At 38.3% G+C, this 71,058-nt stretch overlaps 7 protein-coding genes, 1 non-coding gene and 1 pseudogene across 12 annotated transcripts; 6 read left to right on the top strand and 3 right to left on the bottom strand.

Moving 5' to 3' along the window:
* Positions 1 to 19,529: 19,529 nt before the first annotated feature.
* On the top strand, positions 19,530 to 24,726 carry LOC104092369 (FT-interacting protein 3-like). 3 transcript variants are annotated; one of them, XM_009597961.4, is made up of 3 exons: positions 19,530 to 19,778; positions 21,055 to 21,153; positions 21,292 to 24,726. In XM_009597961.4, the coding sequence occupies exon 3, from the start codon at positions 21,364 to 21,366 to the stop codon at positions 24,391 to 24,393; it is 3,030 nt and encodes a 1,009-aa protein (XP_009596256.1). In that variant the 5' UTR covers positions 19,530 to 19,778; positions 21,055 to 21,153; positions 21,292 to 21,363; the 3' UTR covers positions 24,394 to 24,726. The 3 variants fall into 3 exon arrangements, with proteins under 3 accessions (XP_009596256.1, XP_009596257.1, XP_009596255.1); XM_009597962.4 differs by having other exon boundaries at positions 21,055 to 21,128; XM_009597960.4 differs by lacking the exon at positions 21,055 to 21,153.
* On the bottom strand, positions 20,588 to 20,710 carry LOC117275822 (U6atac minor spliceosomal RNA). Its single transcript, XR_004506032.1, has one exon. It is a non-coding gene; the product is annotated as a U6atac minor spliceosomal RNA (small nuclear RNA).
* A 785-nt stretch (positions 24,727 to 25,511) lies between the features above and the next one.
* Positions 25,512 to 26,246, top strand: LOC138896897 (putative ripening-related protein 1). The gene has a single exon (XM_070182500.1). It carries the CDS (start codon positions 25,581 to 25,583, stop codon positions 26,148 to 26,150), a length of 570 nt encoding a protein of 189 aa, XP_070038601.1. The 5' UTR covers positions 25,512 to 25,580; the 3' UTR covers positions 26,151 to 26,246.
* A 1,466-nt stretch (positions 26,247 to 27,712) lies between these two features.
* LOC104092370 (putative ripening-related protein 1) lies at positions 27,713 to 28,492 on the top strand. The gene has a single exon (XM_009597963.4). The coding sequence runs from the start codon at positions 27,776 to 27,778 to the stop codon at positions 28,346 to 28,348; it is 573 nt and encodes a 190-aa protein (XP_009596258.2). The 5' UTR covers positions 27,713 to 27,775; the 3' UTR covers positions 28,349 to 28,492.
* A 512-nt stretch (positions 28,493 to 29,004) lies between these two features.
* Positions 29,005 to 32,201, top strand: LOC104092372 (uncharacterized). The gene is made up of 5 exons (XM_009597964.4): positions 29,005 to 29,633; positions 29,946 to 30,761; positions 30,928 to 31,197; positions 31,290 to 31,400; positions 31,518 to 32,201. The coding sequence occupies exons 1-5, from the start codon at positions 29,148 to 29,150 to the stop codon at positions 31,677 to 31,679; spliced, it is 1,845 nt and encodes a 614-aa protein (XP_009596259.1). The 5' UTR covers positions 29,005 to 29,147; the 3' UTR covers positions 31,680 to 32,201.
* Positions 32,202 to 33,026: 825 nt separating this feature from the next.
* LOC104092376 (putative ripening-related protein 5) lies at positions 33,027 to 36,287 on the top strand (annotated as a pseudogene).
* Positions 36,288 to 38,478: 2,191 nt separating this feature from the next.
* On the top strand, positions 38,479 to 39,220 carry LOC104092377 (putative ripening-related protein 1). The gene has a single exon (XM_009597972.4). The coding sequence runs from the start codon at positions 38,479 to 38,481 to the stop codon at positions 39,037 to 39,039; it is 561 nt and encodes a 186-aa protein (XP_009596267.2). The 3' UTR covers positions 39,040 to 39,220.
* Positions 39,221 to 39,230: 10 nt separating this feature from the next.
* On the bottom strand, positions 39,231 to 44,080 carry LOC104092373 (AT-hook motif nuclear-localized protein 9). 3 transcript variants are annotated; one of them, XM_009597965.3, is made up of 6 exons: positions 43,882 to 44,080; positions 42,549 to 43,215; positions 41,868 to 41,935; positions 40,883 to 41,014; positions 40,153 to 40,314; positions 39,231 to 39,785 (listed from the first exon to the last, which is right to left on the bottom strand). In XM_009597965.3, exons 2-6 carry the CDS (start codon positions 42,961 to 42,963, stop codon positions 39,555 to 39,557), a joined length of 1,008 nt encoding a protein of 335 aa, XP_009596260.1. In that variant the 5' UTR covers positions 42,964 to 43,215; positions 43,882 to 44,080; the 3' UTR covers positions 39,231 to 39,554. The 3 variants fall into 3 exon arrangements, with proteins under 3 accessions (XP_009596260.1, XP_009596261.1, XP_009596262.1); XM_009597966.4 differs by lacking the exon at positions 43,882 to 44,080 and adding an exon at positions 43,572 to 43,874; XM_009597967.4 differs by lacking the exon at positions 43,882 to 44,080 and adding an exon at positions 43,567 to 43,874.
* A 7,353-nt stretch (positions 44,081 to 51,433) lies between these two features.
* Positions 51,434 to 52,625, bottom strand: LOC104092374 (uncharacterized). Its single transcript, XM_009597969.4, has 3 exons — positions 52,466 to 52,625; positions 52,258 to 52,319; positions 51,434 to 51,760 (listed from the first exon to the last, which is right to left on the bottom strand). Exons 1-3 carry the CDS (start codon positions 52,521 to 52,523, stop codon positions 51,635 to 51,637), a joined length of 246 nt encoding a protein of 81 aa, XP_009596264.1. The 5' UTR covers positions 52,524 to 52,625; the 3' UTR covers positions 51,434 to 51,634.
* Positions 52,626 to 71,058: the final 18,433 nt, after the last annotated feature.

The following is a 71,058-nucleotide window of genomic DNA, read 5'->3' on the forward strand; positions in this document are numbered from 1 at the left end:
ACTACGGAAAGTTCAAAGGGAAACCTACTTATCCAGATGCGATTAATCCTTACTTGTAAATCACACAGTTTTTTCATGCATACTTCTGTGATATAGCCATTCCCCATTCATGTGGGGGATTGTTGAGGTTTTGTTTTTAAGATGAAATATTCTTAAAATGAGGGTGAATGGGAAATGGAGGGAAAATAAAATTTTGAGTAAAATTTTAAGTTTCCCCCTCTTGACAATGAGACATTGTCCCATATTGGAAGAGGAAGACATTTTTAGTGGGTATATATATAATTGCTCTTCTTGTAGCTCTTAAAGAGTTAAGAAGAAAGTAAGCCTCGCGCCGTCGTCGTCGTCGCTCGCTCGGCTCGGATTCGGCTTCGGCTTCGGCTTCGGCTTTGGCTTTGAATTTGGATTTGGATTTGGATTTGGTCAAATGATCGATTGATTGATTAATTTTTTGGACCAAATTTATTTGTTAATAGTAAATATTAACGTAAGATTATCCGCATTTGTAACGGATATTTTTCAATCCGTGTATTGACCATTTGGCAGCCGCCTAATGCTCTTCCCACCATGAAGTGCTTGCTCCACAAACATGAAGTGCTTGCTCCACAAATATGTAATGCTTGCTCCACCATGGAGGGTGGACGTTTGGTCTTCTTCAATATTTTTGCTGCTATATATATGTGCAGCAGATGTTGAAGAAAGACACTCAACACACAACACACAATCCGCTCAACAAATTGGCTATACATTTGCACTCCTTCCTCTCAGCATTTCCATACGATTTTCTGAGTTTATACTCCTTCGTTCTGCATTGTTTTTAACTTCAAACAAAGCAACTGTAAGTGTGATTTGCTACCGAACTTTGTGTTCGCTGAAACACTGGGGTTTGAAGTACCGCTACACCAGTGTGTTATTCGTTCTATCCTGGGAGGAAATAATCCATTACCTTGGGTACTAGGAGGGGATTAAATTCCTTAAGGAAACACTGTGAATTCAGTGGGCTCGAATTTATTATTGTTTCATTACGTTAACTTATATTTTGCAGAATTATTATTTACAAATACAACAATATTGGCGGGAATAACAAGTATGACTGTAAGGGTATAGATAACCCAATAGTATAACGAGGGGTATTATTAGACTATTTTCGAAAAAAGAGGGCTATATTTGATCCTTTGCCGTTTATAAAATAAAGAGATTGACTTATACAAGCATACTTGGTTTGATGGACAGCGCGTCCATTTTCCCCTGAAGGGTGAGCGACGATCGAAACCCAGTCCTTGGATCTTTTCCACTAGTGGGATTTCCCTTGTCGTTGTTGTTGTAAAATGAGACAGAAAAAATATTATTTTTTGTAAATCTACCATGCGAAAAAATCAGTTAAGCAAAATTAGAATGAGAATATAATAGTGCAGTAAATCTAATAATACAGATGTGAAAGTGCAACATTTGTTCTGTATGTTTTAAATGAATATTCCTTAAAACCAAAGCCATATTCCGCGTTCAATTGTCAAATGGACCAACCCTTTTGGGGAAGGGCGACTTCTAACAACGTTGGTACACTTTTAAGGTAATTTGTTTTTTTAAATTTTTGAAGACTCCTTTTGTTTAAAAAGGTGACGCTAATATTATGTAAGAATTCACCGTTTTTAACTATGATTTTAAAGCATTTCTAAGATATTTTACGATAAATTATTAAATATAGGACGTTTTTGTGCTTGCTAAAATTATTAACTTTTGTCTTAAAATTATGAGAAATCAAATTTGAATTCACAAGAAACTTAAATGTCTTGACTCTTGTACTCTAAAAATTATTAAACATAACAATTTTATGTGTTGGTAATAAATTTGCTTTTCTGAAGGAGTGATTTGTGTAAACAATTCCAAAAAAGCGAGTATAATGGCCTGCTTTTTGAGTAATTGAACTTCGTTATTAATGGTAAGAGCGGTTTTGAAAAATCAAACCAAAACGTCAAATTAAAGTTGTCAATTTTTAGGGACCAGTGGTTGAATTTATTTGTGGAAAACCATAATTTTAGTAAATAGAAGTGGTAATGCTAACTAGAATTGGCGACTACTTTGAGCATGCTGAAAATATCTCTTTTGGTATTTCCTTCTTCAAATTATTGTTTACTAAGAGTAGCATTCGTTGCACTCAGTCAAAGTCAATGCTTTCATTTAAGAAATTAAATCAAGTCTACCCAGAAAATTATATAGTATGGGTAGGTGAACTGCTTGCTTGCTTATTTTGCCAAGTGTGTTTTATTTTATCTTCTAAAACCATCTTTCTTATAAATTATTAATTGTAGTTTGTATTTAATATAATGCCCTTCAATTTGGAGCTTGATAATTGAGGGTTTAAAGCTTAATTTGTAGTCTTGTTGGGACACTGGTGATCAAGCTCCACAATTTAAATCGTAGTGTCACAAGTCAGATTTGGTGGTCTTTTAAGCTCTCTTCCTCCTTTATTATTTTTTCTTTAAAAAGGTAAACCTTTTCTCAAATGATAGCGTTTGCACTAAAATATCTAATATTATTTGCAATGACTCATAATATTTAATTACTACTCCGTATTGCTTATGACAGGAACGGCGTGACCTAAAAAGAAAAAGAGAAAGAACTCTCGGTAGAACTAACAACTAACAAGAGGGTAGTGTGTACGCAGACCTTATCCCTACCCTGGGGTAGAGAGGTTGTTTCCAATAGACCTTCGGCATCCTTCCTTCCAAGAACTCCCCACCTTGCTCTTGGGGTGACTCGAACTCACAACCTCTTAGTTGGAAGTGGAGGGTGCTTACCATCAGAGCAACTAACTACTAACTGCAGACTAATTTTTTGACACATCTTAGTCACATTTTCGCGACTTTATAAGCTTTTAACGAAGGGTCAAAAACTAAGAATAACTCTGGAAAAAGAAGACTAAAATTACTCCTTTTAATGCAAAATACTATTAGTTCATGTCTAAGCTTGAGTCGGGAAGAAAACCATTGGCTTTATAGCATTTTGTATTTTTTGACAAATTCAGAATTTAAATCCTACATCTATATTTTACTACTTATAGGTCATTAAGTCAAAGGCGCTTCACTTCTAGGTATCAAAAGTCACCCTCCGTTCTAAAACAAGAATAGACTGGGCTTATAGTCTATTTGGCCAAGTTGCAAAACTCAACTTTGTTGAAGATGAGTTAGTTGGAAAGCAAGTTGTGGCTGTGGGGCCCACCTAATGTTAAATTATTATAATCTATGTAGGTGGTTAGGCGGTTAGAGTAGTTAGGCATCAGTAGAGTAGCGTGTATAAATACATTGTAATTGTACATGATTAGATACAATTCAATGAAGAAGATAATTTTTTATTTCCACAAATTCTCTCTCTAAAGCTCACAACATCTTTTTCTTTAATTCACTCTCAAACTAAAGCTTCCATCCATGGAAGTTATCATGGTATTAGAGCCTACGACACGAGTCGCCAGCTATTAACAACTCGATTCATCTTCATAACCACCTCAGTTCTCTCAATTTTGGAGTGAAACTGTCTCAGAGTGATTTGAATCGAAATTAGGTTTTCATTTGTGAAACTTGTGAAAATTGCATGACTTTGCTTGAAATTCTGCATCATCCATGGCGATTGGTGATGAAACCAGCACTACGTTGGTTGGACCTACTGTCGGGACCTCTTATAATGCAGTTGCTCGCAATCACAGCAATGACTTCCCCACAGTTGATCACAACCATCCTCTGTACCTGCATCCAACAGACACTCAAGGTAGCTCTTTAATTTCACTTCAACAAACATGATCTGAAAACTATACAATTTGGAGTAGATCTATGAGAATTGGACTTCTAGGTAAAAGCAAACTAGGTTTTGTTGATGGTTGATTCCCTAAGTCTCAGTTTGAGCTAGAATTACATGATCAATGGGAGAAGGTGAATGTTGTGGTCCTATCATGGATCATGAATGCAGTTCGACCAGGGTTGCTGAGTAGTGTTGTGTATGCGTCAAATGCACAAAAAGTCTGGGAGGATCTAAGAGAAAGGTTTGACAAGGTAAACGGTGCTAGAGTTCAATATTTGCACAAGGAAATTCACTCCCTTACTCAGGGGACAATGACTGTGACAAACTATTTCTCCAAACTTAGGGACCTTTGGGATGAGTTTGATGTTATAATGCCATGTCCTAGTTGTCCTTGTCCTGAATCAAAGAGGTATCTCTAGTACTTTGAGTACCAAAGACTAATGCAGTTCTTAACTGACTTAAATGAATTCTATAGCCAAGTTAGGAGTCAGATTACAATGATGTATCCTACTCCATCTTTGAACCAAGCATACATAATGATAATAGACCAAAAGGAACCTAGCTAATTACACACCAATGTCACAAATCACTGAATCATTTGAGAGCACAACTTTGTTCAGCAACAAAGGAGGATATCATGCTAATACCAATTTCAAACCTATGCCCAGAAAAAGTACTCTGGTCTATGAATACTGTCATCTCAAAGGTCACACTAAAAAAATTATTACAAGCTAGTAGGTTATCCACCAGACTTCAAGTCCAAGAGAAGAGGAGGCACTGCTGGGAATATTCTCTCCTACACAAATCAAACCAACTCTAACTCCTATGCAAATCAGACTAGCTGGATTACACCTAATGCAGGAGAAGCTACATATGGAGCCAGCAATGCTGGAATGAAAGAAGAACAACAACCTGCAGTTAGAGGACGTTTCACTTCAATGGCAATGCCAGCATCTCCACATGCTCCTACTGCATTCTTTACACCAGAAAAGTACCAGCAGATACTTTAGCTGCTCAACAAGGGACCAGATGAAGGATCCTCAACCAAGGCAATTATTGCAGGTACACAAACCGACCTAATGTCTATCTATAATAATATGGAGTGGATTGTGGACACAGGTGCATCTAATTATATGGCATCTAACTTACAAATGTTAAAAGCATACATGCTAGTGCCACAATCAGACAAGAGCATAGTTCACTTACCTACAGGAAATATAGTCTCAGTCACACATAGAGGATTGGCTTATGTGTTTAAGAACCAAGACATATCTAATGTGCTATATATACCTGAGTTTAAGTTCAATCTTCTCTCTGTGTCCAAACTCACTAAAGAACTAAAATTCCTGGTAATGTTCTTTCCTGACTTCTGTATCTTCCAGGACCTCTTCAGTGGACAGGTAAAAGGTATTGGTAGAGAGAAGCATGGTCTCTATGTGTTACAAGAGAGGCATGAGAAGGGTTCAAGTTAAGGTTTAAATCAACAAGTAACTACTAGCACTAGTACAAGTTATTTGAATAAGACTAGTCATGCTCACATATCTATTGTTTCTGATTCTAGTAGCCTATGGCACAAGAGACTAGGTCATGCACCACTAAAAATAATAAGGAAACATGAAGCACTTAAACATCTGAAGGCTGATGCACATCAATATTGTATTGTTTGTCCCTTAGCCAAACAAACAAAGTTACTTTTTCAGCTGAGCTCTATTGTGTCTAAATCTGCTTTTGATTTACTTTATTGTGACATTTAGGTCCCTTACAGAGTTTTCACCTATGATGGAAAAGGTACTTTGTCATTGTTGTAGATGATTATACCAGATTCACCTGGATATTCCTGATTCGGTCTAAGTCTGACACTATAGTTGTGCTTAGAAAATTCTTTGTCAAAGTACATAACATTTTCTCTACCTCTGTTAAAACACTTAGAACATAGAATGGCTGTGAGTTTTTTAGCACAGAATTCAAGGGACTTCTCTCAATTCTTGGTATTGAACACCAAAGCACTATTGTGTACACCCCACAACAGAATGGAGTAGCTGAAAGAAGACACAAAACCATCCTTGAAATAACTAGAGGATTATGGTTTCAGGCAGACATTCCTTTAAGGTTCTGGGGTGAGTGTGTCACCACTGTTGTTTATCTACTCAACAGGTTACCCTCCAGAGTTGTTGGCTTCAAATCATCATTTGAGATGCTTTATTTGCATGCTCTCTCTCTCTCAGTCATCTAAAGGTCATAGGCTATCTTTATTATGTAGCTGTTCCAAAATATACTGACAAATTTGCCTCAAGGGCCATTCCTACAGTTCTCATGGGGTATGCACCTTCTTAGAAAGGGTATAAGCTATATGATATCCAGTCCAAGACACTCTTTGTGAGCAGAAATGTGATGTTTCAAGAGTCTATCTTTCCATTCAAGCAACGAAAGTTTGCAGGCAATCCTGTGTTTCCAGTACTAGATATACTATCACCTATGGCATCTAATGACACTAAGAATCAACCAGTTGCTTGCTCACCTGGTACTTCTAATAGCTTAACTCAGGGGGGATATTAACTCACCTCCTTCCTCTACTGCAGTTCATGAGGAGTCATCCTCTACTGAAGCAAATCCAACTCTTCATATTACAGCTTATAATTCATCACCACTCAATTCTGATACAGCCCAAGAGCTCATGAGGTATGGTAGACCAAGCAGACCTTATGTATGGTTGCAAGATTATGTCACTAAACCAGCAACTCATACATGTCCTTATCCTATCTCATCCTATGTAACCTACTCCAAGTTGACGATACCTTATCAACATCTACTGGCACTTCACTCAGCTATTCCTGAACCTAAGTCCTTTAAAGAGGTTGTCTCAGATCCCAATTGGGTGTAGGCCATGAAGTAGGAAGTAACAGCTCTTGAAGACAACAACACCTAGACCATTGCCGACCTACCTCCTGAAAAGTCTCTTATTGGGTGCAAGTGAATTTTTAAGGTTAAGTACAGGGCTTCAGGTGAAGTTGAAAGGTATAAGGCCAGATTGGTGGCCAAAGGGTACAACCAGAAAGAAGGGCTTGACTACACTGAGACCTTCTCTCCAGTGGCAAAAATGGTCCCTGTGAGGTCTGTTATAGCTCTAGCTGCCTCTCTGAATTGGCAGATTTACCAAATGGATGTACACCATGCATTCCTCAATGGTGATCTTCTTGAGGAAGTGTATCTGCATATTCCTGAAGGCTTTTGCAGACAGGGGGAGACTCAGAAGGTCTGCAAACTCTAAAAGTCATTGTATGGCCTTAAAGATGCCCCAAGATAATGGAATATGAAGTTAACAGAAACTCTAGTGGAGATGGGATTCCAGCAAAGTCACTTTGACTATTCTTTCTTCACTAGAAAAGCAAAGTGTGACATAGTTGTAATCTTAGTCTATATGGATGATTTGATCATCACAGGCAACAATCCTAGTCAATTAAACCAAACAAGAGATGACCTACGGACTAGGTTCAAAATGAAGGACCTTGGGGAGCTGAAGTTTTTTTTGTGCATTTAATCTGCTAGGTCCAAAGAAGGGATAGTAATGAATCAGAGGAAGTATGCTATGGAGCTGATTTCTGAGTCTGGCCTAAGTAGAGTAAGGACTGCTGGTACTCCTCTTAAAATCAACCAAAAACTAACATCAGCAGACTACGACAGTTGGATAACAACTAATGCAGCATATGAGGTATTGAAAGATCCTAGCAGTTATTAAAGACTGGTAGGGAGGTTGTTGTACCTCACCATGACCAGACCTACCCTTGCCTTTGCAGTACATGTCCTTAGCCAGTTTGTGCATTGTCCAAAAGTGTCACATACGGAAGCAACCCTTAAGGTGGTAAGATACATCAAGGATGGGCCTTGGTTAGGTCTCCTGATGCCTGCTAATAGCACAAACACTTAGAGTCTACTGTGATTCAGACTGGGGAGCTTGCCTGCAAACCAGAAGATCAGTCACTGGTTATTTAGTAAAGTTTGGAGATGCATTGATATCATGGAAGTCCAAGAAACAAGAGACAGTTTCTAGGAGCTTAGCAGAAGCATAATTCAGAAGCATGGCTGTATGTGCTGCTGAAGTAACTTGGTTAGTAGGACTCTTTGGAGAGCTTGGAGTGAAGATTGAACTACCTATTGAGCTACTCTATGATAGTAAGGCTGCAATTCAGATTGCAGCCAACCCAATCTTTCACGAAAGAACAAAATATATATACATAGATTGTCATTTTGTGAGGGAAAGAATATTACAAGGAGTAATGAAGACTAAACACATATCTACAAAAGAGCAATTGGCTGATCTCCTGACTAAGAGCTTGGGCAAGCTACAACATGACTATCTGTTGAGAAGTTTAGGAGTGAAGAACTTGTTCAAGCCATCATCTTGAGGGGGAGTGTTGAAGATGAGTTAGTTGGAAAGCAAGTTGTGGCTGTGGGACCCACCTAATATTAAGTTGATATAATCTATGTAGGTAGTTAGAGTAGTTAGGCATAAGTAGAGTAGCGTGCATACATACACTATAATTGTACATGATTAGATACAATTCAATGAAGAAGATAATTTTTCATTTCCAGAAATTCTCTCTCTAAAGCTCACAACATCTTCTTCTTTAATTCACTCTCAAACTAAAGCTTCCATCCATGGAAGTTATCAAACTTAATATTTTGAGAAGTATTTTTTCTTAAAAGTATTTTTTTCAAAAGTACTTTTGGTGAGAAGCAATTTACGTTTGGCTAATTAATTTGAAAAGCACTTCTGAGCAGCAATTAGTGTTTGACCAAGCTTTTAAAAGTTGATTCTAAGTATATTTTTCAAAAAAGTGCTTTTGGAGAGAAGTTACTTTTTTCTGCTTCTCCAAAACTGCTTATGCTTCTCCTCAAAAGTACTTTTTTTTCCTTCCAAAAGTTTTTCCAAACACTTCAAGTTTTTAAAAAAAGCGAAAAAAGTACTTATAGGATTGGAGAAGCTTGGCCAAATAGGCTATTAATCTGCCACCAATTGGAATTATAACTTTATTTTGTCACGACTCATTTTCTGAACAAGTCGTGACCGGCACCCGATCACTAAACATGACCGAGCGAACCATCTGTGCTTACCAAATCTATTATAACTTCAAACTTTATATGCAGCAAGGCAATACTTTAACCAAATACTTTTGATTAATTTAAATACTTAAAATAAATCAAATTCAAAACTTTATTCGTAGTAACTACTGAAATACTACTAAATTATTATAAAAAATATCTGAATCTTAACCCACTGACTGTGTCTATGAAGCCTCTACTGATAAACTGACGCACTGCTCAGGACATGAGATTTCCTGGCCAGTTCTCTAAGTGAACAAAGAAATAACTAAATAAAGATAACACTAAGGAGTACTCCACCAACAACAGCGGAGCTCACCAATAGCACTGGAAGTGAGGGAAGTCCTAACCCGTAGCCTGCTCGCCTGCAAAACCGGTTCCTACGTTGTACCGCATACCAATTTAGGTTCCCAAAAGAGAACGTCAGTACCATCCATTGTACTCGGAGTCTCAAAGACAGGGACGAAACTTTAATAACATATACATTACAAGCAAAGATTCTAAATACATGTAAAATATAAAGCTTATAAGAACAATTCTAAAATAATTGCATAATAGCAGTTTATGAATATTCTAAAAGAAATTCTTTCTTTTTTTCTTTTAAAAAAAAAATCCATCACTTTATACTTTGGGAGTTCCAACTATCCTGACTTAATTCTGTCTCAGTCACCGTGTGATCGGCACGGGTTCGATCCCAACCTGATCGAATAGGCCCAATCCACAAGGTGCCACTCGCTTCATGGTTCTCAGCGCTCATGTGCTATACCTTAGCTTGGCTAGGCAAATTCTCAGCAATGAGACCCTCGACTCGTGTGCTCCCTACTTTGGCACAAGTAGTTTCAGGAAGTCAACGCCTTGGTCAGGACCCTCGGCCTGGACGATGACCCCTTCTCAGAATAGAGGATACTCCCAAAAATCTTTTCTTTCTAAAACTTCTTCTTGTGACTTTTCAAGTCTAAATCTTTTCTGAAACACCCTATGCATACTCATGCTGGCATCCTTAAATGTAAAGCATGGTATAAGAATGAAATAAATATTCAAAAGTATATCTAAAGATTCTTGCTCCTTCATGAATTTTCAACATGAAAATGGCATATAAGAATAACACAAAAATCTGAAAATTTATGCATATATATCATAATAAATCATCTAAACTTTAGCTAGAACAATTCTAAGTTAATAAGTACTCACTCGCTCCAATTAAGTACATATAAACTCTTTTAAGTAATTCAGCAAACACCTTGTATGCGTGATTTTGTGAGTTAAGCCACTTTAGTAAAGGGTTATATCAACTCACCTCAAAACTTCTTGAGCCAATACGTAGGCCCCAGTCCAATTTATACCCGTCAAATAATCTATTCTACAACAACCACTGCATTTTAATCAATTTTAAAGTTTCACACCTAAACATGAAATTTACTGTTGATACAGAGAAAGAAGAGAATTAACTATTCAATTCTTACTGGTTACTACTGTAGGATAATTGACAATAGGAAATTTTGTATACCTGAGTTCAAGAATAAGTGATTTGTAAAGAAACCTAAATATCCTGTTGCCTGCGCGAGTACTGAGCAGCAAGGCTCTGTTTCACGATTTTTGTGTTTCGTGCGTGAACAAACGCTTGTTGTGTTTCTTTGTATAAACCCTTTTTAATACTTTTGCCTTCCACGGTCCTTTATGGGCCAAGGCCTTTCACGTGCTCTCTTTTCTTGTTTCCCTTTTGTTTGTTTTTTGTTTTGTTTTTTTTTTGTTTTTTTTACTAGTGTTTAATTATACCTACTTTTAATAGTTAATAATATTAAAATTATTAATATTTTCCCTAATTGTATATCCAATTATTTACAAATAGAGAAGTAACTCAAAAATCAATCACAAGGGTTTAAATCCGTAATAGAAGTATAATTTAAGATAAAAATAATTTAAATTATATATTTAGCGAGTTTTGAAACTTCTACAGATTTGAGGAGTGTTACAATCTTCCCTCCTTAAAAACATTCGTCCTCGAATGTTGCTAAGGCCTTATTCTTAAGCTAATAATCATTCTTCAAGTCCTTGAACTTTTTAAGGTTTCTTAGCACTACTCACTTTCCCAAGGGACTCAAAATTTTTGCTAACTCCCTAAATTTTCAAAACTTTCGGCAGAGTCTCCCCTGTAAATTGGACTATCCAAAAATATCCCAGTTACCAATACCACAACTACACCAACAACAACAAAATATACCATAACAGGCCATTCGTAGGCACCATACACAACTCATAAACTAATTACTCACACTCCGGCAAGGAGGTACCACAATAACCAACCAAAATCTAAAGCACAACACTTCAGCAAAAAGTAAATAACTTTAATGAATTAAATATACTCTGGCATGGCACTAAATTATTAAATAACTAAATATACTCTGATAGAAACTAAATTACTCAACAACTAAGTGTAATCTAGCAATGACATAAACACATGCTAACTTGTATTTAATAAATAAAATATATATGCCAAGCTAAACTTAGGTTCACATACCTTTTTTCTCAAATAAATATGGATATTTCTTCCTCATATCTTCCTTGACCTCCCACGTAGCTTATTTTGAATCATGATTACTCCACAAAACTTTTATCGATGCTATATCTTTTGTTCTCAACTTTCTTACTTGCCTATCGAGAATTTCTATAGGTACCTCTTCATAAGTCAAGCCTTCTTTAATTTCTATGGTATCGGCAGGTATTATATGCGACTCATTATGAATGTACTTTCTAAGCATAGACACATGAAAAACAGGATGAACAGAGGACAACTCAACGGGCAACGCTAGCTCATAAGCCACGTTTCCCTTCTTTTCTATAATCTCATAAGGTCTAATAAATCTAGGACTAAGTTTCCCCTTCCTACCAAACCTCATAACTCCTTTCATTGGTGAAACTTTCAAAAATACCTTGTCACCAACCATGAACTCTAAGTCACGATGCCTCTTGTCAGAATAGGACTTTTGACGATTCTGAGCCGCTTTCAGTCTTTCTCTGATTAGCTGGACTTTCTCTAAGACCTCACAAACAAACTCTAGACCAATCAATGAAACCTCTGCTGGTTCAAACCAACCCACTGGAGACCTACATCTTCGCCCATACAACGCTTCATAAGGAGCCATACCAATACTGGCCTGATAGTTGTTATTGTAATCAAATTCTATAAGTGGCAAGTGATCATCCCAATTACCTCCAAAATCTATAACACATGCCCGCAGCATATCTTCGAGTGTCTGAATGGTCCTTTCTGCCTGGCCATCGGTCTGTGGATGGAAAGCGGTGCTCAAATTGACCTTGGTACCTAATCTTTTCTAAAATGCCTCCCAAAAATGCGCCGTGAACTGAGGGCCTCTGTTTGATATGATTGAAACTGGAGTACCATGCAATCGGACTATTTCTTTGACGTACAACTGCGCATATTGCTCTGCGGAATCTGTCGTCTTTACTGGTAGGAAATGCGCGTACTTTGTCAGTCGGTCTACAATAACCCAAATTGAATCATGCTTATGGTATGTGCGAGGTAGACCTACTACGAAATCCATATTAATCATCTCCCATTTCCACTGTGGTATTTCTATATCTTGACTAGGCCACCAGGCCTCTGATGCTCATCTTTGACTTGCTGGCAATTCAAACATTTAGCCACATGATCTGCTACTTGCTTCTTCATGCCTTTTCACCAATACAACCCTTTCAAGTCCAGATACATTTTGGTAGCACCTGGGTGGATAGAGTACCTCGAGCTGTGAGTTTCTTCCATTATGGACTTTCTAAGACCATCTATATCAGGCACACATAACCGATCATTCAACTTTAAAACTCCGTCACTTCCTAGAGTGAAAACAGTGATTTATTTGTTTCTGACTCCTTCTTTTAACTTCACTAAGTACGGATCTTCGTCTTGCTTAGCCTTAACATGCGCAACAAGGGAGGATTGTGCTAAGGCATAAGCAGTTATATCTCCTTCTTCGGTCTCATCCAATCTAATCCCTTCATTTGCTAGTTTTTGAATTTCTTGACCCAAAGATCGCCTTTGTACTGCAAGATGGGCCAAGACACCCATTGACTTCCTACTAAGTGCATCTGCTACCACATTAGCTTTGCCCGGGTGATAAAGGATATTGATGTCATAATCTTTCAATAGCTCAAGCCACCTTCTTTGTCTCAAATTTAATTCTTTTTGCTTGAAAATGTACTGGAGGCTTTTGTGATCTGTAAACGCTTCAGAATGCTCGCCATAAAGGTAGTGTCGCCATATCTTTAATGCAAATACCACTGCTGCAAGTTCCAAGTCGTGAGTGGGGTAGTTCTTTTCATGATTCTTTAACTGCCTGGAAGCATAAGCAATAACTTTTCCATCTTGTATAAGAACACAACCAAGACCCACTCTAGAGGCATCACAATACACTATGAATCCACCTGAACCTGTCGGCAAGGTTAACACAGGTGTAGTGATCAACCTCTTCTTTAACTCTTGAAAACTCTGCTCACAAGCGTCTGACCACTGGAACTTAACTGCTTTCTGAGTCAACTTAGTTAATGGAGCTGCAAGTAAGGAAAATCCCTCTACAAACCTTCTATAGTATCCAGCTAACCCCAAGAAACTCCTGATTTCGGTTGGCGTTGTCGGCCTAGGCAAGTTCTTGACTGCTTCTATCTTCTAAGGATCTACTTTTATGCCTTCACTAGATACCACATGGCCTAAGAATGCCACGGACTGCAACCAGAACTCACATTTTGAAAACTTGGCATAAAGCTCATTCTCCTTCAAGGTCTGCAAGGCTATCCTGAGGTGTTCGGCATGTTCATCCTTGCTCTTAGAGTATACCATAATATCATCTATAAACACGATAATAAAGGTATCAAGGAATGGCTTGAAAACTCTGTTCATGAGATCTATGAATGCAGCTGGAGCATTTGTCAACCTGAAGGACATTACTAGAAATTCATAGTGCCCGTAGCGAGTTCTAAAGGCTGTTTTAGATATATCCTCTTCTCTGATTCTCAACTGGTGGTACCCCGACCTCAAGTCTATCTTTGAAAAGTACTTTGCACCCTGAAGTTGATCAAATAAATCATCAATTCTTGGAAGTGGGTACTTATTCTTAATGGTAACTTTATTCAACTGCCGATAGTCAACGTACATTCTGAGAGACCCATCTTTCTTCTTGACAAACAGGACCGAGGCACCCCATGGTGAAACACTCGGCCTGATGAAGCCCTTGTCAAGAAGGTCTTTCAACTGTTCTCTCAACTCATTAAGTTATGCTGGAGCCATCCTATAAGGAGGTATAGATATGGGTTGAGTGCCTGGCATGAGATCGATGCCAAAGTCTATGATTCTTTCAGGAGGAAGTCCGGGAAGGTTATTTGGGAAAACTTCTGGAAATTCTCTAACAACTGGCGCAGAGTGAAGAGCTGGTAGTTCTGATTCTGGATTATTTATATGAGCCAAATAGGCGAGACACCCCTTACCGATCATTCGTTGTGCCTTAAGGTAAGAAATAAACTTACCTACCAGCGATGCTGAACTACCCTTCCACTCTAAGACTTCTTCATTTGAAAATTGGAACCTGACTATCTTGGCACGACAATCTAACATGGCATAACAAGAAGACAACCAATCCATACCCATGATCACATCGAAATCTACCATTTCTAACTCTATGAGATCGGCCTCGGTGTTGCGACCTTGGACTAAAACTATACAACCTCTATAGAATCTTGTGACTTTCACTGACTCGCCAACTGGAGTAGATACTAGGAATGGCTCACTAAGTTTTTCCGGTTCTAGCCCGAGGTTAATTGCAAAGTATGGAGTCACATATGAAAATGTTGAACCTGGATCCATTATGGCATAAGCGTTATGTGAGCAGACTAGAAGTATACCTGTAATAACTTCTGCAGATGCCTCTGCACTCTGACGATCAAGAGTAGCAAACAAATGGGGTTGTCCCCCTCCTTGAGTAACTCGATCTGCACCTCTGCCTGCTCCATGCCCGGCTTGATTATAAGAACCACGAGCCTATGGTGGTGTAACTGTAGTAGCTGAGGAACTAGAAGGACGAGTTGATCCACCACTGAAATTACGTCGTAACTTTGGGCAGTTGGCCTTTATATGACCAATGTCTCCGCAATGATAGCAACCATGAAACCCGAGCTTGCACTGACCTGAATGTTGACGCTTACATGTTCCACAAAGACCTTGTTGTTGTGAATGTTGCTCAGCATGACTCTGGCTATGTGAGGATGTTGTCCTAAAATTCTGATTCTGGCGGGACTGATTTTCATAACTCTGAGTACGTCTGAAGGAATACCCACCACCTGACTGATGACTGGACTGAGCTGGTGCTAATGACTCCTTATTAGAGGAACCCCTTCCACCTCCGCTGGATGTACCATTAAACCTGCCCCGCTGTCCGGGCTTTCTTGTTTTGCTCTTTTTCTTCTCTCTTTTGTTGTCTATCTTTTTCTAAGTGCTTGGCTAATCCCACAACAAAGGAGAAAGCTGTCATTCCTACCGCTGCAGCTGATGTCGTATCCTTAATGTGGTAAGCCAAACCGCCAACAAACCTGCGAATCTTTGCTTTTTCTGTCTTAACCATGTGAGGAGCATGTTTAGCCAACCTTATGAATTCCATGTAGTACTCTTGCACACTTTTATTCCCTTACTTGAGTTGTTCGAACTCTGTAGCCTTAGCTTCCCTATCCTCTTCCGGGATAAAGTTAGCCATGAAGGCCTCTTCAAATTCTTCCCAAGTAGGCGGGCCATCATCTTCATCTCTTTCCTTTTCCCACATCTCAAACCAAGCGCCAGCCACATCTCTAAGCTGGTAAGCAGCCAGCTCCACAGCTTCATCATCAAATGCCTTCATCGCTCGGAGGGCTTTCTTGACACCCTCCAGCCACAACATTGGATCTTCATCAGCTATAGAACCATGGAACAATGGAGGAGTCAACTTTAAAAATTCATTCACTCTTGAGGACTCAGGATTGTTCTGTCTATTTGATTGAGGTGGAATCTCATCTCTTCTCTTGTTCTGGTTGGCCATGAAGGCTTTAAACATCTCCATAGCACTATTGACAGCATTAAACATCTGACCCATCTCTGGAGATATAGTTGTCTGAGCTGGAGCTGCTGTTGGGGGCGGCACTGGATCCTGAGATACTGGATCATCATGCTCCACCCCTTCTTCATGTTCAACCCGGGGTACTTGAACCCCCTTTGTGGATTTACCCTTTCTTTTCTGAGTTGAAGCCTTCTCAGTTCTACCTTGAGCCACAATAGTAGCAATAGTTTCTTGAGCAGCATCCTGAGTGTCGGTGTCAGAGTTGCAAGTTCGAGCCATTTCTGTGAGTTTTAGAGAAACGAATACATTAGATAATTTCTTAGAGGTAGGCTCTACTGCACGATCTAAAGTATGAAAAAAAAAATGAGACTTTTCCTAAATGCTTGTAGCCTTCTGTTTATAAGTATGGCGCGCTTCATACCCATAAATAAGACTCTACTAACACGGCTTCATAGACCCCTAGGACTCCATAAACCTGAGGCTCTGATACCAAGTTTGTCATGACCCATTTTCTGAACAAGTCGTGACCGGCACCCGATCACTAAACATGACCGAGCGAACCATCTGTGCTTACCAAATCTATTATAATTTCAAACTTTATATGCAACAAGGCAATACTTTAACCAAATACTTTTGATTAATTTAAATATTTAAAATAAATCAAATCTAAAACTTTATTCGTAGTAACTACTGAAATACTACTAAATTATTATCAAAAATATCTGAATCTTAACCCACCGACTGTGTCTATGAAGCCTCTACTGAAAAACTGACGCACTGCTCAGGACATGAGATTTTCTAGCCAGTTCTCTAAGTGAACAAAGAAATAGCTAAATAAAAATGACACTAAGGAGTACTCCACGAACAACAGCGGAGCTCACCAATAGCACTGGAAGTGAGGGAAGTCCTAACCCGTAGCCTGCTCGCCTGCAAAACCGGTTCCTACGTTGTACTGCATACCAACGTAGGTTCCCAAAAGAGAACGTCAGTACCATCCATTGTACTCAGTGAGTCTCAAAGACAGGGACGAAACTTTAATAACATATACATTACAAGCAAAGATTCTAAATGCATGTAAAACATAAAGCTTGTAAGAACAATTCTAAAATAATTGCCTAATAGCAGTTTATGAATATTCTAAAAGAAATTTTTTTTTTTTTTCTTTTAAAAAAAAAATCCATCACTTTATACTTTGGGAGTTCCAACTATCCTGACTTAATTCTGTCTCAGTCACCGTGTGATCGGCACGGGTTCGATCCCAACCTGATCGAATAGGCCCAATTCACAAGGTGCCACTCGCTTCATGGTTCTCAGCGCTCATGTGCTATACCTTAGCTTGGCTAGGCAAATTCTCAGCAACGAGACCCTCGGCTCGTGTGCTCCCTACTTTGGCACAAGTAGTTTCAGGAAGTCAACGCCTTGGTCAGGACCCTCGGCCTGGACGATGACCCCTTCTCAGAATAGAGGATACTCCCAAAAATCTTTTCTTTCTAAAACTTCTTCTTGTGACTTTTCAAGTCTAAATCTTTTCTGAAACACCCTATGCATACTCATGCTGGCATCCTTAAATGTAAAGCATGGTATAAGAATGAAATAGATATTCAAAAGTATATCTAAAGATTCTTGCTCCTTCATGAATTTTCAACATGAAAATGGCATATAAGAATAACACAAAAATCTGAAAATTTATGTATATATATCATAATAAATCATCTAAACTTTAGCTAGAACAATTCTAAGTTAATAAGTACTCACTCGCTCCAATTAAGTACATATAAACTCTTTTAAGTAATTCAGCAAACACCTTGTATGCGTGATTTTGTGAGTTAAACCACTTTAGTAAAGGGTTATATCAACTCACCTCAAAACTTCTCGAGCCAATACGTAGGCCCCAGTCCAATTTATACCCGTCAAATAATCTATTCTACAACAACCAGTGTATTTTAATCAATTTTAAAGTTTCACACCTAAACATGAAATTTACTGTTGATACAGAGAAAGAAGAAAATTAACTATTCAATTCTTATTGGTTACTACTGTAGGATAATTGACAATAGGGAATTTTGTATACTTGAGTACAAGAATAAGTGATTTGTAAAGAAACCTAAATATCCCGTTGCCTGCGCGAGTACTGAGCAGCAAGGTTCTGTTTCACGATTTTGTGTTTCGTGCGTGAACATACGCTTGTTCTGTTTCTTTGTATAAACCCTTTTTTAATACTTTTGCCTTCCACGGCCCTTTATGGGCCAAGGCATTTCACGTGCTCTCTTTTCTTGTTTCCTTTTGTTTTCTTTTTTTTTTCTTTTTTTTTACTAGTGTTTAATTATACCTACTTTTAATAATTAATAATATTAAAATTATTAATATTTTTCCTAATTGTATATCCAATTATTTACAAATAGAGAAGTAACTCAAAAATCAATCACAAGGGTTTAAATCCGTAATAAAAGTATAATTTAAAATAAAAATAATTTAAATTATATATTTAGCGAGTTTTGAAACCTCTACACATTTGAGAAGTGTTACATATTTAGACAGGGCTTGACCGCCTACTAAAGAGCCTTTAGGTAACTTCATTGAAATGGCTTATAATAATTTCGATCATTATCTCACTTGACAATGGAAGTTCACTTGCTTAACATAGTTTTCTAGCTAATTGTACCTTCTCTTATTCAATTAGTATGCGTTCCATTAAGTAATTTTTCTGTTTTTTAATCTTGACCAATTTATGATATTCTTGGCTTTCAGGGTTAACATCACAAATATGCCCTCATGAAGACAATACCCCGACCTAGGCGACTTCCTAATTTTAAAAAACTCTAAATTTATGTCTAAGCTCAATTTTTCATTGCAAAATTAAACATTACTATATAAAATTTATGTATCGAGAAATTACATAAGAATATTGTTACAAAATAATATGGACGGAAAACATTATTATCTTTTGATAATCAAACATGCAATCTAAGAGATGAAAATAGAATCCGAGAGGTGAAGAGTTAACCTCTGTGGAGTGGATGAGAAGGGACATGAAGAGGTAATCATGGATTATAGTTGTTAAAATATTTTATTTTCACTTGATGATTATATCAACTAATGAATACATAATAAGTGTTATTATATATAATTTCATAAATTAACCATGACTAATTATTGAGTATATTTTTTGTCTCAATTTATATTGTATCATAATAAATTAATTTATGTTTACATAGACACATAGAGTAGATAAGTATTTTATAGAGAGTGGTCGGTGTTTGAATGGTAAAATGTCCAAAATGTCCTTTTTCATTCTAGCCGCGTTGATGTGAACTTCCTAACAAGAATAGTGAAACGAAAAAAAGAAAGAAAGAAAAATTAAATGAAAAAAAAAAAAAAAAAAGAGGTAATAGTGACGAAAGAAACTGATATCATATGGACCAATTGGGAACTGGGGGACCATTCATCTGCCTAGTCATCTTCTACTTGTCCTTTTATGTCATGCTGTTAAAGGTCTTTTGTACTACAACTTCTATTATTCAATCTTTTTTTTAATTTTGCTGGGGTACATGTAACATGTAACCAGTGGCAGGTACACATTTTTTTAATTTTCTAACCAAATTCAATAATATTATCTCGTTTTCCACGACTCTGAATATATCTCTGTCTCTTCCTTTCTCTCTTTCCTTGTACCATCTTCAACCATTCCCTTCATTTTCTTCTTCTCCTCCTTTTCTTTTCAATATTGAAGCTGAGAATCAAAGAATTTTCGAACCCATATAGATTATTCAGTGGAAGATTCAGTTGAAAAGAAAAAAGGTGCAGTTTTTATTTTTATTTTTTTAAAAATCTCCCGTTGTTTTCATGTTATTATTCATTTATTCTGCTAGAATCTTGTGTTATCTAATGGTTGATTTATCTTTCTCTGTTTATAATTCTTAATTGTTCGGTTTTGAGAAGTTTTTGCTACTAATTGTTACACTACTAGTATATTTTTTGTTTTTGTTCTTGGCTAGATTATATTGCTGATAATTGTTTATATCAATTGGATTAAGATTTTGTTACTTTTGAGGTTTGAGTTCAAATTTTGTTTTGTGAAAAATGAAAGTTTGTTGCCTAAAAGGGTATCAGCTAAGTTGTCTCCTGTTTATGTAAATTGAGTATTGTTTTTTATTTTTGCTTTTTGAGTGATTTTTTCTCTCCAGAAATCACTAGTTTTAGGTCAACTTTGAAGGCTGCCATGATTTACAAGTATAACAATTTCTGAAGATCATTAGTGTTTGGCCCTTAGTTTTTTGGTGGGGTCACGTTATTAAAGAATTAAATAAATCCTTTACCTAAAAATGATATGTGAAAGAAAAGGTAAAAAGATTCAAAGATTCTGCAGAAAGTCCCTCAAGGTTAATTCAGATTCTTCTTGTCTCTTTATCTTGAGCTGACTATTGATAAGAGAACTTTAAGAATATTCCGTCACTTCTTCAGAAAAGGTGTCTTTTGTTATTGTTAAGCTAGCTTGATTATTTATATCCTTATTAGAGATTCCCCTGTCCAATTTTCTACTCCAAAGATGGTTGATTTTCTTGCTTTAACTCTTAACTCCTCTCCTTCTACTATTACTTTTGAACGTTAAAAAAAGATAAAGAATCAAAAGGTGAACTTCTTGACTCCTTTTAGCTCATTGTATTGTTATCGGATAACTGGATATGTCGCTGTAGGGGTAGATGCCAACCATCTCTTCTTTCTAGGAACACTTGTAGTCTTGTACTATTACTGGGTTTTTTATAAGTATATGTTGTTTCTCCAGAATTTAATGGCTAACAAAAATTCTCCCTTTTGACGACTGCCCTGCCTTAGCTACTTTACAAACACTACCTATGGATTGTCTCCTTTTTTATATACTATATGGTTATTTTTCTGTCGAGTCAGAGTATAATGTCTCTTAAGTAATGTGCCCTTCCTTGAGACCTCTCTGGTGGGTTAAAACTTGAAATGATTGGCTGATAAATAATTTTTTTTATATTGGTCCGATGTCCTTAAGATGATTATGTCACTCATAGAGGTTTTATTTTTGTCTTTTTATGTTATTTGGTCACAGGGTAAAGATAGCTTGTAAAATGTTGTGGACTTCACTGGGGGTTTTTCTCTGATATGACCTAGCAGTAGTGTCAGGTCTCTTCTCCTAAGAAATTCATTAGTAATTTGGGCGCTGCTCCGTTTGCTTCTTTATTTTGCTGCTACATTTGATTATTCATGTAGAAAAGTTTCTAAGTTGGTGTTATAGTGTTCCATTGCGAGAATATTCCCTTACGATCATATTAATGTTGTTTTGCAGTTTTCACCTGCTTGACTGGATTTGGTCGATCTGCCCTCTTGAATTGATTCAGAACTATTGTGATCATACTCCATGAGTAACCTCAAGCTTGGGGTTGAAGTTGTTGGTGCCCACAATCTCCTGTCTAAAGATGGGAAAGGCTCATCTAGTCCCTTTGTAGAGCTTCACTTTGATGGCCAAAAGTTTCGCACCACAATCAAAGAAAAAGATCTGGACCCTTATTGGAATGAAACTTTCTATTTCAACATTTCTGATCCTAATGACTTGACAAGCCTCACACTTGAAGCTCTTGTTTACAACAATAACAAATCAAGCAATTCTAAATCATCTCTTGGGAAGGTTAAGATCAATGGATCGTCCTTTGTTCCATACTCTGATGCTGTTCTTTTGCATTACCCTTTGGAAAGGGCAGGCTTTCTCTCCCGTGCTAGGGGAGAGCTTAGCCTGAAAGTCTTTATAACTGATGATCCATCAGTTAGAGTATCAAACGTGTTTCCTGCAGTGGATTCTTCAACACATATCAGTTCCCTTTCAAGCCTAAGTGATGAACCTACACAACAAATTCCGGATTTAACACCTGAACCAGTTGCTAATGGTAGAAAAGGTTCTAGACGCACATTCCACCACCTGCCAAACTCGAAGCATCAACAACAAGAGCCGTATTCTTCCTTTGCAGATTCCCGTCAACCAACAAGATTTGGGGCTGATCAGATGAAATCTACCTCTCAGGGGCCAAAACTAGTGAGGATGTACTCAGGTTCATCTTCACAGCCAGTTGAATATTCACTGAAAGAGACAAGCCCTTTCCTTGGAGGAGGGCGTATAGTTGGGGGCCGAGTTATTCGAGGTGGCAGGCCATCCAGCACATATGATCTTGTTGAGCCTATGCAATTCCTGTTTGTGAGAGTTGTGAAAGCACGAGATCTGCCTTCTAAAGATCTCACGGGAAGTCTTGACCCTTATGTTGAAGTAAGAGTTGGGAACTACAAAGGAGTCACGCAGCACTTCGAGAAGAATCAAGATCCAGAATGGAATACAGTTTTTGCTTTTGCTAAAGAAAGAATGCAGTCTTCTGTTCTGGATGTTGTGGTTAAGGATAAGGATATGATAAAAGATGACTTTGTTGGGATTGTTCGAGTTGATCTGCATGAAGTTCCAACCCGAGTTCCTCCCGATAGTCCATTGGCTCCAGAGTGGTATCGCCTGGAAAACAAGAAAGGCGAGAAAAAGAAGGGGGAACTGATGCTTGCTGTGTGGATTGGTACACAAGCTGACGAAGCATTCCCTGATGCTTTTCATACAGATGTAGCTAGTCCAATAGATATGTCAGTGCCCTCCTCACAAATCCGCGGAAAAGTGTATCATTCTCCTAGGCTGTGGTATGTTCGTGTCAATGTTATTGAAGCACAGGACTTAGTTGTGTCAGAGAAAAATCATTTTCCTGATGTCTATGTGAAGGCTCATATTGGTAACCAGGTGCTGAAGACAAAACCAATTAGAACTCAAACAATGAATGCTCTGTGGAATGAGGATCTGATGTTCGTTGCTGCTGAACCGTTTGATGAACATCTGATTCTGTCAGTTGAGGATCGTGTTGCTTCCAACAAAGGTGAGGCCCTGGGAGTGGTCATTATCCCATTAAACACTGTTGAAAGGCGTGCAGATGATCGATTTGTTCGATCAAGATGGTATAACCTCCAAGAACCCGGTTCAGTTGAGATCGAAGAGCCAAAGAGGAAAGACAAGTTTTCCAGTAGGATCAATCTTCGTGTATCACTAGATGGAGGATACCATGTACTTGATGAGTCTACTCATTATAGTAGTGATCTTCGACCGACAGCAAAGCAGCTTTGGAAGCCATCAATTGGTATATTGGAATTAGGTATCCTGAATATTGATGCACTACACCCATCAAAATCAAGAGATGGAAAGGGTACAACAGACACATATTGTGTGGCAAAGTATGGTCACAAGTGGGTGCGGACCAGGACAGTTATTGACAGCTTAAACCCGAAGTTTAATGAGCAATACACTTGGGAAGTCTATGATCCAGCTACTGTTCTCACAATTGGGGTTTTTGACAATGGACAGCTTGGAGAAAAAAGTTCAAATGGCAAAAGAGACATGAAAATTGGGAAGGTTCGTATTCGGATCTCAACACTTGAAACTGGTCGAGTATACACGCACTCTTATCCATTGCTTGTCCTTCACCCGTCAGGTGTGAAGAAGATGGGAGAATTGCATCTTGCTATACGATTTTCATGTGCATCGATGGTCAACATGATGTTTCTGTACTCTAGACCCCTTTTACCAAAAATGCATTATGTGAAACCATTGTCTGTAGCACAGCAAGATCTGCTGCGACATCAAGCTGTAAATATTGTGGCTGCACGGCTAAGCCGTGCAGAACCTCCTCTCAGGAAAGAAGTGGTTGAATACATGAGTGATGCAGATGCACACCTCTGGAGCATGAGGCGCAGCAAAGCAAACTTTTTCAGGCTGATGTCCGTCTTTAATGGATTATTCTCTGTTGGGAAATGGTTCGGAGATGTATGCATGTGGAAGAATCCTATCACGACATCATTAGTACATGTTCTCTTCCTTATGCTTGTCTGTTTCCCAGAATTAATCCTCCCAACAATTTTTCTGTACATGTGCCTAATAGGGCTTTGGAACTATCAGTACCGGCCGAGGTACCCTCCTCACATGAACACAAGAATTTCACATGCTGATTCAACACACCCTGATGAGCTTGATGAGGAATTTGACACATTTCCTACGTCACGGAGTTCAGAACTTGTTAGGATGAGGTATGATCGTCTGAGAAGTTTGGCCGGTCGAATTCAGACAGTAGTAGGAGATGTGGCCACGCAAGGGGAGCGAATCCAGGCACTGCTGAGTTGGCGAGACCCACGTGCCACTATACTATTCATTATATTCTGCCTGCTTGCTGCCATTGTGTTGTATGCTACACCTTTTCAAGTGTTTGGTGTCCTGTCTGGCTTTTACGCGATGAGGCATCCCAGGTTCCGCCACAAATTGCCATCAGCACCCCTAAATTTCTTCCGCCGACTTCCAGCTAAGACTGATAGTATGCTATAGGTTTGCTGGTGTTATGTCGAAAGTTTTCTGTGATATTTTCTGAAATCTGATTGTAGTCATTGTCCTCGAGGAAAATTTTGCCTTCCGGCCAAGGAGTTGAACATAGCTCGGGGCCTGAAAAATAAGACCTGGAAACCAAAGAATGGTCTAAAGTTTGATTTGTTTGTATATGTTGTGCAGCAAGTTAGTTGCATTCTCAGCACATTTTGCAGCTTTGTCAAGACTCTTGGAATGTAAGATGGATTAGGCAAAGATGCTGAGAACTGCAGTGTTTGTATATCAAATTTGTACTGTTTATTTTCTCTGAAGTGCATACTGTCCAGTTGATAGTAACATCTTTTCCTTGGATCTTGATATCATCTGAGATAACATTCGTGTTTGAACATTTACCAAAGCAGTGAAATTAAGTACTGTATTTAGGATGAAAGTCCACCAATTCCAACTGGAAAAAAGGATTTTTAACTAAAACAGCCCAGAGATGAGAAAATTCGATGAATTGAAGGCTTATTTTCTATTGTACTGTACTATATTTTCTTTTCCAACAGCTAAATGGGTCAGCATGCATTGAGAAACATCAGTAAGTGATGCATCACTACCATGTTTAACTTCGTCGTGATCTCCACGATTTCAGTAGTAGTATAATTGATATCACAGCAAAATATGATTACTTGTAACAAGATCAATACTAATGGTTGTAGCCTATTACTATGTTATAAGAACATAAATGAATACCGGTTTCCATGTTTGGTCACCAGATGAAACGACATGTTATTCTATTACTGTGCAGAAAAATACAATATTGTTTTCAGCAACTAAGGAATCTAAGACAACAAAATAACCCTCAAGTTTTTATCCTGTTATGTTGTGGTACAATATTGCCTTGCTACAGTAGGAAACATGATTAGGTTTAAGCCGTGGAGGTAAAGTTGCAGAGACTGAAAACTCCAATTTAGATGTCTAACATTTGAATACAATACCAGAGAAAAGAAGACAAAAAAACTGTGGCCGTCGAGGAAAGTAAAGAAATTATTATCACATATGTCCAATTTTACTATAGTCTAATAACTGGAAAAAATATATAAGAACTCCAATAGACCATTTGACTGCTAATTTCCATAAGTGCATACTTAATCATACACAACTAACATTTGAACACAATTTCAGAGAAAGGAAGAGGAACAAAAACCATGAAGAACTCTAGCGGGGGAACATCACTTCTGGTGTTGCTGGTTTTTGCTACTCTTACTTACTGCTCAGATGCAAGATTACAGGCTTGTCAGCCGAGTGAAAAAATCAGAGGCATAAAGCCACCTCCAGGACAATGTAATCCCGAAAATGACTCGGATTGTTGCAAACAAGGCAAGATGTACACCACTTACAAATGTTCGCCTCCTGTGACGGGTAATACCAAGGCTGTTTTAACCTTGAATAGCTTCCAAAAGGGTGGAGATGGTGGTGGACCATCGGAATGTGATAACCAATACCATTCTGATGATACTCCAGTCGTTGCCCTTTCAACAGGATGGTACAGTGGAGGAGATAGGTGCCTTAACTATATCACTGTAAGTGCTAATGGCAAAAGCGTGAAGGCTAAAGTTGTAGACGAATGTGACTCTACCATGGGATGTGATGACGAACGTGATTATCAGCCTCCGTGCCCGAATAACATTGTTGATGCCTCTAAAGCAGTGTGGGAAGCCTTGGGTATACCTGAAGGTGATTGGGGCGATTATGACATCACATGGTCTGATGCTTAAGTTATAGTATCTATGTTATCGTTGAAATATGATGATTGTGTACATACTCGGATTATGTGTAATATGTGGCATAAATACTACTTAATTCTCATGTTATTGTTCTGATTTTACAGTTAATGAAATTCTGTTCATATCAACTTTTGAACTCATTGAAATATGAGTAAGTTTCATGCCTATGAAAGAGATATGGTCAGTGAAATCTGAAAAACATGACTTGGTTCAGTAGCTAATCTAAACCTACAACAGTTTGACCAAGATCAATCAATCAATCAATCAGTCAACTAGGCTTCAGAACCAATTTAGTTGATCTCAGCTATACAAATCCTGTATATCATTCAATGGTTGCATCAGTTAGACTATTTTTACACTAACTCGTACTTCATCAGTTTGATCCAGCTATACTTTGTAGATGCACAGCGTTATGAATTGGCCTCAAATGGGTAAAAACTGAGCTGCTTTAACTTTTATAATGATGGTCACTTCCTGGCAAAATAATGTGGAATTCAGCACTTCCAGAATGAAGAATTTCATTTAGCTCTAGAGTTGCTTTCAGGGTCCTCTGCTCCTCACATTAGTTGTGTTAACTTATGTTCGTCTTTCGGGAACAATTTGATATTTTGTAGCACTGCTGCCCATACAAATAGTCAAGACGACAACTCGACAAGTCAGTCCCATCCTACGGATAACACCTTCATGACGCTGCAGAGCAGGTCTGGACCGTTTGGTGATGATTTGAGAGAAGGTCACAAACAGGTTTTTGAGGTTGCAGAATCTGTTGCAAGGGGCCTTTCCAATTTTGAATTGGATAACATGATTCAGGATGAATTCAAAATCAATAAGGAGAAGGAGGCCTTCAGTCCAATAAAGATGGTTGCTGCCTCAAAGCTGGCTTGGTGTTCCTGAAAATGAATTGAGCAAGTTGATTATAGTTTCGCCGGATGCATAGAATCTAGAACTTGATTTTTTCATGATGGAGTTCCATCCATTTCATTTACAAAAACATATTTCTTCTATGTATGTGAAGTTATTGGCTACAGTTCTTTGTAATAATTGATTATGATATCAACGACTAAAATTAGTCTTAATCTCCTCTATCATTATTGATGTCTCGGGAAAAGATGATTGTGACAGAATCAAGACTAGCTGATGTAGTATGTTGTACATAAAAGATATACAGATGCTAGAATACAGGTTTTCATGTTTAGCAACAAGATGAACCAATATGATGTTCTATACTGTGCAGAAAATACAAAAGTGCTTTCGGCAACTAAAGAATCGAAGATAATAAAATAACTCATTAAGTTCTTGTCTAATTAGGTACTGGTAGAATGCCTTGCTAGAATAGAAAAAACATGAATAGGCATAAGCCGTGAAGGTAAAGTTGCAGAGACTGAAAACTCCAATTTAGATATCTATTAGTACGAAAAAATAAGCTGCGACTGTCACAGAAAGTAAAGCAGTTATAATCACATATGTATGCTTAATCATAAGAAACCTTTCATGCCTTGAGCAGAATATTGGCATTTTCTGCGACCGAAACACTATATAAACAAGTTAGATCATCTTAGTCTCCACACAACCAACATTTAACAACAAAACCAGAAAAGAGAAGAGGAACAAAAAATATGAGGAAGAACTCTAGCATGGTAACATCACTACTATTGTTACTGGTTTTTGCTACTCTTACTTACTCCTCAGATGCAAGATTACAGGTATGTCAACCGAGTGGAAAAATCAAAGGCATAAAACCGCCTCCAGGACAATGTAACCCCGAAAATGACTCGGATTGTTGCAAACAAGGCAAGATGTACACCACTTACAAATGTTCGCCTCCTGTGACCGGCAACACAAAGGCTGTTTTAACACTAAATAGCTTCCAAAAGGGTGGAGATGGTGGTGGACCATCGGAATGTGATAACCAATACCACTCTGATGACACTCCAGTTGTTGCCCTTTCAACCGGATGGTACAGTGGAGGAGATAGGTGCCTTAACTATATCACCATTAGTGCTAATGGCAAAAGTGTAAAGGCTAAAGTTGTAGACGAATGTGACTCTACCATGGGATGTGATGACGAACACGATTATCAGCCTCCATGCCCGAATAACATTGTTGATGCCTCTAAAGCTGTCTGGGAAGCCTTGGATATACCTGAAGGTGATTGGGGCGATTATGACATTACTTGGTCTGATGCTTAGTGCATCATTATAGTATTTACCTTATTATTCAAATATGATGATTGTGTGCATACTCAGATTATGTAAAATATTTTGCAAAGATACTATCAAATTCTTGTGTTTGTTGTGATGAAACTACAGTTAATGAAATTCTGTTCGTATCAACTTTCTAAGTCATTCCAATATGAAATATCATGCCTATGAAAGAGACATTATTAGTGAAATCTGGAAAACAAGAATTGGTTATGTAGCTTATCCTCTCTCAATCTAAACCTACTACAGTCTGACCAAAATCAAATTAAAACACATGAAATTTTTACTTTGCCAAAGTTATTTACACACCTAGAAAAAAGAAAATTATTTACATTAAAAAGTCAACCAACTAAAAACTAGTTATCCCTTTAAAAAGTTTGGTTAGAAAAAAGTTATCTCATGATTAGTTATACCGGGATTAGTTATTCCACATTTTTATGGGGATAACTTATTACGGGATTAATTATACCGCAATTTTCTTTCAACCAAACATGGGATAAACTTTCTTAAATTTAGTTATGGATTAATTATTCTTTTATCTCTCCTACCAAACGAGTAGGAACTATATTCGGTAACTCACATTAATATTACTCATTTTTATTCCTATTTTATGTACTCCATAGTTTTATATGATAACTAAACAAATCTTTCTTTACCCCTCTCTGTTCTACCATAAACCTACCCACGCACCTCACTAACCCTTCCTCTGCTAAACACCACCTCTCTCTTAAACCCTTGATCTGCTTCAATTAGTCTTGTTTGGATTTTAGGGTATGTTTGGTTGAGAATGACGGAAAAGTCGGAAATAGTAGAAAGCAGCAACGGGGTGAAATTGGACCCTTTGTCTGTTTATGATTTTACTGATGATGATTTACTATGCCTATCATCAGAGAGAAGAGTAGTAGAAATTAGTCCTGATTCTGCTGCGGAATCTTCCATTGACAGAAAAAAAAAACCACACAATGCTACTGAATCTCCAGATAATGCAAGCCCTAATAAATCTGTTGGGCAAATTTCCACTGCAAGAAGAATGACCCGCTCTCAGACGCCTCATAATGGAGCAGCTCAGCCTACTTTGAAGAAATCACTAAAATACCCTAGAGCTGTAAGAGGTAAATTAGTTGGAAAACATATTAAAAGGAGGAAGCTTGTTAATGCTTCTGGCAAAAATAAGGGTAAATCTGTACAGGCGAATGAAGTTATTGGATCAAAAAAGAGAAAGGTGGATGCTGCACAAAGGGGACAAGCTCCTAGCTCCTCCTCCAATTTGAAGGTATGTATTTTCTCAACCTTTTTCACTGGTTTATTTGTATTTAATGTATTTGTATGTGTATATTGTCTTTGTCTATGTAATTCTTATATGCTGAATGTATATTAATAGTATATATGATGTGTTTGCATAATGTATATTTTACTGTCTACAGCAATATTCATTGTATATACTATATATAGACTTTTTAGGTGCATACACAACTATTACAGTGTATATACTTTGTGTATAGTCAACAGTATTAAGTATACAGGTGCTACTTGGTGAATTTTTTTAACTGTTCACTAACATCAATTGCACTTTTTTGGAATGCAGACTTGGGATTTCTACATTCCACCAAACAAACATTTTCACACGCGTATAAGTTCGCACACAAATTGTGAAGTCGTTAAATTGTTGAAGAGCAAGTTGGATGATAGACAGCTCCAGATCTTCAGGGGAACCATATTCGGGTATTTTCTTGATTTGCCTAATGTAGTTGTACAGAACCAGCTTATACATTCCCTATTGCTCAGGCAGGTGGTCCCAAAAAGAGAGGACGAACTGTGGTTTAAAGTGAACGGGACCAAGTTGCGTTTTGGACTGGCAGAACTAGGGATTATTACTGGTTTGAAATGTTGTGGTGATGCTGATAAGGGCTATGAATCTAGTAGTACCAATAGGTTGATGGATATGTACTTTTCTGGACTTGAAAAAGTACCCAAGCAATCATTGATTGACTGCTTCCTTGAAAAGAGATGGAGGTCGGACGAGGATGCGGTCAAGATTGCTGTGTTGTATTTCATACACACATTCTTGTTCTCAAATGGGTCTAGGGCTAGATTCATCACGAAGGCTGATTTTGATATTGTTGAGAGCGGGGAGTATGAGACATTCCCTTGGGGTATACTTGTATTTAGAGCCATGGTGGAGACCATGAACAATAGGTTGCGGACAGGTCTAAAGATGTATAGGCTTGGGGGTTTACCTTTGGCTTTTCAGTGCTGGTTCTATGAGTGCTGTACCTATGTTGATGGCAAGTGGGCTCACCGGATTGACAACAAAGTGCCCCGTATTCTTAATTGGAAAATTCGGAGGCAACCGACCTTGAACGAGTTGTCTAGTGGGATCTTCAAGATGAGCGGGGACAAGGTAAATTGCAAAGTCAATATACATAATCTGTAATATGCAGTATAGTAAATGTATATGCAGTGTATACAGCATGTGAAATAAATGTATATGGTACATATCTTTACTATTCTGTGGGCTGTTTTTCATCTATTTTCATCTACTCATTTAAATTCTTTTCTTTATGTAGTTGAAGTTGAAGAATGTTTCTCCTACGGAGTTTGAGCAAATTCACTTGGATTTGCCTGAATCATCTGGAATTCCAAATGATAAGGAGGTGGATTCGGCTGAGCTTCCTGAAGTTCATCCTAGTGATGATGACTTTAGCACTCCACCTCCTAAAAGAAGCAAAAATCAGCCGAAGACTAAATCGGATCCCCCAGTGAACAATTTGGAGATGAGTGATGAGATCCAACGACTATCTGATGGACAGTCGGAGTTGAAGAGTGATATTCGAAAGGTATGGACAGTTCTGTCTATATTTTAGTGTAACATTTAAGTTTATATACACACAAACGGCTGTTTCATTTTGTTTTTGTTTTGTTTTCTTAGGTCCTTAAAGCAACCGTCTCTCTTAAGGAACAAATGATGGCGTCATTTGCAGATGTCTTTAAAGCAATTGAGTCTTTGTCAAAGAAACAACCAGAAAAGGATGATTCAGAAGTATTGCACATAGAATTGATCCGTTTTTGTTTTTACTGGAGTACACTAATATTCTGTGATGTTTTCAGCATATTATTGTAGTTTATGCTGTTCTTTTTTTCTTTTCATTTTTGACAGATTGATGGAAGAGATGGCCACCATGACAGACATGGTGATGGTGATTCCGGTGGTTTTAACGCTAATGATGACCATGGTAGTGACGGCCCAGATCATGGTAAGGACTCCATCGGTTGCAAGGAGAATAGTGAGGAAGGCAATGTTGAGGCCATGGATGGATGATGATTTGACTTAAGGTAATAAGCAGGTTGAGATTGCAGAATCCATCACGGAGGACAAGAAAGACAGAGCAGCCTAGTGCAAGCAGCTGTACTGTTTGAGTCCTTGTCCAATTTGGAACTGGCATAAACAGGTTAGGATTTTTCAAATCTATAAGAAGGTCTTGCCTATTCAATCCGCACCAGTGGTGACTATTTCTACTGGATGGTATAATAGACGTGCAGTCAATGAGAGTGACAACGGTGGGGTGTAATGCGGACCCTGGTTGTCGATTGGTCTTCATGTCCAAATAATATGGTTGCTGCTCAAAAGCTGTGTCTGGAAAGCCTTAGGAGTTTCTGCAATTGAATTGGGCAAGGTGATTATAACTTGAACAAGAATTGCTTTTGTGATTTTTTAGTCCCGTCCATTTCGATCACAAAAGCATTTATGCTGTGTTTATATGTAAATTTTATTGGCTTCAGTTTTATGTAATCATAAGATATTCATATCATCAATGAAAATAATCTCTTTGAGATTGTATTAGTACTTTTTTGATGATATTAAAAATTAGCACTTAAAACCTTTAGTATTAAGGTGGAAAGGCCTACAATTATTCGTACTGGCAAATAGATTCCTAACTAAAGCAGCATAAGAAGTACCAAAATTCCATGAACTGAAGCCTTATAATTCTATTCTACTGCACTATATTTCCTTTTCCAACAGTCAAATTAAGGAGTATTCATGGAGAAACATTAACTTCAGCGGCGGTATAAATATCACTGGAAAAGGATATTGCAACTAAATAAAGACTAGTTGTTGTAATATGTGACGTTATGCATAAAAGATATACAAATGCTAGAATACAGGTTATTATGTTTATTGACAAGATGAAACAATTTTGGAAAAATTACACTGTATAGTCGCTCTTAAAATAATAGCCAAAAAAATATTTTTTTTTTATATACATATACATTTCTATATGTTATATACAAAAAATATACAAATTCTATACACCTTTGCTGCTACCGAAGGTAAATAATCATTAATCTTTGCCAACAGTTTTGTTGTTGTATTAATATACAGGGAAAAACAAAATTATTTTCAGCGACTAAAGGGTCCAAGACAATAAAATAACCCATCAAGTTCTTGTCATGATTAGGTTTAAGCCGTGGGGTTAAGGTTGTAGAGAGTGAAAACAACCGTGATGGTCAAGGAAAGTAAAGAACCTAATTAAATATGTTCGATTCTATTACGCCAAATAACGAAGGAACTATGAGAACAGTACTCAACTAGATCGTTTGACTGCTAAACTCCTCGGCTGTATAATTACTTACTAAGAAACCTTTCATGCCTTGAGCAGAATATTGGCGTTTTGTCTGACCATAACACTATATAAACCAGTTAGATCATCTTAGTCTCCACAGAACCAACATTTAACAACAAAACCAGAAAAGAGAAGAGGAACAAAAAACATGAAGAACTCTAGCATGGGAACATCACTTCTATTGTTACTGGTATTTGCCACTCTTACTTACTCCTCAGATGCAAGATTACAGGTATGTCAGCCGAGTGGAAAAATCAGAGGCACAAAGCCACCTCCAGGACAATGTAACCCGGAAAATGACTCAGATTGTTGCAAACAAGGCAAGATGTACGCCACTTACAAATGTTCGCCTCCTGTGACCGGCAACACAAAGGCTGTTTTGACACTAAATAGCTTCCAAAAGGGTGGAGATGGTGGTGGACCATCGGAATGTGATAACCAATACCACTCTGATGATACTCCAGTTGTTGCCCTTTCAACCGGATGGTACAGTGGAGGAGATAGGTGCCTTAACTATATCACCATTAGTGCTAATGGCAAAAGTGTGAAGGCTAAAGTGGTAGATGAGTGTGACTCTACCATGGGATGTGATGACGAACACGATTATCAGCCTCCATGCCCGAATAACATCGTTGATGCCTCTAAAGCAGTGTGGGAAGCTTTGGGTATACCTGAAGGTGATTGGGGCGATTATGACATCACATGGTCTGATGCTTAGTGCATCATAATCATATGAGAAATTGATTAAGTTTTCACAAGAAAGTATTTGTGCCTTAGCGCATCCATTTCTTGTTTGTTAGCGCTTATGGTATGGTTTGAGTATGATGATTGTGTGCATACTCCTAGTATTTGTAATATGTGGTATAGATACTACTGTATTCTCATGTTTATTGTTGTGAAATGAAAGTGAAATTAAATATTGTTCATATTTACTTTTCAAGTGATAGTAAAATGTTAGTTTTATTACAAGGAATGCTAACATGTTGAGACAAACATGGTTAGTGAAATCTGAAAAGCAGGACTTGGTTCATAAGCAAATCTGGACCAACTACAGTTTGATCTCAAATGGTTTAAATTAAATATAAGCTGCTGTAACTTTTAAAATGATGCTCACTTCCTGGAAAGGGAAGAAAAAGCAAATTGCTGCTTTAAACATAATATTGTGGAATTTAGTACTTCCATGACTGCAGTTTCATTTGGCTCCACTGCTTTGAACATAACATTTCAGGGTCCTCTGCCTCTCTCTTTACTTGTGTTATTGTATCATCTTCTTTGGTAAACAATTTGATAGAGTACTATATTCTACTAGAACTGACGGAAACCAAAAAATTATTTGCCATTCAACTAAAAAGGTAAGAGTTTACTGGAAGGATATGAAAAACCTGAACCATTGGAATAACTCAAAAAGAATTGAAGGAATTTCAATAGTAAAACTTGGTTTAAGGGGGTCTAAGAGCTCTATTTGATGTGTCTCATCCCTCAAACGTTCTTTTGCAAATAAGTTCAAATCCTAGTTGGAAAGATTTTATAGCTATGCTTCTCTAACATAGCTACTAAAGCCCTTTTCTTTTTAGTTTCTAAACTAGCAGGATCGCGATTCATGAGACATCAATAGTGTAAAATTGATCCGTTGATCAATAAAGGGATCTTGCAGTCAGAAGATAGGATCTGAATTCTGAAACTACTGGTCTTCAGAATTTTGTGACTGAGGCATGAGTTTATGCCATCTTTTGCCTGTATCCCATTGTTTACAACATTTTCATACTCATGAAAAAGGACAGAATAGTAAACTAAATTAGAGCAGTTGGTTCCAAAACACAGCTTTGATGAGGACGTTATTTCATTCAGATGACAAAATAAAACGAGGCGTGTCTTTGTGAAGGCAAAATTAGATTCTTAATAATACTAGATTGAAAGCTGATTTTGAAGAATTTATGCACAGGAGATCATTTGCACTTGTTCTGAGCCAAGAAAATGAGAAAATATTTTTGGGGAGATGTTTCGCGAAAATTAAGTCATTTTTTAGTGTTTGGTTCTAGAAATATCTTCTGGGAAGACATTTTTCACCAAGTCCTCATTTTTCTTCACAATTATCTCTACTCTTAATTTATTTTACTGTTTCAATCATTATTATCAATCTTTTAATATATGTTTGCTGATACTTTTATCAATATTTAATATATGTTTTTTTTTAGAAAATATTTTCCGCTCTCCAACCAAATAACAGAAACATTAAAATGACTTCTACCATACCAAACACATCCAACTCTTTCGGAGTTTCCGGACATAATGAGTTCTGCAAATGAAACCAAGTGACAGAACATAAGAGATAGAAACAGACTGATTGATGTACCTATTAATTCCAAAACAGAGCGTCGTGACTGCCAAGGAATGCAGAATAATTGTTTTAAGATATCCCAACTGGTGATGTTAGCTTTATAAACTCTTGTTAGTGGATTATGTACTAATCAATTTGTCTAACTCATCCATAATTATAAAAGAACTTTCAAATGGATTGAGCACAGTTTTGGCATTTTATTTGATCAATGTTATATAAACAAACTAGAATGCCTTACTCTTCACTCATAACCAACATTTGGAAATAATACCAGAGAAGAAAAGTAGAGATAAACTCTAGCATGGGAACATCACTTCTATTGTTACTGGTATTTGCCACTCTTACTTACTCCTCTGATGCAAGATTGCTGGGTTGTCAGCCGAGTGGCAAAATCAAAGGCATAAAACCGCCTCCAGGACAATGTAACCCCGAAAATGACTCGGATTGTTGCAAACAAGGCAAGATGTACACCACTTACAAATGTTCGCCTCCTGTGACGGGTAATACCAAGGCTGTTTTAACCTTGAATAGCTTCCAAAAGGGTGGAGATGGTGGTGGACCATCGGAATGTGATAACCAATACCACTCTGATGATACTCCAGTCGTTGCCCTTTCAACCGGATGGTACAGTGGAGGAGATAGGTGCCTTAACTATATCACTGTAAGTGCTAATGGCAAAAGTGTGAAGGCCAAAGTTGTAGATGAGTGTGACTCTACCATGGGATGTGATGACGAACACGATTATCAGCCTCCATGCCCGAATAACATTGTTGATGCCTCTAAAGCAGTCTGGGAAGCCTTGGATATACCTGAAGGCGACTGGGGCGAGTATGACATTACATGGTCCGAAGCTTAGTGCAGCAGTAAAGTATTTATGGTATCCTTCAATATCATGTGCATACTCAGACAGATCATGTGTAATATGTGGCATAGACGATACTATTAAGATTTCATGTTTGTTGTGAAATTACAGTTAGTGAAAGTTCTGCTCATATCGACTTCTGAAGTCATAGTAATATGAAGTTTCCTTTCTATGAAAGACATATGATTAGTGAAATCTGAAAAAAGAGGACTTGCATTAGCTAATCAAAACCTATAAGGGTTACAACAGTTTGACCAAGATCACTCGATCAATGTACTAGGCAATAGGCATTAGTCTCAAGTTAGTTGGTCGGCTATATTAATCTCTCTCTTATATCCTTCAAGCTTGCATCAGTTAGAGTTTATTTCAACAGGATGGTATAATGAAGGTGCAACATAACATTACCATTATTGCTAGAGGTTGATGTATAGAAGCTTTTTTTGTCAATAAAAGTGACAAACGTGGGGTGTAATGCAATCCCAGGTTGTCGGCCTCCAGGTCCAATAAATATGTTTACTCTCCAAAGCTGTTTGTAAAGCCTTAAGAGTTCCTGAAAATGAATTAGGCAAGTCGATTATAATTTGGTCCAATGCATAGAATCTAGAACTTGCTGTAGTAAATTTGTAGTTCAATCTATTTCATTTACAAAAGCATTTCTATATGTGTTTGCAAATTTTATCGGTTACAGTTCTTTTCGGTCATTAATTTTGATATCAACAATGAAAATAAGTTCTTGATCATTTCATGTGTTCAGATGAGAAATAGCATCCTTACAATGAACTAATATTGTCACAATATACAAGAGGAGGTCCACTATTCTAACAATTTGGACTAAAGGTATTGGATTTGGCCGGACATGTATTATGCATTCTAGATCGGCCCCTGCTAACAGACCCACTTATTATGAAAGCAGTGACGACAAAAGTATTCAGGTGGAAAATCCTCCAACGAATCAATTGGCTAAAAAGATTTCTAACAGCACACAGAACTATCAAAATTGGAAGGATTGAAAGTTTATTTTCTATTCTACTGCACGATATATTCTAACAGGCAAACTGAGTTGTATGCATGGAGAAACATTAAACGATAGGTTACCATTTTTAAATCAGTCTTAATCTCCCCTATCATAATTGATGTCACGGGAAAAGATGATTATAACAAAATCAAGATTCGACTTGTTTTAGTCTGTTACGTCATACATAAAAGATATACAGAAGCTACAATACAGGTTTCATGTTTGGCAACCAGATGAAAGTTGAAACAATCTGTTGTTCTGTTAATTACTACACAGATTAATACAAAATAGTTTTCAGCAACTAAAGGGTCCGAGAAAAGAGAATAACAAATCAAGTTTTTGTCATATTAGGTTGTTACGTTTAAGCCATGGATGTAAAGTTGAAAAGATAGAAAATTCTTATAAAGATATTGTTGAGGTTTTTGTTATTTAAGATGAAATAGTCTTAAAATGAGGGTAAATGGGAAATGAAGGGAAAAATGAAATTTTTGAGTAAAATTTTAAGTTTTCCCCTCTTGACAATGAGACATTGTCCCATATTAGAAGAGGAAAAGATTTTTGGTGGGTATATATATAATTGCTTCTTGTAGCTCTTAAAGAGTTAAGAAGAAAGCAAGTCTCGCGCCGTCGTCGTCGCTCGCTCTGCTCGGCTTCGGATTTCCATACGATTTTTTGAGTTTCTACTCCTTTGTTCTGCATTGTATGATTCGTTCTATCCTGGGAGGAAATAATTCATAACCTTGGGTACTAGGAGGGGATTAAATTCTTTAAGGAAACACTGTGAATTCAGTGGGCTTGAATTAATTACTGTTTCATTACGATAACTTATATTTCCCAAAATTATTATTTACAAATACAGCAATATTGGCGGGACTAACAAATATCAACTTGTAGAAAACACTGTGAATTCAGTGGGCTCGAATTAATTACTGTTTCATTACGATAACTTATATTTCCCAAAATTATTATTTACAAATACAGCAATATTGGCGGGACTAACAAATAGAAAACAAAGGCCGTGACCGTCAAGGAAAGTAAAGAAGTTATAATCAACTGTGTCTAAGTAACATAAAGGAACTATTTAAAAACAAAGGTTCTCCACCAGACCATTTGACTGCTAAAATCAATAATTTTATACTTAATTAAAAGAAACTTTTCATGCCTTGAGCTGAAAATTGGCATTTTGTCTGACCAAATTACTATATAAACCAGTTAGATCATCCCAGTCTCCACAAAACCAACATTTGAAAACAAAACCAGACAAGACACCAGGACTAAACCATGATGAACTCTAGCTCGCTTCTGGTGTTGCTAATCTTTGCCACTTTTACTTACTGCTTAGATGCGAGATTACAGGTATGTCAGCCGAGTGGAAAAATCAGAGGCATAAAGCCACCTCCAGGACAATGTAACCCGGAAAATGACTCAGATTGTTGCAAACAAGGCAAGATGTACACCACTTACAAATGTTCGCCTCCTGTGACCGGCAACACAAAGGCTGTTTTGACACTAAATAGCTTCCAAAAGGGTGGAGATGGTGGTGGACCATCGGAATGTGATAACCAATACCACTCTGATGATACTCCAGTTGTTGCCCTTTCAACCGGATGGTACAGTGGAGGAGATAGGTGCCTTAACTATATCACCATTAGTGCTAATGGCAAAAGTGTGAAGGCTAAAGTGGTAGATGAGTGTGACTCTACCATGGGATGTGATGACGAACACGATTATCAGCCTCCATGCCCGAATAACATCGTTGATGCCTCTAAAGCAGTGTGGGAAGCCTTGGATATACCTGAAGGTGATTGGGGCGATTATGACATTACTTGGTCTGATGCTTAGTGCGTATTACTAGCAGAACAGTACCACATGTATGATGATGTGAATATCTGAATTATCTCTATTATGTGCATTTAAATCTATTGAAGTGCTGTACTCTCTTGCGACGTGAGATAGCAAACTTGTATCTATTTGCATGTTATATTGTTTTCTATTGAATGGTTAGAGACAGATTTCAAACTCAGGCAGACATATCAGTCCAATGAAATCAAGAAATAATAAAAGTATGTCTTCCACCACAAGATCAAGAAAAAATTCGCCAATTTCATGGAACAGTCTGTTTCTAGAAGACAACCCACAATATGTTACACACGCTGGCGGAAGCCTCCAGCATGAATTGAACTACTACTAAAGTAGAAAGGCAGATTCAAGTTAAACTGCAAAAAAAACTCCTATATCACTACAATCTATGGTGCTGCTGATGGTTATAAGAACATGTCTCATGTCAAGGTGGTAGGACTGGAGAAATCAGAACATAATATATACAGTGCTCACTCATCTACCTACATATGAAGTAGTCATCCTCGCATCAAATCAATGTCAATATGGCCTGTTTGTAGATCCATCTGCCTTGAACTAGGCCATACTCCCATTGAAGAGGATGGTGTAAGATTCTGGTTCGATAGAGCATCAGCTGGATTTACAGAATCGCCAGTAGTTTGAAGATCTGAAGTTCCTGCGCTTTGTACACTTTCTGCAGCTCTTTTCTTTGCCTTCGAACTTGAGCATAAAAAGCTTCCCACTATTACCTGAAGTCATTCACTTTCAATTTCAGGATTTGAACAGGTAAGTGATAAGTCAAGGGTCTGAATTCGCCACAAGATAAGAAGGCTTAGCCTCCATGTCATCAAGCGAGCAAGCAGTTTAATAGGAAAAAACCAATTTCGTCATGATCTAGAGATGATAACACAATTATATACAATATCTAAAACAAGTCAAACACTTTTGAGATTCAAAGGTGCATGTGGGTTAGAATGGAAGCAACCTTATTTAGTTTCTTACTAATTTCCAAATGACTTCATCATAGTATCACGAAGATAGCCAAAAACCTAATGATTTCTGTTCAAAGACATCAAATGGAGATCTCGATAAGATGAAAGGCATTGAAAATAATACCTGAATCGGACTTGCTGCAATTAGAAGACCACCAACTCCACCACCTATCACGCGACCATCTGGATTAGCAAGAGTAACACTAAGGCTACCAATCCTACCCCGAGATCCACCACTATCGCTGACCAAGAAAGAGCCCGATAGACATAATATCTCAAACCGTCCCTGTATGGGATAAGAACATTTGCTTGGAAATTTATTTTTGCAGAAAAAAGATGGAGAATGAGAAGGTAAATGAGGTAATATGCAATAATATACTTAAATCAGTACTTAACACAATTATAATCAGTACAAAAGTTCTGGCATCTGCAATCAATAGCTACGGATAAGTACGATCAGTTTCCTCACTAGTGCAATTTAAATGTCAAACCAAGAAAAAGTGACTAGTGAATTAAAACATTTATACATAAGAATTAAGCAAACAACCATGAAGTCTAGGCCACAAAATTTCTTAATCTATGAGTTAAAAATTCTCCAATTGGGTATTAAGGACATAGGCAATTAGCTCTCAAAGTTATTTCAGGGTTAATAACATATCCAGGTAACATTAACAGTTTTATTTCCTATTCATTAGCAAACAACTCAATTTCACCTTTGCATCTCAAGCAAAGATAAAAACTTCCTGCAGATCAGTCTGAACTATAGACATTTATGCTCTCCATTTAGGAGATATCAATTTACTGTTATAAGCTTGAAAAATTATATTTTTGGAATTTAATGTTAGTCTTCAGACCTCATATGTAACAGTGCCACCAGAAGTTGATGGCTGACGAAGAGTTACAGTGGAGATGACACCATTTGCTGATAAAATACATATTGATCTAGGCCCTTGTTGCGAAAATGACATTATTTTTGTTGTGATGTCCTGCAGGAAAGCCGCAAATGAACCACTCATTAATATTGTTAGTGCCAGAAATTAAATTAAAATAGAAAAGGAACTGAATGGCTGAAAGAGCACTAATTATGGTAAGCCACAAGCAGTTTTTCCAATTGAAGTTATAACAATATTCTACTGTGCTCAAGCGTAGAATCACCTTTTAGTTGTTAATTCAAACATAATTTGACTTTTCACTTTCAAGTGTCAACTATTAAAAGAAACCTCCTAAGATAAGTGATTCCAGATTCTCCTTACATACTCAATTCATTAAGCCAACTACAGCTAAAAAGGCACCCATAAACAGCAGAATGGTACTATGAGAGACTTTCAGAGATGTTTATCAATATATTGAGATTGCAAACCTGTAAAGAAAAATCGTTAGTTGTTTCTAGTTAGTGACAAGTAAGTTCCAATGCAATAGTTAAGCGCAAAAACCGTGTAAACACTTTGCTTTGCCCTTTCCCCCTTCCACAAACAAACGCACCCAATCCGATGGAGAGAAGCATATAGCAACCAAATAATCCCTCTCATTGCATATGCTCATGTACTGATCAATCTAGGTCCCTGAAGATATCTAGACCAAAATAAATGATACTATTTCTTTTTCTTTCTTTGCTATTTGAATTCATTACGTTACTTCTTTCTCAAGTTCATAGAAAGCCTAACGTTGGAAAATAAACAGGGGGTGGAAAAGTTCATTCCCATGCTCTTACAATTTCCATGTATAAAGCTGTAATGTGCCAGCATGGTAGAAGCGAGAAAAAAGTTAAAAGAGTAGTTTCAGTCATGCTATCAATGTGATATGCTAATTTACACACTCTAAAACATGTGAATCACATACTTCTCCTACAGCAATCATGATGACATGCGGGGTAAAACCAATTCCAGCTGTATTGGACAACCATCCACCTAGCAAAAGAATCAACCAATTATAAGACAATCAAATGGCAAGTTGGCAACCAAAGAAACATCACAGCTGCAGGAATTTCGGAAAATTCTCAACGGATAGAAAACAATACTCACATTGATGAATAACACTGATACTTAACAAAGAAAGAAAAGAATTTTATGAAATTTCAACCTCGTGTAGAAAGTACATTTTACTTTCTTTAGGACAATTATTGAATTTGGTGGTTCGGATTTTCCACTCTGAAGCCTCATGTGACTATAAAATGCTTCTGTGTACTTATCCGATCAATATGCTTTATCATCCTTTTACATATCTATCTATCTTATATGAGGTAGCTTTATTGCAAGAGAATTCCATTCACTATTCAGGAAGACACAATGATAAGCAAAATTATAATGATGCAGATAGCCAACTGCAAAAAGGAATATTTTGTGGCCTAAGAGGAATGCAAAGAAGCAAGTTGGTAGAGCTTCCTCAATCAGATGGTTCTTGATTAAACAAAGAACTTAGCAAAAAACTACTAAGAGTACTAAACAAATATATCAGGTGACTACCATTTAACTACTCAAATTGCCAGGATCCATGGAAATGCAAACTAAAGGGAGAAATTACCAAAAGACGCAAGTTGCTGCTTTCGTCCAGTCCCTGGTGGCCTTCCTCTACCCCTCTTCTGAGTTGGGATTAATGTCATCGCCTGAGTAGACGGAGGTGGAGTCAATGCCAATGACATCGCCCCTTGAGCTCCATACTTCCGAGGCCTACCCCTCTTTCTGCGCACAGGCTCACCTTGTGGCAATGCTGATGATGCACCAATACTACCTATAGGGGATATCGTCGAAGAAGGATCCACTACTAGTGTTTGTGGAATCGAAGCGCCACTACTACTAGATTGAAAGGGAATATTGGCAGTAGGTAATGAAGGATTAATGCTTGGTGATCCCTGTAAGCCAGGGGCATTCCCACTCATCCCTCTCTGCATATAGTAAGGAGCGGAACCAGGTAACATCATACCTTCCCTTCGATCCATACATTTATTTCTTTTCTCAGAACTCCAAAAACAATAAATCCCCTTTAAACAGTTATTTAGATCTCAAAGGAAAGGGGATCAAAGTCACAGCTCTTTGTGCTAAACATTAAAGGTGGTCTTCACAACATGAAAAGCAGTAAAAGTTGCAGCCTTGGATAAATGGCATAAAAAGACTGAACTTCCTTAAACACTGAAGGGAACTTTATTATACACATTCAGTATCTCCTTAAAACCTCTCAATTAGTGCAAAATCTGAAAAGATTTTAAGACTGTGTTAGTGATATGAAGTTAAGAAATAGCAACATAAACTAGGCATATAGATAAAAGTAGAAACACATTAAAGTAAGAGAATGATAGGAAAAGAGTCCCGACTTACTAAATTCAACAGATAAACAAAACAAGAGGCTAAGAGACATGTGCATGGGAAGTGAAATGCAAGTTCAAAGCAAAAGCGCTAAGATAAACAAGAAAGAACACGAAAAAGAATACAAGAACTTTTAGCAGCTTACCAAACCAATTAGAAAAGGAAAGGGGCTTCACATTTAAGAAAAATGCAAAAACAAACAGATGCTAAACTAATATATTAGTCTGGTCTATCTTCACCTTACCATTCAAAACCAACCCTTAATTAAACACCAAGTTTCTGCTTCATGGACAAAATCCCACAAACCATTTAAAAAGAAAGAGCCAAAACCCAACAAAGAAATCAATGTCATTGCATCAGGAACAAAAACCCCAGTAATAAAAATCCATTCTTGATATTGCAAATTCAATAAAGATCACAACTTTATGATATTTTTGCCCAAGAAACTGACACCAAATTGATTAAAATGCAAAAAGGAGGTAACCCTTTTGGGGGAAAAGAAAGTTTAAAGCATAGATAAAGAAAGAGGGGGGAAATGGTGAAGTTAGTATAACCTGTGACAAGTCCTTATCTGAAATGAAAATGGAAATTCAAATGTGGGGTAGGGAGAGCTATTTCTGTTTCAGTTTCAGAGGGTATAGATATGTTTTGTGTCATTGTGTGGTATGTGAGAGAGAAATTGAGTGATGCCAATTTGTTTGAGCAAAGTTTCTGAAGATTGAATTGAAGAGAGAGTATATGCGTTCTGTCAAACCTGAAAAAAGGCGCTGAGTGGATAATGCCGATATTTATTGCGCTGATTGAATTTAATAACGACTTTTCAATTTGCTTGTCCATTTCCACGCGCAGTTTGTGGCGCGTTGGCACGCCCATTTTTTAACTAGTCGTCAGTTTGTGATGGAAGGAATTAGTAATACATGAATTATAATGTAAAATTATTTTTTACTGGATATTTGATTGTCTAAAATAGAATGTATGGTAAAATTTAACATATGGTTTATTTTGTTAAATTTAATAAAATTGAAAGGTGTTGGTGTTGGAAAAAAGATAATGGGCAATTGTTTTTTTTGGGTGTTTAATTTATCCATATATTGTTATTTCAAGTTTATATTAAGTACAAAATAATACACAAATTGGTGTATTAATTCATACCAAGATTAACTATGCATGATTCAAATACTAATCAAAGACCGGATAAAACAATATCAAATTTGATATCTTCATATATTATTTCATCCATTCATATAGTCCTAACTCCTAAGGTGTTGAGTCGTTACTTGCTTTTAGAGCATTTTGTTAGGAAAATGTGGGATTATAACACAACTACACAAGAATTACGCTGACGTGGGATTAAATATTTGAGTTATGAAATCGGATGTGCTTTATCTCTTGATTGTTCATAATGTAAGTTAAAAATTTAAAGTGGTAACAAAGTTTTCGTCTCTAATACCTTATTATCCTTCATTATAACTACATACAAGATAGTTTACTCACTTGCACGGATTTCACTAATTGGCCAATTATTTTAACTTGAACAATGCCCTTCTCTAACTCATCCGAGACAGAGTAACTTTGTTGAGAGATGGTTTGAGTCAGTCTGTCAGAGCAATTATCCCGAACAGAAAGTAATCTGTATTTATAAATTAGTAAAACAGTTAGATGTATACTTGAAAAAATATATTGTATTTGAGTATATATGCAGTGAAAAAAAAATATATTGAACCGTGTTTTAAACTCGTCAGATTAAGAAAAACTTGCGCACAAAATATGAATATGCAAAACAACATACGTTTAAGATGTAATGAATAACTTTCACAAAGTAACGTCAAATTGAATAATTATATTTTACATTGAATTTATGGACTTTTATGAGCTGCATAACAACAATAATAGGGTGGTTGTTAGAACTTAGTAAGCAGGGGCGGACCTACGTTGTGGGTTGAGGGGTCACGGGACCCCGTTAGTCTCGGCAAAAATATTGTATATATATGTTATATATATCTATCCATATATATGGGACCCAATATATATTTGAGTTGTGCCCCCAAACAGAGAAAGGCTGATGGAGGAGTAGTTGTGTTGGGCAATTAAATTTGCTCAATGGCTGGATGACGAGGGTTCGAAACCCTACTTCAGCCTTTTCTCCTTTTTGATTTAGTTCTTGGAATATAACAGTTTTTATACTTAATAGTTAATACTCTGTAAATTGCTTTATTTTTAACTTTTATCTTCTTTTTGAATTCAACTATAGCTTAGTACTAATATACATAATAGTCAACTTAATTAGTTTTATTCTTTTTCAAATCTCTACCTTAAAATTAAAAGCCTCAAATTGCAACATATCGCTCCACAAATAGAAAAATTAGAATTCTTCTACAACTGCCTTCTTCAACAATCACTTTGACTCTGACTCGGCAATGGCAACTGAGAGTTTGAAACCCTTGTTCAGTTATTTGACAATTAACATACCCATAATCTTGATTTCTTTACTAAATTTTGATAATTTAAAGTTTGGACGCCCTTTTGATCATTGGCCTCTTTTTCATTTATTAAAATACTAATCATACTTAATCAAACACCTTCCCTTCCCATAGCATCCATTTTACGAAGAAATCTCTCTTTGTTCGGTGCTTTCTTTTTCTTTAGAACTTCTTTTTGTTTATATTTGAATGGTAAGTCATCATAATATTAAGTTTTCAAAGAGTTGCACACCAAATTTTATCGCTAGTAATTAGCATACTGTGGTGCACCCGTCTTGCTGTAATCCTGGGTCCGCCTCTGTTAGTAAGTGAGGTACAATTTCATCAACAAATTCGCCCCAGAATGTAGCAGACAACTTCTTCCTCGTGCCAAATAGAAATGAATATATAATTTTAAGCATATGTAATTATCAAATCCATCCTTAATCAGTAGATGACTGTTTATTCTTACTCATCATCTTCTAGTATGATATTCATAAACTTCCTAGAAATTTCACCTTGTTTGTGCATTTGTACCCCACTAAAACTGACAACTTCTCCTATCACATCTAAAGAAAAAGAAGATGTTAAAAGAAATAGCAGAAAAGTTCATAATTAAAAATGTAAGGTAAAAGTTATTTTTACCGAATAATTCAGTCTCGTTCACATCAACCTTATTTGTCAATTGATCATATGGCCGCAAATCAAAGATATTCATTGAGAAAAGTGGAACGGTTGTTTCAATCATTGTTGTCCGTTGAGTGAATGTTAGACTCAACCTATATTTTGTGGTGTTGAACCTCTCCTTATTTTGACAAACGATAAAGTTCGCCATAAAATACAATCCAAGCTCATTAACTTGTGTTTTGAAAAGATGCAAAACTGACTTTCCAATAGAAGCATGTATCTAATCGCCCTACAAAGAGTTACATTAAATAAAAAAAGTGTTTGAAGGAATTAGTAATACAATAATTCCATATTAACTAATACAAATCTTTATTTTACTTGAATACTTGAATTTATACTAATACTAATTTGAAGTAATATTACTTTTCAATAGTAGAGTTGAAAGAATTAGTAAGTGAAAGAAATAGAGAAACAACTCCACATTTGTAATTTAATCACATTAAAAAACAGAGAAGGTATAACGATTTAGCAACACAAAAAATCCAGAGTAACTAATACTAATTTATATTATTGTAATTGAATACTTGAATTTATACTAATACTACTTATCAATAATAGATTTTAATGAATTAGTAAGTCAAACAAACAGAGCAAAAACTCCAAATTTTTCTTTCAACAGTAAAGTTAAACGAATTAGTAATTAAGTCACATAAACAGAGTAACTACTCTAGATTTGAAACTTAATTTATACTAATAGTAATTTTATCCGGTAGACTTAGAACGAATTAATAACTCAAACACACAAAGCAACAAATTCAAATTTGCAACTTAAGAAACAGCGACCAAAATAAATTAGTAAGAAAATAATATATTTTGAAGACCTTTTCATCTTGTAGAACCAATACAATCGAGAATGTAGTGTCTGAATTATAACAATCCGGTACTTCCCACAGACGGACAACTCAAACTTTCAACTTCCATTGCATTTTCGAAATTGTTATATCCTTGATGAAATCACTGTGAGTAGTCATTCTTTGCATAAGCCGTATGTTTTCTTGGATTCTTGATAGAATTGAAGTACCGTGTATCAGTGGAAGAAATATAAGTTTACAATTTTGAGCAGTTGTTACCGAGTAGTGGATAGAGATCGTGAGTTTCAATCGGGGTTTAGATAGTTGAGGACACTCTGACTATCGTTATTTTGCAAGGATAATTTAGGGCAAGTGGAAGCTAAACAGTTTTTAAATTATGTTGTGGATTAAATGGTTATTCACATGTAAACCCATTTAATTCTTAAAAAATAAAAAGTTCTGAAATTTCTACCTAATTTTGTAGGACATTTTTCTCCCAAATAAAGTTTTAGTTCATAATTAGTTGTAGCAATGTCCTAAAGTGCCAAGTGGCATATTGGGGTGATGTCACTTTGGCTTAATGAGATTACTTTTTCTTCTACTTTGAATTATAGATAGATTGTACGTAAACAATCACTCATACGTACGTTTTTCATTCTATAAAAGAAGAAGCACAAAAGGTAACTCGCAAAAAAAGAACATATAAATTAAAGAACAAAGCCAAACAGTACCTAAAGAATAAAAGTTTGAGATGAACGAGAAAGGACAATGATATCATATGGAGCTGACTTTCCACGATGATAATGAAGTAAAGGAGCGTTAAACTAGCTATTTCATTTTCATATTTCCAAAGTTTAATTGGTACGTATAAATGCAAGTCAAATTTATTTATGCTAATAATTGTTGTCAGCATTCGACCATAGTTTAATTCATTCTCCTAATGTATTGAATCTTCCCCGTGTCCACTTCTGATCTGCAGTGACAGTGTAGGACATGATGTGTGTGTGAGACTAGTTGCTGCATGTCCAACGGTATAGGTCCTCCTTAGGTGTGGAACCAAACTTGTATAAACTCCTTTTTTTTCGCTGAAATATTTAGTATCACTGATCCGATTCATGTAAACTCAATAAACTAGTAAAGGCGCTCCATATTGAGATGTTCTTCGATCCATTTCCAGGACGCGAACTTAAAATTTTTGAGTAATGGTGACGAAATCTCAATCGTAACTCTAGTCTTTATTGGGATGTAATGGATTGAATGTTTTAATTTGACATGGTACAATAGCATAATGTACTTTAGATTTACTATATTAGGTCGGGAGAGAGTACTTTACCAGCATCGTATGTAACGAAAATAACTTAGCTATTATCTTTTATATTAATTAATTTTATACTTAATCATAAATAAATGATACAGAATTTCACTTTATTAGTATAACCATATAACATAAGTATTTTACAAGTTGTAAGGGGCAAAGGTCCCCAAAAGTCACGGGCGTGCAACGCCCAGGATTCAATCAGAGATTTATTACGTAGGCTGGCCAAGTTTGTGAAAGGGACAATTGAGATGACGAGACCTTTTTTGGGCCTCGAAGAGAAAACAAGTGGGAGAGACTATAGTGTAGGTGGAGCCTCTTCAACACCAAGTGGGAGAGACTATATGGATATGGATAGTTATTGTGAGATTCATACAAAGACAACGTGATGCTGCTTTTGAATGCACTTCCCTCCATTTTCTATATCAAAATCCTTTGCCACTAGTGAACATAAACCAGGCAGGGCAAAATCATTGACAAATACTAAATGGGACAGGACAAGACAGGTTAAAATTTTAGCACGTTAAGGCTAGCTTTGCCCAGTCCTGACCCATTTACATCCCTATAGGTAGGAGAAAGATTCAAGGACGACGCAGTCGAGGCTTCTTTTCCTTCCGGAGAAATATTCAATAATGTGTATTATTTGATCACTGTTGTTGCTATTGTTTCTCTATTGCTCCATTTTTAACGTTCTTGAGCCGAGAGTCTTTCGGAAACATATGTCTACCTTCATAGGGAGGGGTAAGGTCTGCGTACACACTATCCTTCTCAAACTCCACTTGTGAGATTCCACTGGCTTGGTAGTGGTTGTTGTAGTAGAAATATTCAAGAATGTAGATGACACTCCTTTTCCTTTCAGTCCTTTTTGTCTTCAAACTTTTTCTATATGACAAAATCTTGAGTAACATATCAGAAATATCTAGTGAGAAGCAAGCCAACAAGATGCCCTATTTGTGGAGAAAAAATTGTGCATAGAAAAGGTCATTATGTGAAAAGATATGGCATATCCAGCAGCTTCTATTACACTTGAGATTGGCACCCCTGTGGATAGATGGTCCATGAAAGCCTCTGCAACATCATGCAGAGCTAATGTGTACCCCAGTTTTATACTTTGCCTTAGATCTTGTTCTCCCGACGGGCTACTACGGATATTTTCTTATTCTGTATGTTATATACAAAAATTATACAAATTTTATATATTTTTCGGCTATTATTTTTACAACGGCTATACAATGTCATTTTTTCAAAAATATATGTACTACTTTTAGCTAATACCTCTAACCAAACACGGAATAAATTTAATCCTAAAATTACCAGGATAATACCTTAAACCAAGTGTCACAAGCATGAAAATATCTACTCCAGAGTTTAGACGGGCATCTTCTTTTTGGTGATGGGATAATAAAGTTTAGAGGGGAATTCTTAACACCAAGGGCAAGCAAAGAAACTTCATAGCATAATGCTCTCGACATCAGAATTAAACCATATATATGCGTGTAGCTACTCCCAGAGAACAACCACAACAAAGGTGCAGCTTAAGTCTCCTTTTCGTATTGGCCAAAGTAAGGTTCGTGGCTACAGGGGGCTTCGCAGTTCCAACAAAACACTATTAGCTTAAGTCATAACTAACACAAACAGAATAATCCTTTGACATAAGCACTTCAACTTCACTTTTGTTCAGTGTAAACTACCACTACTTCAATTACTTGTTCCATGGATTCAATCAAGTTCCACAACATAGATAAATTGCTAAATCTGGAGATCTCAAAACATCAATGCACAAACCTTTCCTTTCTCTGTTGCTCTTTACCTATTTCCAGCTGTGATTACCCCAAAGTGTCAATATAGCTACTATTTTGAAATCAAAGACCCTATTCTACCTGTTTAGTGGGCAATGAACTGTTCTCCTTGATGTAGTTCGTTATCAATGCACTGCCTAATAACATATGCATATACAGTTACAACTTTGTAATACCCAATGCTAAGAACTTGCTACAAGCTCTCCAAACCTAAAATCTAGCTAAACTTTATTAAAATGTGACAAATATTTTTTTTCTAGCCTAGAGCTGAAAGATCTCTCTAACTGATACTCCATAGTACAGCACCTTCGTGGTGATTTCACTCATGAATATACCTTACTCGCTTTCGAACAAGACAAGATCTTTGCGAGCTCTAACTTAAGGGACAGTAATGCTTTCAAATGTCAAATGCCACTCTGAAAACCAAAGCATAAAAGCAGAATGAAGCTGCATTTTCTTTCCTCCAAATAATTCCCAGCACTTTTTCCTTCCACCAAAGAGGTCCACTTCTGCAACAGATGTTTTAAAACTCCTGAAAGTTTTCAGATCAAACTACAGGTCTCATTCCAGTAGGCAACACATGAAACTCAAACATCTTCAATACTGATCAGAAAAAAGGCAGCAAGGAAACTCTGTCGCAATCTCCCAACAATAAAAGTAATGGAGCTAAGTTACTGTGTACAAGGAAAGAGAGCGACGAGCAAAGATGTAAAAACTTGTATTGAGCTTACAGAGCCTTATCACCAAGATGGTAATGCTTCGATGGAAGGAATCTGAAGAAAATGGGAAAGGAAGGACAAAAATGACAACTGTGGTGGGGGTGTATAACAGTACTGACCTTTTTTTAAAGAAAAAACTAACATCCCTTATCATGGACATTGTAAAATGCCACTCAACCTATTGTCAGCTTGCTCAAGATCTGAACTCCAAATTCCCATTGTTGTCCCCATGCCGAACTACTCAAACTCGGTCAAATATGGTAATGCTAAGAACCAAAACATTGCAAGACACAAACATGGTAAAAGATTAAAAAGGTAAAAGCACGAGAACGAATATTGAATAGAAACTATGGAACATGAACAAATATCAAATCTTTATCAACTAATTGCGGAGGAAAGACGTAAACAGCTTCTTCAATTTCACAGACCAAATGGTGAAATGATGAAAAAGAAGACAAGGAGGACTAATTCAGTTATCTAATCAACCAAACTTTCTGATTGATTATACATTGCACCTGACCAAATTACAGCATAATCTCATTTGTCAACCTCCATAGCTTGTGCAGCTTTAGCTTTGGCCAATGGTGTCAACTTCGTCTTCAATTTTTTCTTCCCCACTTGAAACCCACTTCCACCTGTCTTCTTCTTGTCCTTACCATCTACCTAAATCACATCATCATCCAAATTAATTCCTTTCTTTCTTGTTTTTGTTGGTTAAATTAAACTTCTATTATCATCACCCAAGATAAGTGGCGGAGCACACGCAATTGAAGGGGATTCTTAGGGAAGTTATATTGTGTAGATAGGGTAAAATATTTTTATACATATATAAAATTTTGAATCCTTCATAAGAGATAAACAAGTTCAAATCCTGGGTGTGCCATTTTTAGATTTTATTAATCCCCTTGTCAGAATTCCTGGCTCCGATACTGTCCAAAATAGCTCCTTTTTTTTGGATAAAGTAATTTTCTGATCATCTTCAAAAAGCTCCTGGCTATTGAATGTGTAAAACTACTATTGAAATATCAAAGATTACCCAGTAAAGATCAAGATTTTTCTGATTAAATTAGTGTATACATCAGAGAAATAACGATGCAATTAAAGAGGTTAACTATGGAAAAAATGCATGTTTTACAGATGATAAAGGCAGGATGATTAACCTTCATCTTGTTCTTTTTTGCTTGTAGCTTCTTCTCTAGCTTTTCTTTCTCTGCTTTTTCCTCTATATTTTCACCATCAATCAATAATTAGTATCACATCAAAATATTATTTTTGTAAAACGTAAATAAAAAGCATAACTTCACGAGGCCTAGCAAATAGCATAATATATGAACGATAAAAAGGAAAAGAAGGGGCAAAGAATTGTACTTCGAAGATTGAATTCGTGCTGTCTTTTCCGTCGACCCAAATCGTTTTTCTTCGACATTTTGGCGACGGTGCTCACTCTCTGGGATTGTTTGCTTCTTCTACCAATACCTTAAACCCTAAAATTTTCAAAGTTTCAGCCGCATATTAATATTGTTCCCTTGATATCATTTTAAAACTCAAGTTTCCTCTTTGCTAATTTTGAAAATACCTCATGTATAACACTTTTTCCTTTTTCTATTTTTATTTCACTATGCTTAATGTTTGCAATTAGTTTTTTAAAACATATATTTAAAGTTATCGTACGTGGATTAACATGTTATAACAAATAATATGATTACTTTGATATTAGTGAATTGTGCCTTGTAGTAAAGCTTGTTAAAAGCATTTTATTTTGTATAGTAGTTAACTCATAAAGCAAAAGCAAATTAGCTTTCGATAATAGAAAATGTCAAAATATTAGGATGAAAGGAGTAATTTATCGTACGTGGATTAACATGTTATAACAAATAATATGATTACTTTGACATTAGTAAATTATGTAAGCTTATCAATAATTTATTTTGTATAATTGTTTACCCAAAAACGGATAACAATTGAATTTATACGCGGTTTTAAGGATATGTGATATAACTTGGTACAAATTGAGAAAATATATATATTAATGTTAAAATTGACTGTGAAATAAATAAATGCAAACCAAACGAATCGAATAGCCTTGACCCTCAAGTTCGATCATCCTCAAACCAAGTGAAGATTCAACTGATATAAGAACAGAGTAGCAAGATATTGAAAACTAGAAGAAGGCATTATATTGCTTTGTATTGCATGAATGTGATGTCTCTTATAAATGATCGGACTCTCTTTATATAGTAAATGAGTCATACTCTTGATATAATTCTAAATACAGTAAGGAATCTTATGATAGGCTAATTAACCGGCCTCTTCTTTATACGTGCGGGATTTCTGCCGCGATCCTCGCCCGATTGCGGATATTTTGGCTTTCAGTTATTTGGCTCGGTAAGCTTCCCTTGGTCTCGCTCGATCTCTATTTTGCTCGATCTCGATCTTGCTCGGTCTCGATCTTAGCCGGTCTCGATCTTGGTCGACCTCTAGGTCACGGGCTCGGCAATCTAACTTCGCACCATGGCTTGATATAACAAGAGTTTGAACCTTGGCATATCATGTTCTAGTCTCGATCAGTCATATGAAGGGCAAGCCCGGTTTTGACCGTAAACAATAATCAAATTAAAGTTAACTCATAAAGCAAAATCTGTATACGGTCGAAATAGATTTCGGCATTCGTACGATTGATCGAGGTCGACATAATGGATCGAAGAAAGACTCTGTAATATCGAGATGGGTTCCGAAGGTGGTATGAACGAGCTTCAGATTTTGGGTATGGGTCAAACACCGAGTTCGATGTCATTATCGAGCTCGGGTCCGAATCGAATTATGATGAGATGATTTCGAGCTTAAGGAGCAGAGGCCAACTGAGCCCGAATCATCACCTGATTCCGAGTCCACATCGAGCTCTAGAAGCAATACCGACCAGCACCGAGGCCGATCGAGCTCGAGCTCACAGACAAGAGCCGTTGCAAACACACTAAGGGAGAGAATCTCGACGGAAATTAGGGAAAAGCTGATTTATCATGGGTTCTCCATTATGTATTTTTAATTATATCTAAAGTAGAATCCTCCACTATAAAGAAGATGGCTACATTTCTATATAGGGCAGTTTTTTTTGTCTACATTATAATTCAAGCATTATATTCTCCTATATTCAAGAGTTACTCTTTTAAACTTCATTAATTGATTCGTTGTGCTTAGTCCTAAAAATCATCTTCTTTACAACCTTGTTTATTTTGCGTTCTTTGCAATCCATATTTGATATTTCTATTTATCCCTATGATTTGTATCAAGCTATACCACATATCTTTATAACTACATACAAATTCAACTCTATCCGTTTTTCGGGTAAACAGTTTGGCGCCCACCGTGGGGCTAAGGATAACAGTGACTATTTGATATTAATCTGCAAAAACACACCGCTTTGCGCTTGTTTCCGAAAGTATCTTGGATTTCGGATTACCAACGACTAACTACCAATCAAATGGCCTTACATATCGACAACGAAGCTGGTCTTCAAGACGAGAAAACCAACTTGACACCCAGTACCGAAAGACCACTTGTCAACGTCGTTGGAGCTCGAATCGAAGTGCCGATAGATATCAATTAGCATGTGTCCATTGAGGCGAACCTACATTTTGAACCTGAAAAAAGTATTCATTGTAGCACTCGGTCTGCAGCCCGAGACCCCCAAAACATTAAGGAAAACGGCGTCAGCTTGCATATGATTTTTAAAATGTTGCAAGCCCAACATGTATCGATAGCTTAGTTGCAGAGCCAAACCCAGCTACCGAGCAGGCCGGAGCCCAGTCCACCTCGATAAATTGCCCACAGAACGGAGCCAGCCATAGTGAGGTCAAATGAGCAAGAATCAGGGACTACTCCCGAAATTGCTAAAATAATCGAGGAGCTCACAAAGCGAGTCGAAGCCAACGATGAAAAGGTAGAGACATACAACTCCATGGTTGATCAGATCCCGGGGGCACCACCAATATTGAAGGGCTTAAATTCATAAAAATTCCTACAAAAGCCTTTCCCCCCAAGCGCGGCTCCTAAACCAATCCCAAAGAAGTTCCGCATGCCCGAGATTCCTAAATATAACGGAATTACCGACCCCAACGAATATGTTACCTCATACACATGTGCCATCAAAGGGAACGATCTAAAAGATGATGAGATCGAATCCGTATTATTGAAGAAATTCGGTGAAACCCTGTCAAAGGGAGAAAATGATATGGTATCATAATTTTTCATCTAATTCTATCGATATTTTTGCTATGCTTGCAGATTCCTTCGTAAAAGCACACACCGGGGCCATAAAAGTCGAGACCAGGAAGTCGGACATGTTCAAGGTAAGACAAAAGGATAACGAGATGCTAAGGGAGTCCATATCTCATTTTCAAATAGAACGAATTGATCTGCCACCAGTCACGTACAATTGGGTTGTTCAGGCTTTCATTCAAGGTTTGAACGAACGAAGTTCGACGGCTTCACGGCGGCTGAAGCATAACCTGATCGAGTACCCATATATTACTTGGGTCGATGTAAATAATCGATATCAATCAAAAATAAGAGTCGAAGACGACTAGTTGGGTTCTGGGTCCATTATCAAAAAGGGCTGCCAATCGAGAACAGAGATCGATCAGAGACCGATATTGGCCGTATAATAGAAATCCTACAAGCTAGGTATGATAAACGGCTAAAACGATACTACTGCTAAGGTACGATCCCCCCTCCCCCCCATTCAATTATATTTCGAAACTAACTCGTGCAAATGTTCGACCAAAGATGAGGATTAATGAATTTGATTAGGAACAAAGATGGATAATTCAACATGAAACCTCAGTATCCGAGGCCTCCTTACAATCAACCTCGAATACTGGGGGGGCATACCATTGTCACTGAACATATCGATGATGATTATCAAGAACGATGCAAAGGAAGTTACTTCGTTATTTCATGACAATAGGGTCTCAACAGGAATAATTGTAAGGGCCAAATGGTCAAACGAGCCATGCCCATATAGTTGGCCCGAGCCCTGACACAAAACATGAACACATATATAATGACTTACACATGTATAATGACTTACCGATATCTTATATCCAAGAAAAATTCCTTCATTTCGAGATTTATTATGCAAACAGGCCTAAGGTAAATTAATGAATTCGAGCAATACTCACTCAACTATAAAGCCCAAGGGCTACATCAACTTGAGTTGGAGCAACCATTCCTACTCGGGGACTATCTACTAAGCCTACGGGCTACTTTTACTTTGAGTTCGAAACAATCACTCGACTATTAAGCCTACGGACTACACTACTTCAAGTTCGAGCAAGGCACTCACTCGAGTACTAAGCCTACGGGCTACTCTTATCTTGAGTTCGAGAAATCACGCACTCAATCATTAAGCCTACGGGCTACATTCTTCGAGTTCGATCAAGGCACTCACTCGAATGCTAAGCCTACGGGCTACTCTTATCTTGAGTTCGAGAAATCACTCACTCAATCATTAAGCCTACGGGCTACATTTCTTCGAGTTCGAGCAAGGCACTCACTCGAATGCTAAGCCTACGGGCTACTCTTATCTTGAGTTCGAGAAATCACTCACTCAATCATTAAGCCTACGGGCTACATTACTTCGAGTTCGAGCAAGGTACTCACTCAAATGCTAAGCCTATGAGCTACTTTTACTTCGAGTTCGAAATAATCACTCGACTATTAAGCCTACGTGCTACATTTCTTCGAGTTCGAGCAAGGCACTCACTCAAATGCTAAGCCTATAGGATACTCTTATTTTGAGTTCGAGAAATCACTCACTCAATTATTAAGCATATGGGCTACATTTCTTCGAGTTCGAGCAAGGCACTCACTCGAATGCTAAGACTATGGGCTACTCTTATCTTGAGTTCGAGAAATCACTCACTCAATCATTAAGCCTACGGGCTACATTACTTCGAGTTTGAGCAAGGCACTCACTCGAATGCTAAGCCTACGGGCTACTTTTACTTCGAGTTTGAAACAATCACTTGACTATTAAGCCTACGGGCTACACTACTTCGAGTTCGAGCAAGGCACTCACTCGAGTACTAAGCCTACGGACTACTCCTATGAGTTCGAGAAATCACTCACTTAATCATTAAGCCTACGGGCTATATTTTTTCGAGTTCGAGCAAGGCACTCACTCGAATGCTAAGCCTACGGGCTACTCATATCTTGAGTTTGAGAAATCACTCACTCAATCATTAAGCCTACGGGCTACATTACTTCAAGTTCGAGCAAGGCACTCACTCGAATGATAAGCCTACTGGCTACTTTTACTTCGAGTTCGAAACAATCACTCGAATATTAAGCCTACGAGCTACACTACTTCGAGTTTGATCAAGGCACTCACTCGAGTACTAAGCCTGCAGGCTACTCCTATCTTGAGTTCGAGAAATCACTCACTCAATCATTAAGCCTACGGGCTACATTACTTCGAGTTCGAGCAAGGCACTCACTCGAATGATAAGGCTACGAGCTAGTTTTACTTCGAGTTCGAAACAATCACTCGACTATTAAGCCTACGGGCTACACTACTTCAAGTTCGAGCAAGGCACTCACTCGAGTACTAAGCCTACGGGCTACTCCTATATTGAGTTCGAGAAATCACTCACTCAATCATTAAGCCTACTGGCCTCATTACTTCTAGTTCAAGCAAGGCACTCACTTGAATGCTAAGCCTACAAGCTACTCCTATCTCGAGTTCGAAGCACTCACTCAAGCCTACGGGCTACACTACTTCAAGTTCAAGCAAGGCACTCACTCGAATACTAGGCTTACGGGATACTCATATATTGAGTTCGAGAAATCACTCACTCAATCATTACGCCTACTGGCTACATTACTTCGAGTTCAAATCATTCACTCGACTACTAAGCCTACTGGCTAATTATTACTTCTAGTTCGGGTAAATCACCCACTCGACCAATCAATGCATATGGGCTACATTACTTCGAGTAAATTACTCATTATTTCGAGCTCAAACGAACACTCGACTATTTAAGGCTGAAGGCTATTCGAGCCCAACAAAGCAAAGGGAACTATCCACAAAGCCCGAAAGCAACAGTGATTAAAATTCAAACTATCTATTTAGCTTCAAAGGCTATTTTGCTTCAAAAGGAAGAAAAAATTGTACAAAGGCAACTCAGCCAAAAAGGAAGTTCTTTATACAAAGACCGAAAGCGATATCAAAAGAACGCAACAAATTACCTAAGGCCCTAAATGGCTCAATCTTCATCGGAGGCCGTGTTTTTGGCATCTTCCTCATCTTCAGACTCACCCGAAAAAAATACGCCCCTCAATCTTGCTCGAGAAAAATCGACGAAGAATCACTATCCTCTAAAAGGAAAGGTGGATTTGGCCGAGGGTCACATCGTACCTTTTACAGAAGGCAACGATGACGGGGTCTAGAGGGCCCAACGTGAAAGGATAAGTATAAACACTTAAGATCTCTTCGACGTGGGTAGTAATTGATTCATCAGGCGATGGGATTACTACAAGTTTATTATTCCAGTTGCATTCTTGTATGACTTTCTCGAGAACTTTCTCGGTAATTGAACATTGGTACCTCGACATCGGCTCACACCGACCCAGTATCGGAGAAGGCTTTTCAACTTTAAAATCGCCTACAGTCGAGCACCCTACCGGAACGAATTCCTTAGGACGGGGCTCTTCCACATCCTCACCACCGGCAGGTCGAGATGAAGAAGCGGTCTCTTTTTGCGGAACAGTTTTAGACGTGTTTGCCATCTAAAATTCTGTGAACGAAGAACGGGAGTATTTGGTGTTTTGAGAAGGAATTTGCAGTAAAAATCACAGATTTGCATACAGAAAACTCAAAAAAGACGAGAAGGGACTTAGAAAATTTGGAAGATTGAAGACGTAAAAGTGATTAATGGTGGAAATAAGGGCTATTTATAGATTGAAGCAATGACGGTTCAATATCAGCGGTGGCCGACCACCGTCTGATACACATTAAATGCCTTGGTAAACTGAACCGATGGGACAACTATCACGTATATCATGGACGGATCGATGCAAACGTCAGCGTATATCTGATCGAGCCGTTGAAAAATTATATCGTTTCTCGCCACATCCTTCCCGTGAAACGAGGGGACTATCTATATATGGTCGAAATAAATTTCGGCGTTCGTACGATTGATCGAGGTTGAAACATAATGGATCGAAGAAAGACTTCATAATATCGAGATGGGTTCCGAATGTGGTATGAACGAGCTTCAGATTTTGGGTATGGGTCAAACACCGAGTTCGAAGTCATTATCGAGCTCGGGTCCGAATCGAACTATGATGAGATGATTTCGAGCTTAAGGGGAAGAGGCCAACCGATACCGAGCTCGAATCATCACTTGATCCGAGTCCATATCGAGCTCTAGAAGCAATACCGACCAGCACCGAGGCCGATCGAGCTCGAGTTCACAGACAAGAACCGTTGCAAACACACTAAGGGAGAGAATATCGACGAAAATTAGGGAAAAACTGATTTATCATGGGTTCTCCATTATGTATTTTTAATTATATCTAAAGTAGGATCCTCCACTATAAAGAGGATGGCTACATTTCTGTAGAGGGCAGTTTTTTTGGCCTACATTATAATTCAAGTACCATATTCTCCTATATTCAAGAGTTACTCTTTTATGCTTTATTAATTGATTCGTTGTGCTTAGTCCTAAAAATCATCTTCTTTCCAACCTTGTTTATTTTGCGTTTTTTGCAATCCATATTTGATATTTTTATTTATCCCTATGATTTGTATCAAGCTATACCACATATCTTTAGAACTACGTACAAATTCAACTCTATCCGTTTTTTGGGTAAACAAAATCAAATTAGCTTCCGATAATAAAAAATGTCAAAATATATTAGGATAAAAGGAGTAATAGCTTTCTCTTCTTTTTGAGATGTTTAGTAAATCTCGTTTCGATAATTTTTTCCTAACGGACCATTAACCAATCAAGAAGTCATTATTATTAAACAACTTCACAATAATAGTTTATATGAATTATAGTCTAATAGTTTTTGTTAGTCATATTCTCACATCATCTACATAAATAAGTGGATCACCTTCTTCCAAACTATATCTTCTTTTGTCAAAGAAAAAAACATTTAAAACAAAATTATTTATAAAATTTTATAAAAAAAATATATTCCTACGAGTGACATATTGAATGATCAAGTTGTCGAGACCCATTTTATGAGAATTTTAAATGTTTGATTGAGTGAGATGTAAATATATTTTCACTACTATTAGTCTTAGGGTACGCGCTTTGTGCGTGTAACCATATCAATGAATATAAAGTTTTAAAGAATTAGGTTATCCATCTGCTTTAATTTAGTTTAACTGGATACGGAATTTAAGAAAGTAGGACATGAAGATTTTTGAAACTTGTGATTTTGCACATACCATAATATTTGAGCGGCTATAAAAGTTTGTCATTAAGGATAAAATAAAATATTCATGTTTAATTATGTTCAAATTTAAAAGTATTATTAATTTTTTAAATGAACTAAAAAATAAATAGTGTTATACTTTTTGGAATGAATAGACGACGACAACAACAACCTAGTATAATCCCATTAGTGGGGTATGAGAGGGTAGTGTGTACGCAGACCTTACCCCTACTCTGGGTAGAGAGGTTGTTTTCGATAGACCCTCGGCTCCCTCCCTTCAAGAATTCTCCACCTTACTCTTGGGTTGACTCGAACTCACAAACTCTTGGTTGGAAGTGGAGGGTGCTTACCATTAGAGCAACCCACAAAAGTTCTTAGATGGTAAGAGTTTAGTTAATTGAAAAATAATTTTACTCATGTGATGAATATGAAAAAGATTTTTTATTTTTTTTTTTGCTAATTAGTTAATGTAAAGATTTAGTTATTTCTTTTTAACATTAAAGGTAATTTAATTTAAACACTTGGTTATTTTTTCCTCAACATTTAATGCAATAACTTATTTTTCATTATTCAAATTTTAAATATTAGCTCATCATAATTTTTTATAATTTTATCTGCAATTATAATTTTTTTTCTAATAAGCATTCTACTCTCAAAGAATAAAAAAATTGATGTTCCATTTTTCTATTTGTAACGACCCGACCGGTCGTTTCGAGAGTTATAGCCTCGTTTACCCTATTTTCTACTTCTTTTTATATTATTCAGCTATATTATGTTATGTCGGGTTAGTTGGTTTGGGACCGGAGTAGTTTCAAAGTGAATTGAGACGCTTAGTCTCTTAAATAGAAATTTAAGTTGGAAAAGTCAACCGGATGTTGACCTATATATAAACGATCTCGGATTTGAATTTTGATGGTTCTGTTAGCTCTGTTAGGTAATTTTGGACTTAGGAGTATGTCCGGAATATGATTTGGAGGTCCGTGGTAGAATTAGACTTGAATTGGCGAAATGGAGTAGGTTCGTAGTGTTAGGTAATATCGGGGTCGAAATGGAATTTCGTAAGTTGGAGTAGGTTCATAGTGTCATTTTTTATGTGTGTGCAAAATTTGAGGTCATTCGGACATGGTTTGGTTGGTTTCAGCATCGGTTGTCGAATTTGGAAATTTAGAAGTTCTTAGGCTTGAATCCGAGGGTAATTTGATGATTGGATATTGCTTTGAGTGATTAGAAGATTCGACTAAGTTTGTATATTGATATATGACTTATTGGTATTTTTGGTTGAGGTCCCGAGGGCCTCGGGGTGATTCCGGGTGGTTAACGGATTTGTCGAAGTTGGAATTTGCAGCTGGAGCCTTTAATTATTTTCGCACCTGCGGAAGAAAGCCTCGCAGGTGCGAGGCCGCTGGTGCGCGTGGGGAGTGTGCAGGTGCGGGCAATGCTGGGCCAAAGATGGGAACGCAGGTGCGAAGAATTGGCCGCATGTGCGAGCCCGCATGTGCGAGGCCTTGAGCGCAGATGCAGAGATGAGAATTTTGGGCTGGTTTCGCAGATGCGCACCAGGGACCGCAGATGCGAGCCCGCAGGTGCGAGAAAGGTGTCCGCAGGTGCGAAAGCTGGGGGATTAAGTGAGTTGCGCAGGTGCGGCTCCTTGAACCGCAGGTGCGGTCGCGTGGGTGCAAGAAAATGGCCGCATGTGCGAAAAACCTAGGCAGAAACCATAAATAGAACCCTTCGTGATTTTGGTGCACTCTTCACTATTTCTATTCGGTTTTTGGAGCTGTTGGGAGAGATTTGAAGAGGGAATCAAGGGGATTTCATTGAGATAAGTTACTTGAGCTCTAATACTTGTATATATGGTAATTTTCTATTGTTTAATAATGGTAATTAGTGAAAATGAGGGGTTAGGGCTTGGAATTTTTGAAAAGTAATTTAAAGATTTGAAAGACCAAACGATGTTGGATTTTGATGAATTTGGTATGGTTAGACTCGTGAGTGAATGAGCTTTCTACTTTTGTAAATTTTGTCGGATTTTGAGACATGGGCCCGGGGCCGGGTTTGAGCCAATTTCGGATTTTGGTCTAATTTTGAAGCTTTTCTTGTAGAATTCATTCCATTAGCATATATTGATGGTATTGTACTGATTGTGAATAGATTTGGAGCATTTGGAGGCCGAGTCCAGAGGCAAGAGCATTACGGGGTAGAGATTTGACCGGTTTGAGGTAAGTAACGATTGTAAATCTAGTTCTGAGGGTATGAAACCCCGGATTTTGTATCATTCTACTATTTTTAGTGACGCACATGCTAGGTGACGGGCATGTGGTCGTGCACTATTGGGGATTTGTGACTTGGTCCGTCCCGTAGCAACTGTAAAGTTACATACTTTGTTGAAACTATATGATACTTATATGTTTTAGAAAGAATTTCTGTAAATTGGGCTGAATGCCATGTTTGGGCCTTGCGCCAATGCTGTTTGGACCCTTAGGGGCTGTTTCTTACCATCCTCTCATTGTTTTCAATTGAAAATCTATACTCAGTCATGTTTATAATTATTTACCGCATAACTCAGTTTTATGACTCTATTTTAATGCATATAAATGATTTGGGTCGAATGTCCTGTTTTACTAAAATGCCCGAGTAGCTTGATAGGTTTATGACTGAGTGAGGCCGAGGGCCTGATTTGTGAGGATGAGTATGGGTCGGGGCTGCCCGCCTGCAACATACTTTATTATTATGGCACGTGAGTTGTCCGTGCAGCACGTGAGTTATCCGTGCAGATTATAGCGCTTGGGCTGAAGGAGCCCCTCCGGAGTCTGTAGATACCCCTAGTGAGCGCAGGCACCTACAGAGTGCGAGTGCCGAGTGACTGGGAGGCATGGGTGATTGTGAGGTATGCCCGAGTGTCAAGAGTGATTGTGAGGTATGCCCGAGTGGCACGAGTGACTGTGAGGTTTTCCCGAGGGGTTGTTTATGAGTGATGTTTTGCCCGAGGGGCTGTTTATGATTTCATCATTTTTGCTCACCTTTGCATTTTTCCTCTGTCTGCAAACTGTTGAAAAATATCTTTAAATGATTTTTACTGGAACTGGGTTAAACGAGATGTTTTGATTCAAATCCTGATTTTTAAAAGCATGTGGTATTTTACTAAGATTTCCCGATATGAATGTTATATGATTTATTGCTCGTCACTACTGCTCAGTCTTTATTTATTATTTTTACTTACTGAGTTGGCGTACTCACGTTACTCCCTGCACCTTGTGTGCAGATTCAGGTGTAGCTGGTCACGGTAGCGGTTATTGAGTGTTCTGGTTGCAAATTTTCTTGGAGATAGCAAGGTAGTTGTTGGGCGATCGCAGCCCCTGCTCTTCTCCCTCTTATCTTCCTCTAGTTGTATTTAGCTATTTTCTAGGCTGAGTTAGCCTTGATATTGTTAGACAGATTGTAGTAGATGTTCATGACTAGTGATACCCCGATGTCGGCCTTTTCCTTCCGCACTTTTATTTTGATTGGAACTCCTTTACGAAGATTTTTATGTCAAATAACCTTGAAATTATCTTTAAAATTAAAATATCGGTTTGTTTTGGAAATGAGTCGGCTTGCCTAGTTCCACGATAGGCGCTATCACGACAGCGGTTAGTTTTGGGTCGTGACAGATTAGTATCAGAGCCTAGGTTACATAGGTCTCACGAGTCATGAGTGGGTTTAGTAGAGTCTTGCGGATCGGTATGGAGACGTTTGTACTTATCTTTAGGAGGCTGCAGAACCTTTAGGAAACTCCACATTCTTGAATTTTTGTCGTGCGAATCTGTTGATTCTAATAACTAAATATTTGTTGTTTCATTCTCTCACAGATGATGAGGACTCGTACTACCGGTCAGGAGGGCCAACCACCTGTACTACTAGCCAGGGCCGTGAGAGGCCGAGGCCGTAGTAAAGGCCGTGGTAGGGGTAGATGCACAGCCCGTACAACATCTGGGGTAGTACCTGCAGATCCACCGGTTGTCCCAGATCAGGACCAGGTTCCAGTTGTTGATGCACCAGCTCAGGCACCACCTGTGCCTATTGTGATTCCAGGCCTTCAGGAGGCCCTAGCTTAGATTCTAACAGCGTGTACTGGCCTTGCTTAGGCGGTCTCTATTTCGGCAGCCGCAACCACTTCTCAGGCCAGGGCCGTTGCTCGCACACCCGAGCAGGTTATTCAGGGATTTCAGACACCGGAGGCACCACCAGCCCAGCCGGTTGCTGTTGCTCAGGATTATGTGGTTCCTGCTATACCTAAGGATGATCAGCGTAGGTTGGAGAGGTTTGGGAGACTTCAGCCACCACCTTTCAGTGGCACAGAGAGAGAGAGGATGCTCGTGACTTTTTGGACAGGTGTCAAAGGATACTCCGTACTGCTGGTATTCTGGAGACTTCTGGGGTCTCATTTACTACCTTTCAGTTTTTTGGGGCTGCACTAAGATGGTGGGAGACTTACGAGAGGCGTAGGACTCTTGGCGTAACACCCCTTACTTGGCAGCAGTTCTCCGTGGTCTTTTTGGAGAAGTTCGTGCCTCGATCCCGTAGAGAGGAGCTGTGCAGACAGTTTGAGCGGCTTTGCCAGGGTGATATATCTGTGACACAGTATGAGATGCGATTCTCTGAGTTGGCCCATCATGCTATCTGGTTGGTTCCTACAGACAGAGAGAGGATCATAAGGTTTATTGATGGCCTCACTTATCAGCTATAGTTGCTCATGACCAGGGAGCGGTTTTCGGGTGCTACCTTTGATGAGGTTGTTGACATTGCTCGACAGATTGAGATGGTTCGCGGTCAGGAAAGGGTTGACAGGGAGGCCAAGAGGCCTCATGGTCAGGGTGTATTCAGTGGTGCTCCTTTTGGGGGTCAGTTCCAGCACGGTATATGTCGTCATTTTAGGCAAGCTCAGTCAGCTCGGCCATTTCATCGGGGTGCATCATCTGGCCATGGTTCTTATAGTTCTCATCAAGGCCACTCATCACTTAGTGCCCTTCCAGTTCAGAGTTCATCCCGTGCTCCACCTGTTCAGTGCTCTTCCATGCCAGGTTCTTCTACCAGTCATCCTGGTGCTAGGGATTCCCTTCAGTTTCCGCCGCCAGCACCAGGGAGTTGTTTTGAGTGTTGGGAGCTTGGGCATATGTGGATGCAGTGTCCTCGTCGTCATGGAGGTCTATCTCAGCAGAGGAGTCAGCCTCCGACTACAGCACCAGTTACCTCACCACCCGCCCAGTCAGCTCGGGGTGGAGGTCAGTCAGCTAGGGGTCGCCCTAGAGGGGGAGGCAGATCAGGGGCTTGTCAGGTCGGTCCGTTTCTATGCTTTCCCTGCCAGACCAGACGTTGTTGCTTCAGATGCTGTGATTACAGATATTGTCTCAGTTTGTCACCGAGATGTCTTAGTATTGTTTAACCCTGGTTCCACATATTCATATGTTTCCTCGTATTTCGCCCATTTTCTGGATATGCCCCGTGAGTAATTAGTTTCATCTGTACATGTATCTATTCATGTGGGCGACACTATTATTGTGGACCGCGTATATCGGTCATGTATGGTGACTATTGGGGGTCTGGAGACCCGAGTGGATCTATTGTTGCTCAGTATGGTTGACTTTGATGTGATATTGGATATGGATTGGTTATCTCCATGTCATGTTGTTCTAGATTGTCACACTAAGACGGTGAAGTTGACTATGCCGGGAATTCCGAGGGTTGAGTGGAGCGGTTCTGTAGATTATGTACCAAGTAGGGTGATTTCATATTTGAAGGCACATCGCATGGTTGAGAAGGGTTGCCTATCTTATTTGGCTTGTGTGAGGGATGTTAGTGCAGAGACTCCTGCCATTGATTCTGTTCCGGTGGTACGTGATTTTTCGGATGTGTTTCCTGCAGACCTGTCGGACATGCCGCCTGACAAGGATATTGACTTTGGCATTGATTTGGTGTCGGGCACTCAACCTATTTCTATTCCACCGTATCGTATGGCACCGGCGGAGTTGAAGGAATTGAAAGAATAACTTCAGGAACTCCTTGATAAGGGTTTTATTCGGCCTAGTGTGTCACCTTGGGGTGCACCGGTTGTATTTGTGAAAAAGAAGGATGGTTCCATGAGAATGTGTATTGATTACAGGCAGTTAAACAAGGTGACAGTCAAGAACAAGTATCCTTTACCTCATATTGATGATTTATTCGACCAGCTTCAGGGAGCGAGGGTGTTCTCTAAGATTGATTTGAGGTCCGATTATCATCACCTGAAGATTCGGGATTCAGATATTCTTAAGATAGCTTTCAGGACCCGATATGGCCATTATGAGTTCTTGGTGATGTCTTTTGGGTTGACCAATGCCCAAGCAACGTTCATGCATTTGATGAATAGTGTATTCCATCCCTATTTGGACTCATTCATCGTTGTATTCATTGATAACATCCTAGTGTACTCTCGTAGCCAGGAGGAGCACGCTCAGCATTTGAGGATTGTATTACAGCGATTGAGGGAGGAGAAGCTTTATACAAAGTTCTCCAAGTGTTAGTTTTGGCCTCAGTTCAGTAGCATTCTTGGGACATGTGGTGTCCAGCGAGGGTATTCAGGTGGATCCGAAGAAGATAAAGGCGGTGCACAGTTGGCCTAGACCGTCCTCAGCCACGGAGATTAGGAGCTTTCTTGGTTTGGCGGGTTTCTACCGTCGCTTTGTGGAGGGATTTTCATCTATTGCATCACCCTTGACCAAATTAACCCAAAAGGGTGCTCCATTCAGATGGTCGGATGAGTGTGAGGAGAGCTTTCAGAAGCTCAAGACTGCTTTGACCACATCTCCAGTGTTAGTTCTACTATCAGCTTCAGGTTCTTACACCATGTATTGTGATGTCTCGAGGATAGGCATTGGTTGTGTTTTGATGCAGGAGGGTAGGGTGATTGCCTATGCCTCGCGCCAGTTGAAGACCATTGAGAAGAACTATCATGTCCACGATCTTGAGTTAGCAGCCATTGTTCACTCCTTGAAGATTTGGCGTCATTATTTGTATGGGGTTCATTGTGAGATCTATACAGATCATCGGAGTCTGCAGTATATATTAAAGCAGAAGGATCTTAATTTGCATCAGCGGAGATGGTTGGAGCTTCTTAAGGACTATGATATCACTATTTTGTACCATCCGGGGAAGGCCAATGTGGTGGTCGATGCTTTGAGTCACCGGGCAAAGAGTTTGGGGAGTTTAGCATATCTTCCAGCAGCAGAGAGACCTTTTGGCATTAGATGTTCAGACCTTAGCGGGCCAGCTTGTCAGAATGGATATTTCGGAGCGTAGTCGGGTATTGGCTTGTGTGGTCTCCAAGTCTTCTCTTTATGACTGTATCAGGGAGCGTTAGTATGATGACCCCCACTTGCTAGTTCTTCAGGACAGGGTTTGGAGAGGTGATGCCAGGGATGTGACTATTGGTGATGACGGCGTGCTGAGAATGCAGGGCCGGATATGTGTGCCTAATGTAGATGGGCTTCGAGAGTTGATTCTTGAGGAGCCCCACAACTCGCGGTATTCCATTCATCCGGGTGCCGTGAAGATGTACCAGGATTTGAGGCAACACTATTGGTGGAGGCGGATGAAGAAGGATATAGTTGGGTTTGTGGCTCGGTGTCTCAACTATCAGCAGGTTAAGTATGAGCATCAGAGACCGGGTGGCTTGCTTCAGAGGTTAGATATCCCAGAGTGGAAGTGGGAGCGGATCACCATGGACTTTGTAGTTGGGCTCCCACAGACTTCAAGGAAGTTTGACGCTATTTGGGTTATTGTGGATCGGCTGACCAAGTCCGCGCACTTCATTCCAGTTGGTACTACTTACTCTTCAGAGCGGTTGGCCGAGATTTACATTCGAGAGATCGTTCGCCTGCATGGAGTTCAGTTTCCATCATTTCAGATGGGGGTACTCAGTTCATATCGCAGTTTTGGAGGGCCGTGCAGCAAGAGTTGGGTACTCAGGTTGAGTTGAGCACAAATTTTCACCCTCAGACGAACTGGCAGTCCGAGCGCAATATTCAGATATTGGAGGACATGTTGCGTGCTTGTGTCATTGACTTTGGGGGTTCATGGGACCAGTTTGTGCCACTCGCGGAGTTTGCATATAACAACAGTTATCAGTCGAGTATTCAGATGGCTCCGTACGAGGCTTTATATAGGAGGAGGTATAGATCTCCGGTTGGATAGTTTGAGTTGGGTGAGGCTAGGCTCTTAGGTACAGACTTGGTCCAGGACGCATTAGATAATGTGAAATTGATTCAGGAGCGGCTTCGCACGACGCAGTCTAGGCAGAAGAGCTATGCGGATAGGAAGTTTCGCGATGTGTCTTTTATGGTTGGGGAGAAGGTTTTGCTGAAGTTATCACCCATGAAGGGTGTTATGAGGTTTTGGGAAGAGGGGCAAGTTGAGCCCCCAGTTCATTGTGCCTTTTGAGGTGCTTCAGAGAATAAGGGAGATGTCTTATAAACTTGCCTTGCCACCCAGCTTGTCGAGTGTGCATCCAGTATTTCATGTTTCCATGATCCGGAAGTATATTGGAGATCCGTCCCATGTTTGGGATTTCAACACGGTTCAGTTGGAGGGTGATATGACTTATGATGTGGAGCCGGTGGTTATTTTGGATCGGCAGGTTCGAAGGTTGAGGTCAAAGGATATAGATTCAGTGAAGGTGGAATGGAGAGGTCAGCCTATGAAGGAGGCCACCTGGGAGACCGAGCGGGAGATGCAGAGCAGATATCCATGCCTATTCGAGACTTCAGGTATGTTTCTAGACCCATTCGAGGACGAACAAATGTTTAAGAGGGGGAGGATGTAACAATCCGGCCAGTCGTTTCGAGAGTTATAGCCTCATTTTTCCCTATTTCTACTTCTTTTTGTGTTATTCAGCTATATTATGTTATGTCGGGTTAGTTGGTTCGGGACCGGAGTAGTTTCAGAGTGAATTGAGACACTTAGTCTCTTAAGTAGAAACTTAAGTTGGAAAAGTCAACCAGATGTTGACCTATTGTAAACAATCTCGGATTTGAATTCTGATGGTTCTATTAGCTCCATTAGGTGATTTTGGACTTAGGAGTGCGTCTGAAATGTGATTTGGAAGTCCGTGGTAGAATTAGGCTTGAATTGGCAAAATTGGAAATTTGGCGATTTCGGTCGGCAGTGAAAAATTTGATATCGGGGTCGGAATGGAATTCCGGAAGTTGGAGTAGGTTCGTAGTGTCATTTGTGATGTGTGTGCAAAATTTGAGGTCATTCGGACGTGGTTTGGTTGGTTTCGGTATCGGTTGCCGAATTTAGAAATTTAGAAGTTCTTAGGCTTGAATCCGAGGGTAATTTGATGATTAGATGTTGTTTTGAGTGATTCGAAGGTTCGACTAAGTTTGTATGTTGATATATGACTTGTTGGTATTTTTGGTTGAGGTCTCGAGGGCCTCCGGGTTATTCCGGGTGGTTAACGGATTTGTCAAAGTTGGAATTTGCAGCTGGAGCTGCTGCTACTGCTATATTCGCACTTGCGGAAGAAAGTCTCGTAGGTGCGAGGCCATTGGTGCCTGCGGGGAGTGCGTAGGTGCGGGCAACACTGGGCCAAGGCTGGGAACGCAGGTGCGAAGAATTGGCCGCATCTGCGAGCCCGCAGGTGCGAGGCCTTGAGCGCAGATGCGGAGATGAGAATTTTGGGCTGGTTTCGCAGATGCGCACCAGGGACCGCAGATGCGAGACCGCAGGTGCGGTCGTGCGGGTGCAAGAAAATGGCCGCAGGTACGAAAAACCTGGGCAGAAGCCATAAATAGAACCCTTCGCGATTTTGGTGCATTCTTCACCATTTCTATTCGGTTTTTGGAGCTTTTGGGAGAGATTTGAAGAGGGAATCAAGGGGGTTTTGTTGAGGTAAGTTACTTGAACCCTAATACTTGTATATATGGTGATTTTTCGTTGTTTAATCATGGTAATTAGTAAAAATGAGGGGTTAGGGCTTGAATTTTTTGAAAGTAATTTAAGGATTTGAAGGACCAAACGATATCAGATTTTGATGAATTTGGTATGGTTAGAATTGTGAGTGAATGAGCTTTCTACTTTTGTAAATTTTGTCGGATTTCGAGACATGGGCCCGGGGGGCGGATTTGAGCCAATTTCGGATTTTGGTCTAATTTTAAAGCTTTTCTTGTGGAATTCATTCCATTAGTATATATTGATGGTATTATACTAATTGTGAATAGATTTGGTGTATTTGGAGGCCGAGTCCAAAGGCAAGAGCATTACGGGGTAGAGATTTGACCGGTTTGAGGTAAGTAACGATTGTAAATCTAGTCCTAAGGGCATGAAACCCCGAATTTTGTATCATTCTACTACTTTTGGTGACACACATACTAGATGACGGGCGTGTGGATGTGCATTGTTGGGGATTTGTGACTTGGTCCGTCCCGTAGCAACTGTAAAGTTGCATACTTTGTTGAAACCATATAATGTTATATGCTTTATTGCTCGTCACTACTGCTCAA

This window comes from Nicotiana tomentosiformis, chromosome 1 (genome assembly GCF_000390325.3).
Source record: "Nicotiana tomentosiformis chromosome 1, ASM39032v3, whole genome shotgun sequence".
Lineage (NCBI taxonomy): Eukaryota > Viridiplantae > Streptophyta > Magnoliopsida > Solanales > Solanaceae > Nicotiana > Nicotiana tomentosiformis.

Bases quoted from the DNA above. Each gene is read 5' to 3' on its own strand.
- LOC104092369 (XM_009597961.4), top strand. From the start codon at position 21,364: ATGAGTAACCTCAAGCTTGGGGTTGAAGTTGTTGGTGCCCACAATCTC.
- LOC138896897 (XM_070182500.1), top strand. From the start codon at position 25,581: ATGAAGAACTCTAGCGGGGGAACATCACTTCTGGTGTTGCTGGTTTTT.
- LOC104092370 (XM_009597963.4), top strand. From the start codon at position 27,776: ATGAGGAAGAACTCTAGCATGGTAACATCACTACTATTGTTACTGGTT.
- LOC104092372 (XM_009597964.4), top strand. From the start codon at position 29,148: ATGACGGAAAAGTCGGAAATAGTAGAAAGCAGCAACGGGGTGAAATTG. The intron at 29,634-29,945 runs GTATGTATTTTC...TTTGGAATGCAG, and splicing joins GCTCCTCCTCCAATTTGAAG to ACTTGGGATTTCTACATTCC. The intron at 30,762-30,927 runs GTAAATTGCAAA...TTCTTTATGTAG, and splicing joins TCAAGATGAGCGGGGACAAG to TTGAAGTTGAAGAATGTTTC.
- LOC104092377 (XM_009597972.4), top strand. From the start codon at position 38,479: ATGATGAACTCTAGCTCGCTTCTGGTGTTGCTAATCTTTGCCACTTTT.
- LOC104092373 (XM_009597965.3), bottom strand. From the start codon at position 42,963: ATGGATCGAAGGGAAGGTATGATGTTACCTGGTTCCGCTCCTTACTAT. The intron at 41,015-41,867 runs GTATGTGATTCA...GCTTTCCTGCAG, and splicing joins TCATGATTGCTGTAGGAGAA to GACATCACAACAAAAATAAT. The intron at 40,315-40,882 runs GTCTGAAGACTA...TATCCCATACAG, and splicing joins GTGGCACTGTTACATATGAG to GGACGGTTTGAGATATTATG.
- LOC104092374 (XM_009597969.4), bottom strand. From the start codon at position 52,523: ATGTCGAAGAAAAACGATTTGGGTCGACGGAAAAGACAGCACGAATTC. The intron at 52,320-52,465 runs GTACAATTCTTT...GTGAAAATATAG, and splicing joins GCACGAATTCAATCTTCGAA to AGGAAAAAGCAGAGAAAGAA. The intron at 51,761-52,257 runs GTTAATCATCCT...GATGTGATTTAG, and splicing joins CAAAAAAGAACAAGATGAAG to GTAGATGGTAAGGACAAGAA.